General features: G+C 33.5%; 3 protein-coding genes across 14 annotated transcripts; 2 read left to right on the top strand and 1 right to left on the bottom strand.

The window, feature by feature from the left end:
- Positions 1–751: 751 nt before the first annotated feature.
- Positions 752–15,637, top strand: LOC113872930 (transcriptional corepressor LEUNIG_HOMOLOG). Of its 11 annotated transcripts, none has more exons than XM_027510827.1 (19): positions 905–1,034; positions 1,159–1,209; positions 1,357–1,414; positions 1,548–1,645; positions 1,862–1,971; positions 2,108–2,388; positions 2,473–2,548; positions 2,653–2,764; positions 3,043–3,092; positions 3,180–3,452; positions 5,345–5,413; positions 5,551–5,778; positions 6,291–6,429; positions 6,512–6,621; positions 11,710–11,859; positions 12,744–12,899; positions 12,990–13,106; positions 13,216–13,416; positions 14,753–15,635. In XM_027510827.1, exons 3-19 carry the CDS (start codon positions 1,383–1,385, stop codon positions 14,894–14,896), a joined length of 2,346 nt encoding a protein of 781 aa, XP_027366628.1. In that variant the 5' UTR covers positions 905–1,034; positions 1,159–1,209; positions 1,357–1,382; the 3' UTR covers positions 14,897–15,635. The 11 variants fall into 11 exon arrangements, 10 of the variants coding, with proteins under 10 accessions (XP_027366632.1, XP_027366622.1, XP_027366629.1 ...); XM_027510830.1 differs by having other exon boundaries at positions 909–1,034; positions 1,121–1,209; positions 6,297–6,429; positions 14,753–15,636; XM_027510823.1 differs by having other exon boundaries at positions 942–1,034; positions 1,121–1,209; positions 2,656–2,764; positions 5,345–5,419; positions 14,753–15,634.
- Positions 15,638–24,562: 8,925 nt separating this feature from the next.
- On the top strand, positions 24,563–32,090 carry LOC113871479 (F-box protein At2g26850-like). Its single transcript, XM_027508575.1, has 6 exons — positions 24,563–25,006; positions 25,089–25,150; positions 25,488–25,660; positions 26,120–26,194; positions 30,565–30,746; positions 32,061–32,090. The coding sequence occupies exons 1-6, from the start codon at positions 24,563–24,565 to the stop codon at positions 32,088–32,090; spliced, it is 966 nt and encodes a 321-aa protein (XP_027364376.1).
- Positions 32,091–33,527: 1,437 nt separating this feature from the next.
- Positions 33,528–71,283, bottom strand: LOC113870739 (pyruvate kinase 1, cytosolic-like). Of its 2 annotated transcripts, XM_027507182.1 has the most exons (17): positions 71,011–71,232; positions 70,763–70,797; positions 70,523–70,619; positions 70,097–70,194; positions 67,588–67,743; positions 54,988–55,065; positions 52,486–52,617; positions 51,950–52,030; positions 51,232–51,303; positions 51,023–51,112; positions 49,647–49,791; positions 49,342–49,430; positions 42,594–42,689; positions 42,432–42,499; positions 42,106–42,205; positions 34,799–34,858; positions 33,792–34,305 (listed from the first exon to the last, which is right to left on the bottom strand). In XM_027507182.1, the coding sequence occupies exons 2-17, from the start codon at positions 70,778–70,780 to the stop codon at positions 34,153–34,155; spliced, it is 1,533 nt and encodes a 510-aa protein (XP_027362983.1). In that variant the 5' UTR covers positions 70,781–70,797; positions 71,011–71,232; the 3' UTR covers positions 33,792–34,152. The 2 variants fall into 2 exon arrangements, with proteins under 2 accessions (XP_027362982.1, XP_027362983.1); XM_027507181.1 differs by lacking the exon at positions 70,763–70,797 and having other exon boundaries at positions 33,528–34,305; positions 71,011–71,283.
- Positions 71,284–72,089: the final 806 nt, after the last annotated feature.

The raw sequence follows: 72,089 nt of genomic DNA, 5'->3' as shown, positions 1-72,089 counted from the left end.
TATATTTAATAGTAAAATAGTGCGTTAATAGAAGTTATTTGAAACATATAAAATAAACAAGCTATCATAGTTAAACAATTATAGTTTGTTAATAGTTTAGAACTTGGAGCAAGCTGTGACTTTTAATACTCCATCCTCAGCTGCACAAATTTGATATTTATTCATTTATAAGAGTATAAATATTTTTTACGATAAAATTTATAATATTTTTATAATTAAGAGGGTTTGATATTATCTCTAATAGAAAATATTTAATATTCCCTCGTACATAAAATAATTATTATTATCGTTAATTTTATATTAATATATAATAAATTTAATGATTTAGTTAAAAATTATTAATATTTTTTAATTTTTTAAAATATTAAAAGAATTACAACTATTAATTTAAAAAAAGATAAAATATCTTTTTAAATATTAAAAATTACAGATAGAGTTGCTATTTGGTATAAAATACAGCGGAAAAATTTGTACAAACAAATATTATTAAAGCATTAAAATTTAAAAATGATATTTACTGGACAGAAATCGTGGTTAAATAAAAACAGATTCCGTGACTTTTGCATTAAGATAATTCTAACTATTAAGTATTAACCATTATTATATCACAAATTACATACACTAACAAAGATCGACGTAGCGTATCTCGTGGATATTGGATCCCTGTTTCACATCAGCCGTACACGTGTCTGTCGTCGTTATCAACGGTAGACAGGCAGAATCCAAAAGTTCTCCGATCCAGATTTTCTAGGCTGTATGTTAGCGAATCCAGTTATCCAATACGGAACCTCCCTACGCCCGAACCTATGCCCGAACCTACGCCTCAGATTCAGGTGTGTCAACGAGCCTCAGCTTCGGAACTCCATTCGTTCAAACTCTATCATCTTGCACCTTAACTCACTGTTGAAAAAAGCTTGTTGAACCAGTTCAAAGTTCAAACTCAACTAGTCCTTACTCTCACTGCGTTCCGAACCCTAAGTCCTTTTCTTTTCTCTTCGCTTTCGGTCTTTCTCTCTGTGATTCAGTAGCGGCAGGTACGAAATTCACGCAATTTCTTTGAATGGTCCTGTATTCCTGAATTAGACTCGACTGTTCACGCTTTGTGATTTCCGAAATTGAGAGCGATTCTTCGTCGGTGGTGACCGTTGGTGCATGCAGGCTCGGATTGGTAATGTACGAGTTTGATCCATCAACTTGTTGCGTTTTGAGGTTGGTTTCTCGCGATTCACGTGGATTCTGCTATTCTTCGATTTTTTGTGATTCATTTTATTTTGTTTTGTTTTATTTTATTTTTTGTTTTGAGACGTTGTTGAATTTGTTTGTTCGATTTCCTGCCAATTTCGTGCCTTGCTACAGATAATTTCGCTTCGGACCGGGAAATCATGGCGCAGAGTAATTGGGAAGCAGATAAAATGTAAGTGAAGTTGTTTATGTTTGATAGAGCCAATGGAGCTGATTGATCCATGTTCCCAATCTTATTTAGTGGTTATTGTTGTTATCTTTGAGTTTCCACTATTTATATGTGGTGTTTTCTCTTTTGCTGCTAGGCTTGATGTTTATATTTATGATTATTTGGTGAAGAAAAAGTTGCATAATACTGCTAAGGCATTCATGTCAGAAGGAAAGGTTTCTCCGGATCCAGTAGGTGAGAGATGATTTATGTTGTAATTTAATGCTCTTAATTAGTTTTCCCTTATTGAATTGTTTTGTTAAATGATTAGTCTGTGTCCGCCTTTACTTATTACATTTTTGGAATACGTTAATGCTGATGGTTGCGTACAATGTTTGTGTACATCTCTTGGTAGATTTCTTTAGGGTACTTTTATCCCAATTGATTATGGGTAACACTCTGAAATTGCAGCAATTGATGCTCCTGGCGGTTTTCTTTTTGAGTGGTGGTCTGTTTTCTGGGATATATTTATTGCAAGGACAAATGAGAAACATTCTGAGACAGCTGCAGCATATTTAGAGGTACGTCTCTTCTCTTACTTTGGTTTTGATGGTGTTAGATATAAAACCATTCATGAACATTCACCTAAATGGTAGTTTATTGATAATATTTATAAACAATTAGAGTAATTGTCTTCTCTTTTTTGATGACTTGCAGGCTCAACAGATTAAAGCAAAGGAACAACAACAACTACAAATGCAGCAGTTTCAATTAATGCGCCAAGCTCAGCTGCAAAGAAGAGATTCTAACCATCCTCCCATTGGAGGTCCTGCAAATGCTATCACTACAGAAGGAATGCTTGGGCAATCTACTGCCAGTGCTTTGGCTGCAAAAATGTATGAGGAGCGAATGAAGCACTCTAACCCCATGGATACGGAGACATCCCAACCACTTTTAGATGCTAGAATGGCCCTCTTGAAATCAACAAATCATCCTGGGTAATACCATTGGTAACTTTTATTTAACTTGACATATATTATTCTTGTACTTGTTTACAAATTCTATGCCTTTTGCCCAAACAGTCAGATGGTTCAAGGAAATTCAGGAAGTGTGACAGCGGCTTTGCAGCAAATCCAGGCTAGAACTCAGCAAACCCCTGTATGTGCTTGTACTGATGATCTTTATCTGGATTCACTTCCTTCCTTCTTTCCTTTCTTCTCCATACAGTTAAAGATTCTGATTTCTAATTTTTTCCTCCTCAGCAGGATATCAAAGGTGATGTCAACATGGGTACCATCCAGAGATCCTTGCCTATGGATCCTTCAATTTATGGGCAGGGAGGAATGCAGTCAAAGCCTGGAATTACAAATGCAGGTTTGCATCGGTACAGGAGAAATGCATTTTAGAGATGAGATAGATTTAAAATAAATGTGGATTATCCCCATTGGAAACAGGCAACAAAAAATTTTAGTTTAGTTCATTAGATATATACTGCTTTTGACTGTTTGGGTTTCTGCAGTGTTTGTTTGACATAAAGTTCTTCAAGATCATTTTCTCATATAACATTTTATAAGAATCACATAATTAATACATATTTTATTTGGCTAATCATATTGCTTGATTTCAATATTCCCCTTTTTCTCCTTTTTCAGGATTAAATCCAGGAGTTGGTGGTCTCACATTGAAAGGATGGCCTTTAACTGTAAGTTCTGATATGAGCCTTGAGTTCACTTTTCAGATATCTAGGAATATATCTGATCCAATTTAAATAAATTGTAATATTATGTAGGGCATAGATCAAATTCGTCCCGGGTTTGGTGCACAAGTTCAAAAGCCTCTCCTCCAAAGTTCAAATCAGTTTCAGCTTTTACCACAACAACAACAACAGCAGATCCTTGCACAGGTACAGGCACAAGGAAATATTGGCAATTCACCAGTTTATGGAGATATGGATCCGCAGAGATTAAGGGGATTAGCTAGGGGAAGTTTGAATGCCAAAGATGGTCAATCCATTGCAAATGATGGATCAATAGGCTCTCCAATGCAATCTACTTCATCTAAGGTAACCTTTATTCTGTCCTCACAGCTTCATTTTGCATGAATGTGTAAAGCTAGAGCTGTACATGATTTAAAACAATGCTTTTACTCTATGGTAATGCTGTCTTAAGCATGGAAATGTGTTGTTGTGTTTATGGATGATTTATAGGTTGTCTTCATATGAACCACTATCAACCTCAATTTATTAGATTAGAGTACTTTTCCATAAGAATAAAAGTTTCTTTTTAATAACTAATTAGATACATTATGTTATCTTAGCATGTCTATTTCTAACCCAAACTCCCACTGGATAAAAGATACACCAGAGAAAAGGATTAGTCCATAGAATAGAGTTATCCTATCCTATTGGTTAAACAAATGTCGGAAATAAGATATGACAGGAACAGTTATCCTATTCTGTTTGGTTATCCTGTTCATTTGTGCACCAAATGAGTCCTTCATGTACTGAAAAATTCATAACCTTTGGCAACCAGTTGAGCCTTGAGACAAGCAGTCATTTCATCTGGGTTGACTTTCACCGTATGCATCCACTTACAGTCAGTGACATGTTTTCCAACCGGAAGAGGGACAAGATTGCATGTCTAGTGATGTTCTAAAGCCAACACTTCCTCTTCCATGGGATGCTGCCACTAGACCTGTCAAATTGGCCTAACACACCCTATTCAGAGCCCTAGCCCATATTGGTCACAGCCAAAATAACCCATAGGGCCAAAAAGCACATATTAAAGTGAAGCCCATAGGGATAAAAAGCCCTAATGGCTAGGGCAATCCATGGGCCTTAAATAAATTCAGTAACTTGGCCTATTTTATGTGGGCCAACTCACTCCATGGGATGATTAGCCCACTCTTATGGACTGATTAATATTATAATATTCTTGCTTAACATTATACATATATAATTGATGCATAATTAATTACTGGAAATCACTGCTTAAAATCTGTCATGCTACTAGGAATTTATTGACAACATGAAAAGATTATGAAATATACTTATCTAGTTATCTATTGCAAACTTATTTAACCAATCTAGATTTTGATACACAAACTCAAATAACTGATAATGCAGGTTCATCTAATCTATTTCAATGTTAATCTAAGGAACTTAAATTTCAGAATTATAAATTAATGAAATTGTACACTTATTACCTGTATAAAAACAAAACAAAGCAAGTCATAGCATTACTTATGAATGTCACCTGTACGTATTAAATATTTTTTTTATATAGCATAATATTATAATAGTTAATAATTTAATTATTTGTTAGTATTAAATAAAATTTATTATCATAAAATCACGTGTTATATACCTCACCTGAATATTTTTTGTTATTTTTATTTATTTAGACTTCACTCTAGTACTTTATTTTTTCAACAAGGTCTGTCATGGAATATTTCTTAAAATAACTAAACATAATTTTCTACAATAGTCAATTATCTATTTTTTTGTCTGGAAATTAATATATATTGGTAAGATATCCCACTAATCATGTTTTTAAGGGAAAAACACTGTTTTCTACAATAGTTGGTTATGTACTGGATTGTCACACTAACTAATCCCATGTTTCAATCAATTCTGTGCCAAGCCACATTTTTTTACCAAATACAATGTGGCTTTGCACTGATTCGATTGAAACATTTGGAAGTTAGTTGTCCTAACTACTTGAATTGACACATTTCAAAATGAACTGGAATTAGTCTTTCTGGTGTGCTATTGCCTGGTTAAAAGTTAGAGAATTTTCTTTTCGCTGAACCCATATTTACAATATTTTAGCTTATTATTACATATATTTTGTTTGATAAAATTTTGACAGAAGAATATTTTTTGGGTTTATAACAGACAAATCATTTTTTCTCTTTGCTAATATGGTTATTTTGTGTTATTTATATTTTGTACAGATCAACATGCCACAGGTCCAACAGTCTACCTCCCAGCAACAACAGGATCCTTTGCATCCACAGCAACTGGTGCAGGTTTCACTTTTATGTTTATTTGAGATGACATCTGTTTTAGATACTTCTACCTTTTCATTGCCAAAATTTTGTAATCTAGCAGGCTTATTTGTATGCTTGCATGTTATGACTGTTTCCCAATTATGTTTTAGAATAACCGGAAAAGGAAAGGGCCTACTTCTTCAGGAGCTGCCAACAGTACTGGAACAGGAAATACACTAGGCCCTTCTAATTCTCAACCATCAACTCCATCTACTCATACTCCTGGTGATGGAGTTGCTATGCCGGGTAACTTGCAGAATGTTGCTGGTGTATCCAAAGGTTTAATCATGTATGGTGCTGATGGAGCAGGTGGTCTTGCATCCTCCACAAATCAGCTGGTAAATCAACTTGAAAATTTTTGTAACATGTATTACCTGAGGGTCATGTAATCTACGTTGCCTGCTTATGTTGCTTCCAAATAAAACATTTGGTGTAAAGAAAGAATATAGTACTGCCTTTTATATTGAAGTACCCTTATGAGGCTATACATTTTGTATCGTTTTTGGATGATGATTTGTTCCTCAGAATATTTTCTCTTGGTAAATTGAATTATATAATATTAATGCTTTTTAATCACTTTTATGATTCCTGTACGGTCAATTTTGAACCAACATAGTGTTGTGCATGCTGAAGTTGCTACCATTCATTCTCAGGATGTGAATTGTAATAAATATATTGCTAATTTTGGTAATGTGTATGCAATATTGTTGATTTGACAATGGATTAAAAACATAAAAACTCCTGCCCTGCATAAATATTTTGTTGTTTAACCACAATATATCATCTGCTGAATCTTTCATGTTTTAGGTTACAGATGCTAATTAGTTATTGATTATTTATATCCTTTTAGTTGCAGGACGACATGGAGCATTTTGCAGATGTTGGCTCCTTAGATGATAATGTGGAATCATTTCTCTCACAAGATGACGGTGATGGAAGGGACTTGTTTGGCACATTGAAACGGGAGCATGCTACTGATGCTTCAAAAGGTACTGTCACATGTTCTTATGATTCTATAAACTTTTACCGTTCACATTGACCGGATTGTTTGCTCTATTGCTTCTATTTCAGGCTTTTCCTTTAATGAAGTTGGTTCCATTCGCAAAAGCAACAGTAAAGTTGTTTGCTGTCATTTCTCTTCAGATGGGAAAATATTAGCTAGTGCTGGACATGACAAGAAGGTAGAAAGGATTTAATTGTTTTACTTCACTGTTTTAAGCCAGAATGCTGAGTTTCATAATACTTAGTAGACACTAGCAGAACAATTTGTACATCTGCCGGTGGATTGTAAACTAAAAATCTTCCTTTTTTCCTTATTAAATTTAAAACTTAAGTAGATTAATTACTTATTTAAAATTGTTTGCTTCATTTCTGTTAAGATGTCCCACATTGGTTAGGAATAAAGCCAAAATACTCCTTATAAGGATTAGGGTATTCCTCCTCCTATGAGTTAGCTTTTGGGAGTGAGTTAAGCTCAAGTTTCTTAACAATTTCATTAAACTTGCATCAGCTGTAGTTAGTGATTCCATATTGATATGATAACTGGCTGCTCCTTTTAGGTGTCATTCTTATCCTTTTATTATTTTTCAATTTTATGTTTTGCCTTGATACAAGGCTTATATATTTAATATGATTAGGTTGTAGCTGCTGAGAAATCTTATACAATATATATACCATGTCTTAACATTCACGTTGTCCCTTTCTATTGGAGATTTTTCCCTTTTTGTCAGCATACAACTCCTGGGACTAGAATCAGCATTAACTAATTAAGAAATATAAAACCCTTCTGTTAAGCTGTAAACTAAAGAGGAAAAACCTAAGTATCTACATGTTTTTCCTTTGTTTGATCCCATTTACTCTGAATGTCAATAGCCAATTCTCCTGAAAGCATAACCTAATGGGTAAAGGGTCATCGATGATATATATCTAATGCAATTACTGTCAAAATATCAAGAAACCAGAACACATGTCACTGTATCACGAGTTTGAGAAGGCTCTTGCATTTGGTTCACATGTTGTTGAATTGGTTCTAAGATCGGTTCATTAAGCTGTTCTTGACCCACAACTGGTTCTTGAATCACAATTGTTGGAGGTGATGACCTTTGTGTTAACTTTAGAATATCAAAGAAAGGTCTCTTAGTTTCCATCACATGTTCTTGAGTTGCTTCAATGCTAATTGAGTTTCATCAAGCTCAATATCAAAGAAAGGTCTCTTAGTTGCTAATTGAGTTGCTTCAATGCTAATTGATTTCTCCTTTCTTCAACCATTTACTTATCTACATTCCCTGTAACGTATTTCAAATGTTAAAGCTACTGCCTATATCTAATACCCATATTGAAGAATCAGTAACAGTTAAAGATATCATGAAAACATTTTTAATTAATGTCTCACCTTGTTTCTTGTCTTTCAAAGAATCAAGGTACTTCTTGCAGTTTCTCTTCCAATGACCTTTTTCCTTATAGTAGAAACACTCAGCATCACTTTGGTCAACTTGAACCTTATCATGCTTGGGTTTGGTCACACCACCCTTAGGTCCAAAAGGCTTCCTTTTAGGGATATGTTTTCCTTTCCCTTTCTTCTTGGGATTTTTGCCAACCACCAAGACAATTTCCTTTTACTTTTCAAGAGTGATCTGATTCTTGTAATCAATCAGCAAATTCAGCATCTTATGCAAATCACAGTTCATTTTGTTCATGTTAAAGTTTACAATGAACGGTGCAAAATCATCAAAATTAAGTCTTGAGAAAGCTCTTTCCCAAGTTTGCATTTTGACTTTTCAATTTGCTCAATCAGATCAATCATATTAAGAACGTGTGATCCAACTTGAGCATCGTCTTAAGATGTGTAATGATTTGTTGTGGATCCATATCCTCATTGTGGTCTTGAGTTCTGAGCTCATTGATGCCAAAATAGTACATTTGACATTGAGAGACTGCTCCAAATACTTCTGAAAAGTATTGGTTGCCTCAGCATCATTTGGGTCAGGTGCTTCCTAAGTAGGCTTATCAATGACGTCAATAAGTTTCTCGTGCATGAGAATGATTCTCAAGTTACAATACCAATCATCATAATTGGCTCCAACCAATTTTCTAGACTCTAGTATGCCACGAAGTGATAGGGAAGACATGTTGATCAAGCATGTAGTAAAACAAAATTATGTCAGAACATATTTTCATATAACAAAATCTTAAAACCATAAACGAGCTACATGGTTATCAAGTCATTTCTTACATATTTTAAGAAAAAAAGCTATATTACATACGCTTATATTATACCACATAAGTTCTTGGTTGTCAGATCATTCCTATTGGCATCTATTAATTAAATTTAATATTCCCCAGATAGTTTAGGCATTCAGTATAAAATTTTAAAAAAATATCTCATATTATAACTAATTATAAGTCTCGATGAATCGTTCCTTATAATTAATTAAAAAAAAGGCTTAAATATGTTTTTGGTCTCTATAAATATAGGTATTTTTGTGATTAGTCCCTACAAATATTTTTGTTAGGAAGTGGTCCTTCTAAAGTTGGTAATTTTAGAATTGGTCTCTGCCATTAATCCTCCTTCTGTTAAGTGCTGAGCTGGCTAAAGGAGAGTCACCTCAGCATTCCACGTGGCTATCTTGAGGCCCAGTCACAGCCTACGTGATATGTCACATCATTTTTTAAAATTAAAATTTGCAAATAAGCCCCTGAATAATTTTATATATTTACTAATAAACTCTTTTTCTTCCCCATTCATTTCTTCTTCTACACTCCTTTTCTTTTCACACCCTTTCTCTCTCCTTCTCTTACCCCTCCCCTGTCCCCTTCCGGTACCCTCCTTCACCTCCCACTCCCACAACCATATTCTCTCAACTCCAAACCCCTCTCCATCCCCTTCCCCCTCCCCCTCCCCCAATCACATTCCCTCAACCCTAAACCCTTCCCATCCACCTCTCCATCCCCTTCTAGCATCCTTTCCCCACCCCCACTTCCATCCTCTCAACCCCAAACCCCTTCCAATCTCCTTCCAGCATGTAAATAGAATCGACACTATATTTAGGTGATTCTATGTAAGTACTCTCTATGTCAATCATGGAGAAGGGTGGATAAATCTTTTAGGGTATAAGGTCAGGAGGGTTCATGGTTTTAGTGTGTGTAGTGCATGAGGCTTAGCAGCAATTTGCTCACCAACTTCTATCTTTTCTTACTTTAGAGAAAGTAACATTATATGGCAACCAACAGAGTGTGAGCGAATAACTTTTCCTTGTTTGTGATAATAAATAAATAAATTCTACAATCTTAATTATTAAACAATATAATTCTTCTTCTACAAAGATTAAAACACTCGTTAGTGTTTGACTCCGTAGGTTCAATACTAAGTTGGTGATAAATTAGTAATAATTAATTTACTAATCAAGGTTAGCATCCAGCAACACTCCTCAATGTCGATAGCAAAAGTAATATATTTTACTTTCAAGAACCATTAGAAAATAATATAATGTTTCTTTCTATCCTTACAGCTTTTAATTAACTCTAGAGTATGATATAATTTGTCTTTTCTTCTTTCATTTAATTATCCTAGCCAAGGTCTTAATTTTAATAGAGTTCAAACTCATTACCTAGTACCTAGAATTGATGGATTCTTTCTTGAATTATCATTAATTCTACAAGTGTTTAATTATATCCAATATCTATTGAGCTAGTGTGCTAAAGCAATAAGTGTCCAGAATTAAAATACAACAAATGACTCGATGATTAATATGATAATTTCAGGTCAAAGAATATTTTATATTTTTTTCATAGAATTTTTTATTGACAATATAAGGTAATATTAACAAAAAAAATTCTCAATAACCACATTCATATGTATGTAATCTATATATGTAAATTAATAATTAATAAATGAGATTTATTAATATTCATTCAATGAGTACTATCACATATATATTGATCTATCTTGATTATTAATGTCTTATTTATAATAATCCTATAATCACATGTTTCTTATTTTCATAATCTCTATTATGATAACAAGTTTTTAATTTTAATCTAGGACCTTTATCAAATAAATTATTATATCAAAACAGTGTATATAAGATAAAGAAAGAAAATAATACTTTATTATTATAACTGGAATGGAGTAAATGATAACTTTGGGTCTGCATTTATTCCTAACACTTAACTCTGAGCATCAATCAGTGGACTATTACTACTTTTGAGTTTCAAGAATTAGCCTTTATGTTGAAAAACATTGAAAAACATTTTTTTGTTTTTCCTTAACTTCTGCACAGGTTTCTATATAATAAAAATATTTGGCCCTTACTAAGATGCTGTATTTAATGAGAAAAGATATATCTACGCTGGCATTTTGCAGTCTTTTGCTTCTGTGGGTTCTCCAGATTTAATCCAAAGTGAGCAAGATCTTGTAAAGAAAAACTGCAAGGAAATAATATACACAATTGATTTGATGAACTTATTATACCATGGGCTGGATTAATAATTTATTCAGATAAAGATCCTGGGCCATTTGACCGGATTGATAGAATGTTCATCATAAATAAGTAAATCTATATCCAATAATTTTCTTTAACTAAAGTCATTCTCTACCAAAATAATGACCTTGTAATTGTAAATTGGTTTTAGAGATTATGATGTAAATCTTTATAGAAAAACTTGAGTTTAAAATGCATGCCTTCATAGGATAGTACCTGTGTTTGACACATTGCCTGTTGTGCAGTACAAGAGGTTTTATGAATTCATGTTCTTTCTGACAGTTATAAAGAAATAGGTCTTAGTTAATTCTGTACTTACACTGCTTACTGATTGGTTTACCACAAATTTTTGGTACTATTCTCAAATCTCAAGGCATATATTTACCATTAAAGCCAGTGTATTCAAACCCTAACCTAACCTAACCTAACCAATCCAGTTTGATTGGAAAACTGGTCAACCTTCTAAATTTTTGGAAGGGGTAATAGCTAATAATCGTTTTCAATGTAGAACAGTAATTAGCAGATTGAGGGTTGGTACAGTTTCATATTGACTACATTGCAGAACTTTGAGCAGCAACGTCAATAATTGGGTCAAATGCTTGGTCAAGAGACTGTTCATTTCTAAATACCTATTATTAATACAATTAATGTGTGCTAAGTTTAATTTATTTTGGAGAAATATTTTTTAACTTTTATACTAAAATGGTAAACTGGCTGATTTATCTGAAGATAGCCTAAAATAAGCATCTTATTAGAAATTACCTTTTTTTGTCTTTCCCTTATTATTAGGTTGTTCTGTGGAACATGGAGACGCTGCAAACAGAAAGCACTCCAGAGGAGCACAATCTTATTATTACTGACGTTCGCTTCAGACCAAATTCAACTCAGCTGGCAACATCTTCATTTGATACTACTGTGCGGCTGTGGGATGCTGCAGATGTAAATTCCTTTTAACTGGTTATTCTTCTCTTACTGTTAATGCAAACCTTTCCTTGTCTATCCTGGATATGAATTTAAGATCTGCTTTCTAAGTTTCTACTAAATGCAATGTCCTCCCAATAGAAAATATAACTTCGGTTACTGCTAGAAATCTATATCGTTATGTCTAGATTCAGTGTATTGTGTAAATATAGTAATTTGGTAAACTGATGAAATCTGCTTACTCTAGGGACAAACATATGTTTTTATTACTTCACTGAATGATTTTTTATAAAATGAGAATTTAATTTTTGAATAATGTGATATTATCTTGATTTTTGATGATCACAAATGCCAAATTTTAAATAAGTTATACTTCCATAGGTATTGAATCTTATTAAAAACAATATTTGCTTATTTGTTTTTAGGTACCATATTGGTTAAAGATATGTTTTGAATGTGTTAACATTGATTAGGAATAAAGGCAAAATACTCCTTACAAGGCTAGGGTAGTCTTCCTATGAGTTAGCTTTTGGGGGCTCAAGTTTCTTAACAGAATGTTTGAACCCCTTTTTGGCTATTAGATTGTTGATCTCATTTCCCAAAGATTGAAGTTTGTACTCCCAAGTTAAAAATAGAAATTAACACTTATTGTGATAAGATTTGGTTATTGTTCTTGTTGAATGTTAGGGAGTTCTTTAGAAGTTTTCCCTTTTTATCCCCATGGATAAATTCTTTTTGAAGGGGATATGTAATCTTTCTACACACACGCATTGTTGGAAGGTGAACTTGAAGGTTAAATTTGGTGTTAAATCTTATAGTTCTTGCATTCGGAGACACTAGTATCTATTTGAAGTGTTGGTTTACATGCTACTGAGACTTACCTTTGACTATTACTGTTGCAGCCAAGCTTTTCTTTACAGACATATAGTGGTCATACTTCACATGTGGTGTCCCTTGATTTCCATCCAAAGAAAAACGACCTATTCTGTTCTTGTGATGATAACAATGAGATTCGCTTATGGAATATCGGTCAATATTCTTGCACTCGTGCTTTTAAGGTCATTTATGAAATTTACTTGTTTTAGCTTTCAATATGTTAAAAATTTGTTTTATTCTCTCTTCTGAAACTCGTTAAGTTAATTGAGCAGGGAGGATCTACACAGGTGAGGTTTCAACCAAGGAGTGGCCACCTACTGGCGGCAGCAAGTGGCAGTGTTGTGTCTCTCTTTGATGTTGAGACAGAGAGGCAGATGCACACATTACAGGTATAAACAAGGACACCAAATTTCAAGAAATCTACAGAAATGATAAAATTCTTCTGCCCCATTTTTTATTATAATACCTAATAATAGTTATAATTTGATGTATTTCTAGGGACACTCTGCAGATGTGCACTGTGTATGTTGGGATGTAAATGGAGAATACTTGGCATCTGTGAGTCAAGAATCTGTCAAAGTGTGGTCACTTAACTCTGGGGATTGCATTCACGAACTTAGTGCCAGTGGACACATGTTTCATTCTTGTGTTTTTCACCCAAGCTACTCCACTACCCTCTTGGTTATTGGTGGATACCAGGTATATTTGTACATGTCAAGCTGTATTGTTTGTTAGACCTTTTTGCACTTTTTCATTTTTCAATTTCATTGTTCTTTATTTCAGTTTATTATTATATCTTTTGTCTTGGTTTTCTTTACAACAAGTTGTGTGTGTTTACATTGAAGGATATGGGAGTAAATGTTTATTGGGGTCATCAAGCTGTGAAATTAAATTAAAAGGCTTGTTAAGTGCAAGATAGGTTCTATATGCTAAAAAGTGAACCACATCGGTAGAGAAAATGGTGTGTTAGAGATGTTAAAAGTATAGAACTTGTTGAAGTCTCACAACGACTACAAATATGATTAAAGTAAAATTTTTAAAATCTAAAGCAATCTTCAGAATGAGCTAGCTTTTGAGGTTAAATCTAAGCCCAAATTCAAAATGCTAGTAGGCCTTTCGAAGATCCAATATTGGGCTACCTTTGAATAAGAAAAAACAATCTGGCTCCATTGATTTTCTCAGTGCAATTAAGCGGCCCCATGGATTTTCCTGTGCAACATACTTGACTCCACAACTTTCTCAGTGCAACTTACTTGGCCTTGCAACTTTCGTAGTGCAATATTTAAAAGAACAAAAAATTTGTCCTCTAGCCTGAGTATGAGAGGATATGTTAAAGTCCCACATTGTCTACATTTATGACTAAAGTAGAATTTATAAAGATTAAAACAATAGTTACCTTGTGACTTAATTTTTGGAGTTGAATCTGGCTCGAGCCCAAATTCAAGAAACTGTTCCTGTTTTTTCACTTCACAACTTGACCTTCTGAAAGAATTGATTTGTGACTACGCTTTTTGGAGAGTAGTTTCATAATGCTGTGTATTAAATCCCTTGCTACCTCCCTTTTTACCATTTGATGAGAAGCTATGTAGAAAACCTATGAGATTACCGTAACACAAGTATGATTTTTGGTTGAGGATTGGTTTATTGTTATGTTGACACAACTGGGTAAAATACTGGTACAAAATATTGCGAAGTTGAAGCTAAGTGGAAATTCAGCGTAGATGCCTCATAGTTACATAAGGGAAAACTATGACTGTAACAGGTTGGAACTTAGATCCAGATAGGACTAGAGTGGCATTATCGAATTAGTTTACAAGATTAAAGTTTGTTTTAATCCAGTTTTCATAACATTAGTTTGAATTTGGAAGTCAATATTCTCAGAACAGGCCATCTATTGTTTCTTATTTTTCATTGGAAACATCTTGTTAAAGACATTTTGCCAACATACTGGAACTTGTTTTTGCACCATATCACATGATTGCAAACATGGCTTTTTTCTTACATGCTTCGTTTTTCTTTAATTGATGCTTTGCAGTCATTGGAGCTATGGAACCTGGCCGAGAATAGATCCATGTCAATTTCAGCTCATGAATGTGTGATATCTGCCTTAGCACAATCACCAGTGACAGGAATGGTTGCTTCTGCCAGTCATGACAAATCTGTAAAGATTTGGAAATAAAATTGATTATTCTGTGGTTCAAATAACCAATATCAGGTGTGCTAACTGTGACGTTGTCAAGGTAGAAAAACAGGTAAAACAGGGCTGAAGAAATTACGAAGATGATGTAAGAAGAATCCTCCATCTATCACCCCACCCTTCTCTCCTCTCCCGCATTCATCCTTACTTATCTACTGTGATATGGGGCTTGGTGCATTTTCTCTGTTCACGGGTAGTTTGGCTAATCTTTTTCCATATTTTTCATAAAATTTTTAAATTAAATTCCGTTGCTTGCTAGATATTGTGCAATGAGGGTTCTGTCATTGTTATTAGCCCCTTTTAATGTCCAAAATGCATGTTTTGCAACTTCATTGTCTTTTTCCTGGTTAACAAATTGCATCAATTAATCAGTAATCATTATATAAATTGGTAATATTAACTGGTGGGAGAAGTTGTCTGTATAATCTTACATTCTTTCCTGTCAAATGTTGGAAACCCTTGTTTGCTGAGTAAATGGACACAAACCTTTAATTATTTCCTTTTAGGTGCTTACACGATTATATGATGGGCTCAATCATTTTGATCTGCCCTTGTTTCATTTTCTTTGTTGTTGATTTTCCATTATCGGTGTCTTCTCGCTCATGCTCTCTATCTTAAAAGATAAAAGCTCTTTCTGCTAGTTGGTTTAGGGTTCTGTCTGCTATGCAAACTAGAGATTTGATTATGGCGTTTAATGCACTTTATTAGTGTCTTGAATCATGATTTACAGCTGAAATTATATACACGTTTAACTGATTATGTCGTTTTATGCTACCTAAACAATTTAACTGACGTTTTACTGGTGTCGTGCTTTGTTATTTTTAGTTTCTAAACTTTATGTATAATTTTGGTTTCCTCTTGTTTTAATTAGTCCATAATTTTTCAACTGTTTACATTAAGTCTTATCAAAATTTTATTTAATAATTAGTAAAAAGATATAATAAATATATAATATATTATTGATTTATATCAATTTGTAAAGAAAAAGTATATAAAATAATTAAATAAAAATAAATTGGCTTTTTATTATGAAATGCGAGTAATTAAAAATTAGAGGGATTATAATTAAGCATAAGTTGAAGTATGCGGATCAAAAGAATAGTTAGGTCTTCTATATTATAACTCGTGTCATTGAAAGAGAATTAAAAATATAGGAGTTAAAATTATATACTAAGGTATCAAGGGACAAATTTGATTTACTCAAATTTTAAACCCTCAAGTCCGAAATGAGCCCTAATTATGTTTTTCATAAATATGAATAATACATTAATGAATATTGTAATCTTATTTTTTGAAATATGATTCTAATGTAATTTTTTCATTTTAAACATTTATTTTGTAAGAATCGTGAGATGTCAAAAAAGCTCGCTGCATTAGCGTTACACTTTGGGGACGTCTGTTAAAAGACTTTCCTTTTTGTAATACAATTTTATTTTATTATCTTATGCAAGCTTGCACGGAGAAATGATATCTTGCAAAAGCGGATCTAGAAATTATGGCTTATCATATGCATTTCCAAGTCCGTATTCTCTTGCTTTCTATAGACACTTCCACGCCATATGGCATAATGCAGACCAAGTTTTATTTTATTAATTAAGAGTTATCTTAAAGATAAGTGGGCTTGTCTTTTTTGTCCTTAACTGGGCTTATCTTTAGTTGATGCATGGAGTAATATATATATATATATATATATATATATATATATATATATATATTGCAAGAATTGATTCTTATAGAAAATAACGAAAAACCAATCACTAGGATTAAACTAATTATATCATCACACGCAAGCAAATTTGTTCTTGTGATAGGAGAAAGTAGAAGTAAAATTTTGATTTTCGGGATGACATTTGCACACATTTGAATAATATATAGTACATACTTTTATATGTGTTTTTTAAAATTTACTCATACTTAAATTTATGTTGCTGCAAATAACAATATTAATCAACATTAATTTAAGACAAAATTATTCTTTTCGTCTCTTAACTTTAAGATAAAATTTATTTTTATCTTTTAACTTATTTTTGGTTTATTTTAATTCTCTAACTTTTTAAAAAGTTTCAAATAAGTATTTTTTTATTAAAGACCCTAAATTTTTTAAAAAATTTTGTTGTTTCATGTCACGTGTATTTTGTGTCACTGTTTATCATCTTTCTCCTCAAATCTTCAATCTTGTCTTCAGCACATTTTCTTCTTCATTCTCTTTTCATCTTTATCTTTTTATATTCAAAACTTCATCTTCTTACTACTAATAGACAATTTTCTAAAGTCTTAGGCCCAAAATTTTGGAAGCTTTCATGTGTAAATACTTGCCCACTTGCATCCATTGCCTCAAGTTCAAAATGGCCAATTAGAAAATGTGGAACATTACATTCCCATTGTAAATTTAGGCCGTGCAAGCTAAATACTTAGTGTAATGAACATTGAACTTTGGCGACGAAATAGCTAGGAAAGTACAATCTTAGCTCAATACCTTGCATTCCAATTTTCTACACCTTCAAAGGGTTCTTTTTTCATATTGGATATTGCCCTTTCAATGGCCTTGATCGCATTCAGAAAACCACTTTATCCCATTAGTTCTTTTCTCTTCAGCTCTGCATGCCAAGTGACTATATAGTTTCTGATGTATGTTTGATGAATCCATATTTTATTGATATTTTGTTTACCTTTTTATTGATTTTTAATAGAAAAATGAACTTAGAAATTGTAAATACCATAAAAATCTCATTTAGGTCAATTATCGTAGTTTTCTTAATTTTTGTTTAATTTACGCTAATTTTTTGCTAATATCTTTTGTAATTTTGATCACTTGAATCCATTGTGCGTCTCCGTGCAGAGTGTGCCCTCAGTCCCATCAAGAGGAGCATGAATTTGATCCCTGAATTGTGAATCTATCTTCTATGAAAGGGGAGGGTGATTTCTTTGCCTTTATTTCATATTTTCTTAGTCTACTTTTCTTGCATAGTTAATAGATAAATACAAAAATATTTGTATTATTTTCTTTTTTTTAATTTTGTTCAGTTTTGTAATTCTAATTTTATGTTTTGATTACGCTTCCTATTCAACTTATGATCATTCTTTATTTGTGAATAATTCATATTCCTATCATACTGAACATATTTTCTTGTAAGGTGAATTGTACTCACATGTTACTAAGTAATTATCACCTTTACCATGATAGAGAATTGAGCTTGAGCTTTAATTTTTTATTTTTTGTGTGTGTACACTTTACTTGTATTTTTGCTTTCATCCTTTAGAACTTGCCCTGCTTCTTATTGAATGTGCATTGTGCAATCATTTATTTAGATGATTGAGGTCTTCTTTCCACACACTCATACACCCTAAAACACCCTTGCACCTAATGACCTTGTTCCAGATTTACCTCTTTTGTCAAACTTAGTCAACCTAACTCTTTTCCTTACCTTAAGAGAGAAATTTCTTTTGAGTTACATCAAGAATGAATGCAAAAAACTAAATTTGTGGTATTGATTATGACTGTAGTTGCTTGAGGACAAGCAAACTCTTAAGTTTGGAGTAGTGAACATCATACATGTTAATAATACATGTAAAAAAAAATGCTTGAATTTGAAGAAGAGAATGATTGTCAAAGCCCACAAAATCACAATTAATGAATGAATGAAAAAGAAAGAAAAGAAAAATACAACAAGGGTCATGAGTTGAAAATGATTCCCACATAAGGAAAAATAATAAAAAACATGGTGAAAGAATGTTTGAACCTTTTCAATTGCATCATTTAATGCATTCCATTATAGTTGTGTTCATTCACTCAAAAGAACTCCCTTCTCTTGAAAAATTACTTGAGCTTTTGACCCTTCTTGATCAAAGTTGAATCTAATCTAACCTATTTGTGACCAACAAAGTTCTCTTTATATGTGGTTCATTGTATCAAGGCAAAAGAGATTGAGAATATGGGCAAACATATGGTAAGGTGAGGCAAAATGCATGAATTGAAGGGAAACACTTAGCTTAAAACATTATTGAGTGAAGAGCAAAACGCTATCATGTGAGCAGATAATTTCTTGCATTATGTGAATTGCATAAAACCTTACTAGATCTTTATTTCAATTTAGTAGGACTTTGCATGGAAATGATTGGTAAGAGTGTAATTTCTCTGTTGAATAAATCCATGATTTTGAAAATATTGGAAGTGCTAATTAGAGTCTAAGATTGAAATGAAAAGTTTTGAGAAATTTTTTTGGATAAATCCAAAACCCTCTATGTTCAATTTTCTTGAGCTTTGATTTGCTTGAGGACAAGTAAAGATTTAAATTTAGAGTTGTGATGAATCCACATTTTATTGATATTTTGTTTACCTTTTTATTGATTTTTAATAGAAAAACAAACTTAGAAATTGTAAATACCATAGAAATCTCATTTAGGTCAATTATCATAGCTTTCTTAATTTTTTTCAATTTACGCTTATTTTTTTGTTAATATATTTTGTAATTTTGATCACTTAAATAATGGTGCAGGAATTTCTAGACAAATTTTATGAATTCTTGGCTCTTAAAAAAATATGAAGTGAAAGTAATTACTTTTAGACACCATAATAATCACTACAACAAGCTACTTTTAAGGGACAAGCCAAAGTAACTAATTTCAGAAGCAATAGTGATTATTACATAGCTAATGAGAGGTGCATACTTGTGCGTGTTCACTATCATTGATGATAGTGAACACTACAGAGAGCTCCAAAGTGACGCATGCTACACACGTTTCATTATCCATAATAGTAATTACACGCGCTGCGCGTAATCACTTTCACAAACGAAAGTGATCACTACCAAAAGGGAAAACTTCATGGATGTTGCACGTGTTTACTATCATGAACGATAGTAATTACTACGGAGGGTGTCAAGTTTACTATAAATAAATTTTTACCATTTAGGGTAGGAACCTTTTACCATTTTAGGGTTTCCATTTCTTTTCCTCTTTTACTCTATTTTTCTATTTTTCATGTATTAAATGCTTGTAATGATGAAACCCATCCTCATGGAGGGCTAAATCTTGTTGTTAATCCCTAGTGAAGTTCATATGAATTCTTCAAATCTTGGGTTTAATGTTAATACGAATTCTTTTTATAAATTTCTTCTTCCTCAATCTTTTGAAACTAAATTAAGGATTAAATGGAGGGTGTTGCTTAATCAAACTCTATTTTGTTTTTAACAAATGGTTCAAAACTTAGTTTACTTAATTCTAGGTTTAATTCTAAGGTTGCTTAATCCTAAGAATTAGGGATTGGAGTCTATGTGATTTGCTTAATTTCACAAGGAATTTTAGGGTTGATTGACACTTGTTTAATTAACCTAATTTGTAGGAAGGTTAAAGTATTAAATTTTAAGAGAATTTGTGATAGAATTAATAAGGACAAGCTAGGGGTTAACACATTTTGTTAATCGAATCTTACAAATTAATTTCTTGCTTGAATGAATACCTTTAAACTTAGAAACAACAAAATTTTTCCTGTTTTTTGAATCCATTACACACCATATGTTTGATATTTGGACACTCACCCAATGATTCATAAGAGGATGACCTAGGTTAGCACTCTAGATATTTTGATATCATCTTTCATCTTTTATCTTTCATCTTTTCTTGTATTTGTTTATCATCCTTTTCATATCTTGTTTAAGTCAAGCTGGTCCACACGAAAGCATAAGTCACCACAAATTTTGATAGATATTTTGGATTTGTAAAATCTTCCCTTTCTTTCTTCATTAGTTAGTAATTAACCATGAACCACCTTCTAAAAAAAGGTTCTAATTTTCTATGGACTAGGCCAATTTTAACTAGTTGTAAACACATAATTATTAGCACAAGGATGATATATAATTCTTGCAATTAACACATAAGTTAATTTAAAAAAAAAATTATTTGAGAAAGAAAACTAGCTACAATGTTTGGATCTGCATTTAACATTGAAGGAATAATATTTGTAATTAAAATACAAATCTGACTTGAAACAAAAAAGGTCTAATTTAACCCTAATTCCAATCATATTAGTAACAAGCAACAGGAAGATTTAGAAAGTTACCAGGAATAGTTACATTAGATAGTTGAACTAAACATGAAATACCAAGATATAAAAATTTGTTTTGAATTTAGCCTTAAACTCATCTCAAAAGAAAAAAAAAACTGATAAATTCTCTTCAAGCACTAGAAATACTTTTCCCCACCACAAATTCAATACTTGATTTTTCAATTATTGAATCATTATTTAAATTAAACTTATATTTATCTTTTAGAACCTTAATCCAAATATTGTTAGAATTATTAATTACCCTATAACCAATTTAACCATATAAGCTAAATATATTTTTTTTAATAAATATCTAAAACCTAAACCTTACTAGATTCAAGGGAGACATTTTATCCCAAAAAATCAAGTGAAATTTCCTATTAGAATGAATTAACTTCAAATAAAATTTCTATAAATACAATTTATTTATTCACATACCCCTTTAGGAATAAGATACAATTGCATAGTATAATTTAAGATGCTAGATATATTAGATCGAGCAATAGTAACAAATGAAATGAAATTTTCCTTTCAAATAAATAATTTTTTTCTCTAATGCTATCTATCATATCAATATATAAACTTTTCTTAGACCTAGTACTTAAAATTGGAGCACCCAAATATGCATTTAAATTATCAAAGTATTTAATACTTAATATCTTACTCAACTTAGTTTTTCCTTCCAATTCTAAACTAGAGAAAAATAATACTATAGATTTGAATTTATTAATTTGGTTGTTGGAGGTCTCCAAAAATTATTAACATATTGAATTAAATGAACTTGATCAATAATGACTTATGCCACCATAATTAAATTATTAGCATAAAATAAATATGAAATTTTAAGATCCTCTTTGCTAAAGGCAATGAGATTCCACTCACCTAATGTTAAATACAATGGATTAATCTTTCCATACATGATACAAATATAAAGAGAAAAATGATCATTTGCATTTTGAGGGCAAAAACTTGTCTAAAAACTCACCTTTTCAGTTAATGTAGACTGAAGAAGAGAAAGACAAATAGTTATGAATTAATTCAGTCTAAGAATTACCAAATTAGATTTTTTCAAAAGATTCTTTAATAAAACACCATTTAACTTTATTATGTATTTTTTTTTTTAAATCTAAATTTTAGAATCATAAAACTTTTATTATCTTTAAATTTTTTAAAAGAATGCACCATTTCCTAGAGAATCATGATATTATACATCCCTTATCTTCTTAGAACAAAATTACATTAATTTTTTTAATTAACTAAGAGAAAATATACTTGATTTTATTTACAAAAATATCGTATACAATCTTGTATTTAACATTACAAAGCGAAATAGGCTAAAATTAATTTATCTTTTCTGAGGCAATAACATTCAGAATGAGAGTTAGGACTGTTTGATTAACATACTCTAATTTAGAAGGATTAACAAAATTTTTCTTAACAAATTAGAATATGGGGTACAATAAATCCTATTGAATTTTCAAAAAGAAAGCATGAAAACTATCAAGTACAAAGTATTTATAATTTCTCATGCTAAAGGGTAACAATATTTTTAGTTGATTGGTTTGTAAACTCATTGATAATACAGCCTTTTATGGTCTTAATATCTCCTCCCCTTCTTTTTTTTTTTTCAATGAATGACTGTAGACTAATAAAAAAACTTATTATTTTTATCTCTCAAATGAATCTTTTTGTGATTAATTTTGGTGAAACCAATATGTCTTTTTGTGGTTAAGAATATTCTGATGTTCTTTGGGACGAAATGTTCATTAGTCTTAATAGAAATTGATTTTTCTTTTTAGATAATTCTTTATAAATTCTATTAAATATTCTTCTTTTACACTTAAAAACATTAATAAATATTTTATTATTCTAAACATGTATATTAGATTTAAACCTATTTATATTATCATGCCAACTATCACTAATATGCTAATAGTTTTTAACCTAATTAGAAAAATTATATGAATAGCCCAATGAAATAAAGACTTAAAAATGTCTCTACTCCTATTAAGAATTCATAGATGTCTAACTTCAAATAACATGATCAGATTTAGCAATAGGGATATGAATTAGGAATTAATTTTAATAGCCCCTAAAACTTAAAACTTAAGTCTCATAATTTATAGGTTTTGGAACATAGGGAAAAAAATCACTATAGCCCTATGATTTATAGCTTTTATACCCTTTAATTTTCTTATAGTCAAATAAAATTAAATTGAAATCTTTAGTTACACACCAAGTCTCTCAAATCAAAACTAAATATATCTAATTCCTCTCAATTACTAGATTTCTAAAGCATTTCTTTGGGCTATCGGTAAAACTCGATGAAAAATTAATAATTTATAACCAACATATTAATAATGTGTTAAAAGTGTGGATAGGAGCAAGTGTCGCATAAATATTTTAAAAAGTTTAGTTTAAAGTGAGTATATATGGCTAATCCAAATTGAAAAATGTAAGGCTATAATTAGTAATTTGGCATAACATTGACATTGTATGCATGTAGGTCACATTGTATTGAGCTCAGTTTACTTCGATTTTGGGTTTTCTGAGTCGAATCTGACCAAATTCGACTAGTGCCCACCCCACTTGTAAAATGACAAGGATAAAATTTGAGTTATCATTACCTTTTAACTTGTATTAGAAAAAAGTAGTTTAAAATATAAACTATTTTTAATTTTAAAAATAAATGCACGGTATAAAACAAACACTTGGCACTATAAAAAAAAACTAAAAAATACCCTCCTTCAAGAATTAGTTCTTAGAAATTATATATAGATGTTGATTGATTTAACTAGTTAAATAATTTTTAACCTTTTTTCCCTTAAAACACACTAATCCAAACACCAAAATTCAATCAAAATATAAAATTTAAAATTTTCTATTCTTAAACTATAATCTTGCATCTTAATTTTTTTTTCACATCTTGTCAAGATTTTAGAATTTTTTTATTTTTAAATATTTAGAAACATTTTATATTATAAATGTAATTTTTTATTTAAATACATTGTTAGTATAATTTCTTTTCACTTTTATCCGATCATGAAATTTTATATCAGTAAGAATCATTTATTTATAGAATATTCAATTTAAAAATCATATATATAATGTATTCTAACTGGTTGACAACAATTTTACATTAAGTAGAATAAAACTAATAATCGAATCAAATTTACACAAATTTAAAAGTAAAATCTTATTAATTTTTCTAAAAAAAATAGAGGAGAAATAGGCCAAATTTACAGCACAGTAACATTTTTATCTCTCAAAAGAGTCTAAGTCTCACCTACCTTTTAGTTTTGTTGTATACACACATGTCAAGAATACATTGGACAAAAAAAAAAAAAAAAAAACTAATGGTATCGCCGTTTAGACGTTCAAGAATCATTTTCCTTTGCTAAAAACATGAATTATGGTGGCTTTTCTGTGTGTTTCACTCGCTTGACAGTGAGGCATAGCCGGCTTAGTACGTGAAAAGCAAAGAAATAGTGATGATCATATCAAAGTTGGTCCACTCTGCTACCTCATCAGTCATCAGAGAGGCAGATTCATTCTTCTTCTCTTTTTTCTCCAAGAAAATATTAGCCTAATAGCCTCAATCAAACATGGAGAACCAGAAGAATGCTAAAAGGGGTCCTCTCTCCTTCTTGGATTTGCCTGAATCGACCTTGGATTTCATTCTCATGCGCCTCTCTCCAATAGAACTCTACACATTGTCTCAGGTGTGTACTTATTTAAGGGATAAGTGTCAAAGTGATCATTATTGGGAAAATCACATTAAACACAAATGGGGTAGAGTTATTGGTGATGCTGCTTATAAGGAGTGGGAATTGCATGTAACAGCTGCAAAAGAAGGGAATTTCTTGCATCAACCCACCAATCAGAATGGATCATTGGGCTCTTTTGTTGGTTCTTGGCCTAATTTATATCTTGGTTCATACTTGGATGATTGCAACGTCCTCAATGGTCAACGGTCAAACAGGTTCATGATGGCTTTGTATTTCTCTCTTGAGTGTGGTAGGTTCTGGTTTCCTGCTCAGGTCTACAAGGTAAAAGCTGGAACCAGCTTATTGCTTAGAACTTAGAAGTCATTTATATCTTGTATATTTCAAGTCAGTTATTTCTTTGCAGGGGTTGATGATTCACCATGCTTTAGTTAGCTATGACTCTCAATCTACTACCTTTCAAGCAAGGTATGTATTTTATTTTAGTTTGACCTATATATATATTAAGTGAGACTGTGAGAATGAGAGAAATTAGTATTAATCATATAATCAAAATAAATAGTTTAAATTAAATTTCAGTAAAACAATCTTCACACCGACACCTAAGATCATCTCCATTCTCAATGAAATTAATATTTTAGATTTGAATGGTTATATCTCATGAAATTTAAGGAGTTATTGGAAGGAAGTTTTTCTTTTTTGAAAAATAAAAAAGGGTGGAGGGGGAAAATTTTTTATTTTTAAATTAATAAAATTATAAATTACATATGACAATAAATAAAAATATTACGTTTATGTTAATTAGGTATCAAAGTGGTGGTTGGCGATTATTAGGGAAGAATATTGAGTGGGATATGGTGAGGATTCCAGCAGTTCATTCTCCTCCATTTGTGATGCACGTCTCTGATTGTTTGGATAGCTTGAAACCTGAGGATCATATTGAGGTCCAGTGGAGAGGAAATACACAATGTCCTTATGGTATCTTTCTTATTAATTCCTTATCTTTTTTTTTTTTCTAGAGACACAATTTTAATTTTATATTGAAGAAAAAATAAGCGGGGAGAAATTTTTTAAAGAAAGTCAACTTTTTCTTTATTTTTTTCCAACCATATAAAAGAAAATGCATTGTTTATATATATATATATATATTCTCTTTTTTACTTTGTCCAAAAAAAACTATTAAAATTAATAATAATTAATTAAAAAAAACATATTTTCATGGAGACTTCATAAATTTGATATTGTGGGTATCTCTCACGCTCAATGTCATATGTGTATTTTGGACAAAATGTAATTTTCTAATATTTGATATTGAGTGACTTTACCTTATTTATTTCTTTCAGTAGGGAAAAGAAAGAATATTACTGAAGCTAGATGGTGATTAGATCCATGATTTTTTAGTCATAAAGTTGTAACAACTGGTTAAATGTATTGCAGATTGGTGGTATGCTGTTATAGGTCACTTAGACTCTTGCAATGGGAATGAGAATTATTGTCAGTGTCATTGCAGTGGTGAGAGATCTTTTTCATTTTCCTTCTTTAAATTTGTTCATGGTTGAGACTTTATAGTCGTGACTAATAACATAACACATGTATTTTTTATTAAGAAAAAATAGACACTTAGTAAAATATGAGTGACCGAAATTACATGGTTTTCACCGTCCAAATTTTTTTTTTCTAAACTAAAATTGATGAATCTAGAAAAAAATATTATTTATAGTAATTAACTGTTTAAAGACATTTATAATTATTTTGTTATTTTAGTTTTCAGCACTTTAGTTATTTGATGCTTTTAAATTTTTGAGAAATATGTTATGTGAGAAATAAAAATGTGACAAAAAAACATCTCAATATATGACTAAAATTAGAGTTTATTAAAATAATTTTGACTGTTTATGAATAACTATATAATAAAATTAACTCTTTTCATTTCTTACAATAATTATATGGGATAAATAACTTTTGGTGAAAAATGTTACGAAATACTTTCAATTAAAACGAAAAAGGACGAGTATATGAGTGAAGGCAGAAAAGAGAAATGTGGCAAATTTATTAAAATATTGTAAATTAAAAAATAATTTATTATTTTATAGGAAATCTGAAACAATTTCCCAATCTGGGGTGATTTTGCCACGTTGGATCAAAATTTTGCCAAACGACTAGCGAAAGTATTAATTTTTGAATTGTTTAATACCTATTTCGCCAGAAAAAGAACGAAATAAGACTTTTTAGAGCAGTTAAATTAAAACCGTTCTCATAGGTCTATTTTAGAGAGCGGTTCCAGCAGAACCGCTCTCATAACTCATTTTAGAGAGCGGTTCCTTTCGAACCGCTCTCATAAGTCCATTTAAGAGAGCGGTTGCTTCTGAACCGCTCTCATAAGTCAATTTTAGAGAGCAGTTCTGCTCTAACCGCTCTCAGAAGTGCATATTAGAGAGCGGTTCTGCTGGAACCGTTCTCTTAGATTTAAAATGGACGGCTAGGGGGCTTTTGATACACGTGGCAACATCTAAGATGATTTGCACTGCTACTGGCGAAAGCTCATTTCGCACTGCAGTTAGCGAAACCGCTTTTGACCGTCGTCCTCCTTCCTTTCCATTTACATGTTCTTCGTCTCTGCTCCTCTTTCGTCGTCCATTTTCTCCGTCTCTCCTCCTCTATCATCGTCGAAGTTTCAAAATTTGTTTTGATTTGCTGTGAAGGATCAAATACTGCTACGAATTTAAGAGGTATGGAACTATAACAACATGCATTTATATATTATGTTTAATTTGATTTTGTTAATTAGAAAATCTGATAATAATATTGTAATATTTTTAAACTCTACGTATGTAAGTGATTTGGTAATTAAGTGGGGGTGAGTGAAGAATATGCTGAAAGTTTATTAAAGATTAGTAAAAAAGAATTTAAAATTTAAATAGTTATTTATTTATTTATATATAGATTAATATGTTTTTTGAAAAAATGAAATGTGATATAGTTAATTAAAATATAAAATTATAATTAATTGTTAAGAAGATAGGTTAAATTAAGATTTATAAAATTTGTTTACAGGAATTATTATAGATATTTATTAAAATACAGAATAATAAAAATTGAGTTAAATAAAATAAATATATAAAACTAAATATAATAATTTATACTTAATTTGATTGTAATAAAAAAATTTTACACTTATATTGAAGTAAAATTTTAAAATTGTATTTATATAAAATTTATGTATTATTAATATGTTAGTAAAATATAAATTATTATTATTATTATTATTATTGAATGAAATTTTTTGACTAATATATTTATTTTTTTTTGTATAGATGACATCATCTTCACAACAAAGTAGGGTTATTAATCCCGGGCCAGAAGATCCATCACTTCTTCGGTTTCAGAGTATTCATGTTTCTCTTTTGATATACTGTCAATCCACCTTTCTATATCTTCAGATTCATTGCGAAATCTAGTTAACTTTTGCTGAAAAATGACCTTCGATGGTGTATAACCTACATATACAACATTCAAAACATTAAAATATCTATCCACGAATTCGATGGATATCTAATAATTTAATCATAATCTAGATAAAAAAAATTCAATATACCCAATTTGATGAGCTCTTTCTTCAATGCTATATTCTTAAACCAGTGATTAAAGTTGCTGGCAATATGACGAATGCAATATACATGATACGCATTTGGAGGTTGCCACCCAATGTGTGGATTTGACACAGCTCCTTTTATACTTTGATGTCTATCTGATATCAAACAAATTCCTGCTCTATCGGTAACATGCAAACGAATCAATGCCAAAAACCATTCCCATGCTGACAGTGTTTCTCCTTCAACAATTGCAAAAGCTACTGAAAGAACACAATTGTTTCCATCTTGAGTTGTTGCAATGAGCAACGTATGACGATACTTACCATATAAAAACGTCCCATCCACTTGTAATATAGGTTTGCAGAATTTAAAAGCCTCATGACATTGTTCGAATGACCAGAATAGTCGTTCAAATACTCTATACCTATACATATACCCAATTAATATACTTATACTTTGGAGTAACATTCTAAAAAGGAATTACAGTATCTTTTGCATTATATTTCACAAAAAACAAATTCTTTATAATTATTTCACAAAAAATCATTAATATATAAATAAATAACCACAAAAAACAAATTCTTTATAATTATTTCACATTACCTCCTACATTTTCGGTTACTTGTATATGTAAGTTGGAATTAAACTCGCCTTCAACATCAGTAGAAGAAGAACTGCCTAATGAAATTTCTGCTTCATCATCTCCATCAGTGTAACTCTCATAATCTGAGTGTTCATTATCTTCATCAGCATCATTCCTAACTCCTTTATTGCAACAAATTTATCAGTTTTAATTCAATCAATTACATATATTAAATAAAAGACATTAGAACAAAAATAATTTTACCTTCATTATAATCACGACTCACAAGGGTCCTATCATTTTGTTGTGAAAGTGATAAATTTAAATTCATCGTCTGTAAGGACATTGATGAACTTCCACCAACAGCAATATCTACATATAACTCAATAATATTTCTACTAGATTGTTGTTGAAATGCACTTATCATACAATCAATATCTTCATCATCACATATATCCAAAGCTGTATACTGTCTAATATTTTCATCAATCAAAAAACGAGAAATTAATATAGAAATCACTTGATTATGATTAAGATTGAGTTTCACATAAATTTTTCTTTTCAATGTTTCATAACTTATTACTCGTTTTATTTGAATTACTTTTTTACTTTCTTCAAAACTTACTCCTTCATTTCCTTCATAGATTCTACCATTCCAATATATAATAATAACAATCTCACTCATCCTGCATTTTATTCAAATAAACTTTATTTAATATTTAAACTTTACAATAATTAACATAAATAAAATAAACAATACTCATTAATTAAATATAACTAAAATTATACATTCAAAATTAAATAATAAAATTATTAAATAACACATACCTGAGATTTTCTTCTAATATGTCCTTCCGATGAAAATGAGAGAAGGGTTGGAGATATATATAGTGCTCAAACCCTGAAATCGGAGTGTGCAATTTCGCCAACGAAAATGAAGAAGAGGCTATTTGTTTCGCCAGTCCGGTAACGAAATTAATTTAAAAATATATTAAAACAAAATTTTTGCCATCAAATATGCAAAATTGTACTTACATTTCGCAATTCGGTTGGCGAAATTCGGGATACGAGTTACTGTATATAGCTCAAAAATGGGTTATGAGAGCGGTTCCATTTGAACCGCTCTCAAAAATGGGTTATGAGAGCAGTTCCATTTGAACCGCTCTCTTAAAGGAGTTATGAGAGCGGTTCCATTTGAACCGCTCTCAAAAATGGGTTATGAGAGCGGTTCCATTTGAATCGCTCTCTTAAATGAGTTATAAGAGCGGTTCCATTTGAACCGCTCTCTTAAATAGACCTATGAGAGCGGTTTTAATTTAACCGCTCTAAGAAGTCTTATTTCGTTCTTTTTCTGGCGAAATAGGTATTAAACAATTCAAAAATTAATACTTTCGCCAGCCGTTTGGCGAAATTTTGATCCAACGTGGCAAAATCATCCCAGATTGGGAAATTGTTTCAGATTTCCTATAAAATAATAAATTATTTTTTAATTTACAATATTTTAATAAATTTGCCGAGAAATGTTTTTTTAAAAGAGAAAAACTTCATAATTTAACATGTTTAATAAAACTAACATGTGAAATATTCGATCTGTTCATATTTTGTGAATGTTTTTAGCATATAATAAAAAATCACAGTGCTATATATGATTTCAACAACCAGATGGGTACCTTATAAATGTTGCATTTAATCTGCTTTTGTGATAGATACATTGATTGTGGAGTTCAGGCAATACGCTGAAGCATCAAACATGAGACGAGTAAGGTTATCAAGAAAGAACTTGGGAGAACAAGGTGTTCAATTAGGTGGATACTATGGAGGAATTAGAAAGCTTCACAATGAGGATGAGATTCAAACATGGAAGAACCTCTTTTCACGCCAAGTTCAGGTATATGCCTATTAGATACATTAGTTTATCATCATCATTGTACTATCATTGGTTTTATTTTCTTGAAAAAATTATTAAAAAAGCAGTCATAAACAATAAATAAAAATACACTATATTTAAATCATGATGGTATTTTCTGTTTAAAAAATATATATTTATAATAAGATATTTGAATTTAATGCATCGGAAATCTTCGCTTCAAATTTTGATCTTTTTAATTTGATATTTGTTTAATTTTGGTCATTCAATTTTTTATTGCATAATTTTGGTGTACTTAATTTAGTACTTGTTTGATGATTATAGTTTCTCTGATTTTGGTCTTTCTAATTTTAATTTGTGCGATTTTGATTTATCTTTTCTTTTAAATATGTATCCATTAATTTGTCATCCAAATTTTAAGTGAGCTGTGATGAAATAAATGTTAATTATACTTATGTATTTGTACATTTGATTCACTTGGCTGAAAATATTGGCTTGGGATAATGTATATTGATGTCGATATTTTACTATCTAATTTTCATATTTAAATAATGATCTTAGAATTTTTTTTTTAAAATCATCAACATAATTAACATAGATACAACATAATTAACTGCAAAATGAAGACACTTCAATATAATTGATAAAAATTACTCATCAGTCTTGAATGATAGGCATAAATGTAATAAAAAAATTATGAAAACTAGACTAAAAATTGAACAAGTGTCAAATTAGAATGAACAAAATTGTGCAATAAGAATTTGGGAGATAAAAAACGTTAGTCTCAAACTAGAAAGACCAAAATTGTAATTAAGCATGATGCTTAAGAAAAAAAATGTTAGAATTTTGAACAATGCACTGTTTACACTAATTTGAGATTATTTTTTAAAAAAACACCAACAGATGGCACCAGTGTTATATATGCCTCCGGTGGCAGCACAAGTCCAAATCCCCTAGATTTTGAATGGAATCTCAGGTAATAAAACCTGCATGCATTGTTTTAAGAAAATATGAATATATTTTACAACACTAATATTATATATATAAATATATATATATACATATCACCTATCTCATTATACATTTTATTTTTCTATTTTTACATATCTCTATCTTCTTTTGAAAAAATATTGGTACACACACATATATATGTTCTACAATTAGCATTTCTCTCTTTCATTTGGGCAGCCAATAAAATATAAATCTAGTTTCGCACTCTTTTGTTTGATTTCTATGTTTGTAGTCTCTCTTTTCATAAGTTATAATTATGCATTGTCTGCATAAACATTTGGGATGTTTTGACGAACTTTTACATTGCAAATGTTCCTAATGCAGATAACTTCTAACAATCTTAATGAATTCTGATTCTCATTATTATCTTTGGGTTTCTAATGGACTAGATGTTATCGGGATTCAACTGCTTTCTTGGTGAAGCAAATTAATTGGGATATAGCTTTGTAAAAAGCAAGCAACTGAAGCTAATTAGCAATGAGAATAAAGAAATGACTTCGAAGTTGTAATATGTACTTCATCCCAAAAAAAGGGGAACAATTTAAGTAACCTTTTCTTGGGAAAAACGTTTTTCTTAAGGTGCATTGGTGATTATTTGAGCTCACAATATTTACAGCTGACTGTTTTTCCAAAATGTAATGTTATTCTCTCAAAAACTTCACTGACGTTTGCTTATGTTAGTGCTGAGTTGTGTGGATAAAATTCTGATTTTGATTCTCCTGATTTTTTTTTCTACCACTTTCTGGTTTCTTTCTTTTTTAGAAGTGCTATGAATAATGTTCATAAACTTAGCTCAGGCAAATTTATTGGACAAATGGACCAAAGAAATTTCAGAAGAAACATTGTACACCTATCATCAATTACAAAGAAATATATGTAGTTCTATTCGTACCATTGAAACTTCGATGGTATTAGAAAAGAGAACGGAGGTAGAAAGAGATGAACGATGAAGAATATGAAATAATTAAAAAGAATGAGAGGAAAATGAGATTTAAGAAAGAATCACATACTTGTACGACCCTAATGATATCTTTTAATTCAACTCCTACGTAACTGTTACTCTAGTTCACTGCATTACAGGACATCCGTTTTAGGGGATTATTTTCCATTAATTTTGCTCAACTAACGACTACACTAAGTTGAGGGATTGTTTGGTTTTAGGAAATGTTTCCTATTCTTATTTTTGTTTAGTAATTTAAATTGTTCACAGAAATTTTAAAAAATAAAATTAGAGAAAAATATTGTGGTGTAAAAATAAAGGTGCAAAACCAACCTTTTAAAAAAAAAACCAGGCTAAAATTTTAGATTTGAACCTAATCCAATTGTTATAGGATCCATGAGGAGAGAAAGACATGTATTTTATGGATCTCGAGCATTATAAAACTCAGAAAATATATGAATAATTTTTTTTCTTAATGGACCATTCAGTAAATGAAAATAAACATTAAGATTTGATAATTTCATGGAGTCAATGTTAATGTAGAAGTGACTATAATAAATTGTATATACTAAAGAAAGCTCCTATATGGTTCATTCATTTATTTGTCACTCTGTGTTGAGGCATATGTTAACAAGGCTCCAATAATTAAGAGACTTAACTTTTTAGTCCAAACAAATGCTCCTTGAAATTTATTATTTTAAACCCAATTAATTAACAGTTACTTTTATGTTAATGGTATTAGGATATAGATTTCATGCACGTGTGCATAACTCATTTGTATGACTTAAATTTTTGCTATATCAATTTATTATTTTTGCCCTCTTATAATAATCAATCAAGCTTTGGATTACCAATCATTACACTATATTAATAAAATCTTGTATACATTTCATTAAAATGTCCACAAGGACAACTTCATAATTTTAGCAAGTTCTCAACAAGTCACCTCAGTAATAATTTTTACAACAAAGAAGCAATTTTCAAAACTTCTACAATGCAACCTGAATAACAGATTACCTTATAACAATAGGTTCTTTTAATTATTCCGTCGATGGCTATAATTCAACAGAACATTCATGGTCATAGAAATACCAGGACCATTGTAGAAAGCATAGAAGATCGAATGGCGTGGGCTTATGAAATTATTTGTGACAAATCAGTAATATACATTGCTAATTATCCAATACATGATAGAAGCAAGCACGTAAAAGTAGGGAGACACGTGGAGGAATCAATCTATACGTATCTATCTACGGGTAATGAACTTGCATTTGTACTGACAAAAGGGTAAGTGGTGTTATGTTTCAATCTCTTGTTTGCCGGCAATGGATGATATCCATTCACCAAGTGCAATTCTTCCGATGTAATTATCAAAACACATTATAAGATACCTTATAATTGTTTTCATTATTACACATACAACAGAAAATAACAAAGAAGAAATCTTATAATGCAACCTTGAACATGATCCAAGTTCTAATCGTCAAGCTCAATAATCTTCACAACTGAGGAGTCACCAACTTTCTGGCAAACAACAACACGATCATGTGGCTTTATGATACCATAAGCCTTGCCATGGTCTAAAGCAACCTTCAAAATCGATTCATTTGTTGCACTTTTAGACTCAGCCTGCACCCAAAAACAAACTTACATGTTAACAAGTGCATGACCACAATATACCCTAGCAATACTAAAAAGACATCAGTTTTACAAAGAGAAATGGCTAAGCCCAAAATGCATGGAAAAAAGAATTTGGTAAAAATCAGACGATAGGACGTTTATTTTATATCAAGTTTTAGTCCGAGCATAAGGACTTTTAGTTATAATTGGATTTAGGGTGAAATCAATTTGGAAATTGGGGATTAGAGGTCGGGCCTTAGAATATAACTTACTTTCAATTGGACTAGTATTTCACTTGCTATTTTGATTCAAAATTTTAATGTTAGGCTTGATAGTAGTAGAATTTCTTTAAATTAATTTGCATTATATAAAAGAGACATTCAGTTTTAATATTTTAAATATTAGATATGCACAGTAAGAATTTCTGAGATTTTGAGATCTTTCATGGGTTCCCAATCCCCATTTTACATCATTAAATAATTTGACATCAAATAATTCTTACTGGATGTCGTGGGTCTGCGAGCATTGGAAAAAGACCTCTCACAATGAGTGATTGCCTTGCCTGCCAAAGAATCATAAAAGGAAACAGCAAGAACAGATTAGTTTAAATAAGAACACCTTAATGGGCAATTGAAGAAGTTTAAAAGTGTATAACATCAACACTTTTCACCTTTTTCAGTATCAAATCAAGTTTGAATTATGTTTGAATAACGGCTGCTTCTTCACAAGGAAATGAATACGAACAAGCAAACTTTTTATGTACCAAGGATTATCCACAAGTTGTGAAGCATTGACTGTGTGATTGGTGGATTAACCCAAAGAACAAAAGGTTCACCCTAGTGCTTCAAAGAGAATTTACAACAATAACAAAACTATATCCCACTAAGCAAGATCAACTACATGGATCACATCAAGCCATTGGACTCAATCAGAGCCAAATTTTAGACATTAACCCTTGTACAGCTCATTAAGGATTTTGTGTAATAACTGTTAGCCGTAATTTTTGTATTTGCCTTATTTAGAATTAGCTTTTATGGGGAGATCAATTTCCCTGATTTCTAGGCTAGATTAATGTTCCTAATTCTGTCATGATTATTCTGTATATATCTCCCAATGTATCATTCCCAAATGCAAGAAAATAAAACCAGTTTTCTGAAATTATCATGGGATCCCTTAGGTGATTTCCTCCAAGATTTTTTTTTCCTTCATCTACTCTTTTTCAAAGATTAAAAATCAAACTATCAATCCTTTTTACTAGTGCCTCAAACCACTTTAACCGATTTTGTCATTTTCTCTTCAATAGGTATTACTCCAATCTCTCTGTACAATCAATTATTATCCCGCCTTTTCATGTATTACCACACATCTATCTTAACATTTTTATTTCTTCTACTCTCATCTTTTTCTTGTGTAATTCCTTAAAAGTCTTAAAATTCTATACCATAGATGTATGCATTTAAACTACCTTTAAACTTGATAGATACTTCGTGGTGACAAATAACTCTCTGTTTTTCTTTATTTTAACTACTTAGCTTGTATTCTGTGTACAACACCTTCATTAATCTCCCCATCATTCTATAAAAGAGATCCTAAAAACTTAAACACGAAACCTTGTGCCTCGAAATCATTTTCATTTGGTTTCTTGCTATAATGGTAATGCATAAATACTATGTCTTGTTCCTGCTAAAGCAAAAACCCTTTGATTGTGTCTATCTCTGAAGCTCAAATTTAGAATTAACTCCTCCCTTGACTTGTCAACAAAGACTATGTCATCCACAAAAAGTATGCATTTATGATTAATCTTTTGTATGTCTCTAGTAAGTACATCCAAGATTAGGTTAAACAAGTAAGGACTTAAGGCTCAGCTCTAATGCAAATCTATCCTTATAATAATTAAAGAATTTAAAAAATCAAAAGTTAACATAAACCCCACAAGAATTGATTTATGAATAAAATCATCATTATACCATTTATCTTACCGATTTGGAATATGAGGTAGTTCGGTTTCAAATTCTGTCAAGCAAGCAGGATGATAATCTTATCTATGTCTTCTCCAAAGTTATGCAGTCTTCATTTGAGGAACTCAAAAGCACTACAAAAAATGAGTCTCCTGACCACTCTGCATTGGCAGCCCAATAGTCATCATGGCGGTCGCAATAGTGATAGAGGTAGTCATGGCCATGGGTGTAGTGGAGGTCGTGGTATTGTGTGCACTTATCTTCTGCTTAAATCAGTCATTGTTTCACTCACAAGGTAATTCCTACTTTTCTAACTTGGTGTCTCAACCTGATACAGCTACTCAAGAGAAAAAAGGACGTATTGTGTAAATGAATGATGAGGAGGAATTTCTTCAGTATACTCAGTTTCAGCTTTCCTAACAGCTGTCTACATCCTCTACAGCCACTTTTGTCCAAAAAGATAACTCTACTACATGTCTTTCCTCTTCTTCCAGGCATTGAGTCATTGATTCTAGTGCTACTAATCATATGACTAGGGTTTCAGGTATCCATTCCTTTTTCTGTCCACCCAGTTCTTATTCTTCTGTAACACTCCATTAGCCAAATCACTTCATCATTAAATTGCTCAATAATAATTTTTTGGCTTAATTATGTTTTTGGTCCTTATAAATATAGGCCTTTTTGTTATTAGTCCTTACAAATATTTTTGTTATAAAGTGGTCCTTTTAAAATTGGTAATTTAGGATTTGGTCCGTGCCGTTAACCTCTACTCTGTTAAGTACTAAGCTGGATAGCAGAGAGCTAGCTCAGCATTCCACATGACCTATTCGAGTCCTAGTCAGTTGCCTACGTAGCATGTCACGTTATTTATTTTTTTATTTAAAATTATATAATTGCAAATAAATCTCTAAATATAATTTTTCATAATTGCATAAAAGTCTTTTAATTTTGTTTCTTTCTTCTTGTCAGTCTTTCTCTTCTCTTCTTGTCGGAGAATGACAGGAATGACTATGACTAATATGTGGTGCCCTTCTAATAGCATTTTTCATGTACTTTCTTCATGGTTTTCATCTTGCCACTGTGTTTCTTACTGAAAAGATGGAGTGGTTGTCATGTTTATTACTGCCAAGCCATGAATCTAAATGAACATTGATCAACTAGAAAGGGCTTCTGGGGAAGAAAAAGGGGTGAAGGAAGAAGGAGGAGTGAGGAAAGAAGAAAGTGTTTTTATGCAATTAAATAAAATAGGTTTAAGAGGCTTATTTGTAAATTTTAATTTTAAATAAAAAATAAATAAATAAATAAATTACGTTGAATACCACGTAGGCAACTAACTAGGACTCTAATAGGTCACGTGGGGCCACTTCTTAACAAAAATATTTGTAGGGACTAATCACAAAAAGATCTATATTTATAAGGGCTAAAAACATAATTAAGCCTAATTTTTTTTTCTGATTCTTGTGTTTTTCAAGATCTGGTGACACATATGATTATTGGTAGAGGTAGTATCTATTGGAAGGACTTCTGCAAGCTTCTATTGCATCTAGAAATGAAATAGTGTCTCTGTTCTAACTTCATTGTCGTCTGGGTCATCTGTCTTTAGGAGTTCTTAAGAAATTATGTTTTAGTTTAGAGTCTAATTTTTATTGTGAGTCATGTCAATTTGCTAAACATCATCGTAATATTTATTTACCTCTTTTAAATAAAAAGGCTCATGCTCCCTTTTAAATTGTTCATTCTGATATTTGAGACCCTTGTCCAGTTACTTCTAAATCTGGTTTTAAATATTTTATTACCTTTGTGAATGATTATTCTCGTATAACATGGTTGTTTTTTATGAAATCTAGATCTAAAGTCTTTTTTATATTTTGTAATATTTGTGTTCAAACTAAACTCAAGTTAATACTTGTGTGTGCATGCTTAGAAGTGATAATGCTAAAGAATATTTTTTTGCATCATTCACTAATTTTATGAATAAACATGGCATACTTCATCAGTCTTCTTGTATTGTTACCCCACAACAAAATGGAATAGCTGAACGTAAAATTGTCATCTTATGGAGGTGACCTGTGCTTTAATGTTTGAAATGAAAGTTCCTAAACTTTTTTGGGCTGATGTTGTTCTTACTGCTGCATATTTAATTATTTGCATGCCATCATCTGTGTTACATGGTGAGATTCCCCCATCTATACTTTTTCCATCACAATCTCTCTTTTCTTTACCTCTAAAAGTTTTTGGTTGCACGTGTTTATGTTTGATATTCGTCCTCAAATAACTAAACTTGATCCAAAGTCCCTCAAATGTATGTTTTTGGGTTATTCTCGGTCATAAAAAGGTTATCATTGTTTTTCTCCTGATCTTGGTCGTTATTTTATTTCCTCTTATGTGTCTTTCTTTTAAAGTCTTCCATTCGTTAAGTCCTCATCTTCTGAATCCATGTATGAGGTAGATGAACCTTTCTTGACTTATACTCTTGTCCAATCTATACATCCTATTGCACCTCTGGCTCCAATTGATACAGGTTTTAAGTTCTTTGAGCGGACATACCTCACCGGCCAAAACAGCCTTCAGATGATGTGCCCCCATGGCTAATGATATTCAAGATGAAACTTAACCTCTACCATTATCTTCTCAAGTGTCAACAGATCCTATGTCTGACCTTGACCTTCCTATTGTTATTCGGAAAGGTAAGAGATCTTGTACCTATCCTATTTCATCTTAAGTGACGTCTGCTCATTTATCCTCTGCATCTAAATCCTTCATGGCTAGTGTAGACTCTCTTAATCATGATGGTTAGAGACATGATATGGAGGAAGAAATATTGGCTCTTGAGACGAATGATACTTGGGATTTGGTTCCTCTTCCCAAGGGCAAACAGGTTATTGGTTGCAAGTGGATTTACACTGTGATAATTAATCCGGATAGTTTTGTGGCTCGTTTGAAGGCATGTCTTGTTGCAAAAAGGTATGTCCAAACTTATGGTGTTGACTACACTGATACGTTATCTTCGATTGCTAAACTCTCATATGTTCGTATCTTCATCTCCCTTGCGGCTATGCATCATTGGCCATTATTCCAGTTCGATGTCAAAAATGCATTCTTATATGGAGACTTATAAGAGGATGTGTACATCGAGCAACCATTGGCTTTGTTGCTCAGGGAAAGTGTGAAAGAGTGTGTTGTTTAAAAAAGTCATTATATGGCTTGAAACAATCACCTAGAATATGGTTTGAGAGATTCAGTGACATGATTCTGGAATTTGGATTAGTAAGGAGTGAGTGATCATATAGTCTTTTACAAACAGACTAACCGTGGTTATATTTTACTTGTTGTTTATGTTGATGTTATTGTTATTACAGGTAGAGACAAAGAAGGAATAAGCAACTTAAGGAAATTTCTTCAAACCAAATTTCAGACAAAAGACTTAGGAATTTTGAAATACTTCTTGGGTATTGAAGTCATGTACTCCAAGCAAGAAATCTTCCTTTCACAGAGAAAATATGTCTTAGACTTATTGACTGAGACTGGACTAAAAGGAGCTAAACCATGTGAGACACCTATGGAGCCAGAAGTGAAACTGACAGCAAATGGAGTTCTTTTTGCAAATCCACAGAAATATAAGAGATTAGTAGACAAGCTAAATTACTTAACTGTCACAAGGCCAGATATAGCTTTTCTAGTGAGTGTTGTTAGCCAATTTATGGCATCTTCAAAGAATACTCACTGAGAAGCACTAATTTGCATTATGAAGTATTCAAAGAAATCACCAAGAAAAGGAATTGTCTACAAAGATCATGGACATGCACAGATAGAGGCATTTTCTGATGCTGATTGGGCAGGATCTATAGATAGAAAATCTACTACCGGATACTGTGTGTTCTTGGAAGGTAATTTAATTTCGTAGAAAAGTAAGAAGCAGAACGTTGTATCGAGATCAAGTGTGGAATCATAATACAAGGCGATGGCTCAAACCACTTGTGAGTTAATGTGGTTGAAACATATGTTGGAAGAAATAGGATTTGGTAGCACTAACCCTATGCAACTTTGGTGTGACAACCAAGTAGCGATACACATTGTCTCAAATCTAGTCTTTTATGAAAGAATAAAAGATATTGAGATAGACCGTCACTTTATTCAAGAAAAAGTTTAACAAAAGCTTATATCTATCTCTCATGTTAGAACAGGCGACCAGCTAGCAGATGTGTTTATTAAGGCTTTAAATGGGACAAGTAACAATTATATTTGTAACAAGCTAGGCATGATTAATATCTATTCTCCAGCTTGAGAGAGTGTTATGAATAGCTATAATAGACGTATTAGGATTAGGATTTATTTTAGTATTATAATAGTGGACTTGACCCACTAGGGTTACATATGTATCCTTAGAAATATAAGGGTCTCTATACATTGTAGAGTATCCAATTCCAGCAAACTAATCTGTCTCTCTCTTTCCTAATTCTACAAGTTCAATTTCAAAAGAATAGATACAAAGTCCTATGTTTAAATAAACTATTCAGGTGCCCAACAGAATCGAGCTGACTCAAGGAACCTAATCATGCCGACTCAAACAGATGGTCAGCCTTAGGATTCATACCAATGTAATGTCATTTAAATTTCTCCTAATTTTCTAGAATCAATTTGGTTTTATTCCAGGAAAGTCTTCAACAAAAGTTATATATCTTTTACAAAATTGATGGAGAAGTATTGATACAAAAATAAAACTTATGATTTTTATTAACTTGAAACAAGCATATGATCATGTATTAAGAGAAGTGCTATGGAAAGTTTTAGAAAATAAAACATGTATGAGGAGATAATTACATGTGTGAGAAATTCTGGAAACATCTAAAAATTTCTTGTAGGAATATGATTACTTCAAAACTCCGTTTTTAACCTTTACTTGTTTAACTTATTCTTAAATATGCTTACGAGTGGTATACAAAAGATTGTCCCAAAGTACATGCTCTTGGTGAATGACATAGCATTAATTGAATATTCAAAATAAAATGTTAATACTAAACTTGGATTATGGAGGGAGACTTTGGAATTTAAGGATTCACACTTGAGTAGAAGTAAAACAGAGTAAATGCATTGTAATTTAACAAAAAAACAAGCTTAGGAATAAGCATTGGAAGTTAAAATTGGAAATGACATTATACCACAAGTTTTCAAATTTCGATACTTAATATTGATTCTACAAAACGATGAAAAAATTAATGAAGATGTTACTCAAGATACAAACTACATGGTTAAAGTGAAGAAAGATATCGAGAGTTATTTGTGACTATAACATATTTATCAAATTAAAAGAAAAGTTTTATCATACTGTAATACAACCAAATATCCTATATTACCAATGCCTTAATGGAATAGCACAAGAAAAAAGTGGTAACAGTAGAAATAAGAATACTAAAGTTGATGAGTGATCATGCAAAAAAGGACAGAATAAAAATTGATAGTATACGTGAAAATTTTAGAATAGCACCTATAATGAAAAAAAAAAAAAGATTAAAAATGGTTCTAAGGTAGTTGGATCACATGCAAATTAAAGAAAACTTTTAGAAACACTAGTGAAGAGAATGGATAACATGACTTTTAGTCCCGTAGAAAGGAGCCAAGGGAAACCAATAAGACCCTTAGGAAAAGTTATTAAAAGATATCTATTAATAATAATATTTCTAAAGAATTTAATTTTTAACCGTACTCAATGGTGTCGTGATCCATATAGTCGACTTCACCTAGTGGAATAAGAATTGATTGATGTTTGTTGTTTTCTTCAATTCACTCACATCATTCTAACATCTATATGAATATTCCACAACCAATTCATGCCAAGCTATCAATTAAATACCTCAAAAGCTCCAGTAAAAGTCCATCGAAGTTGATTTGTCTTCAGTTGAGGAATGACAACAGATATCACAGGCATGGTTGGTCGGTACTTGGCAATCAACCTACAAATTTAGACAATAGACAATCCATGATTTGCTAGCAAGACATCAAAAGTGCAACAAAATAACAACCAACTGTCAACCCAACATGAACTAAGAAAATATCAACATAATAATTTAATATTAATCATTAATAAACAATAAATGCATAAACATTTGCATCAATGACCAAAATATTATATAATTCTTAAAATAATAAAAGGGGATTGATTGAAAAGAGGAATGAAACCTTGCAGCCCTTCCGGATGAAGTAAAGCAAATAATAACAGAAGCCTTAACCTTGATGGCAGCACGAACCTGCACATTGAAACAAGGAAATTATTCCCAAATATGTAATTGGGCAAAAATTAAAACAACCCCAATTAATACTTAGTGCAAAAGACAAAAGTACCGCAGAGGAAGCTATTGACTCCAAATGAGTCATTGGCTCTCCCACATATCTGACAGCCTTCTTGAAATATAAATCTTGATTATAAACTTTCTCTGCCTGCAAAGAGCAGCTTGTTAAGCAAATGTCCGCATTGCACCTTAGAAAAGCATTCATACTCAATGCATTTCAGGACTATTAATTATAAACACTTGAGCTCTCTAGTATATTGGAATTGCCAAAGAAAATTTCCGTCATCCCCTGTTAATCTATACTAAAGTAAAGCAATTCAAATCCCAAATAAAAGATAACTCGTAAATCTACAATGACTAACACTCCCCCTAAAGCATGTGGACCTATTCATATACATCATGTTTGTTACATATATTAGTTATCCTTGGTTCTCAAAGAGACAAACATCTGGCAGTTGGTCATTGGATTTCACATATGACAGTGATTCACCCAGAAAGAATCTGTTCCAGTAAAATATGTCAATCAACCTTTATGTGCTGCTTGACTTGCTCATGAATGACTTGATTAGAGGTAATTTGCAATGCAACTTCGTTATCACAAATAAAAGGACTTGTTATGCAAAACCTCAACTTTTGAAGTAATTGCTCTAACCCTATAATTTAACAAGATGCAAGAGCCATACCATTATACTCTACTTCTATACTTGACATTGCACTTGCCAAGCTTCCTAAAAATTTATTGGCAGAAAGGGACAGACAATCAATATAACAAGGAATCTGAAGAGAGTATTAACGATTTATTATCTCCAAAGGATAATCAACATGATACAGAATATATGGATAATAAGTTGGATGAGATTTCTAAGGATGTTCAACAGGACACAAGATTGGGAGGGATAGATTAATAAACCAATTGGTGATATCTCATATGAGATTTTCCTTGATTTCCCTCCCCATCAGTGTGAATCTCACACATTGTTGTTTTACTTTTGAATATTAAATTTTGTTAAGCCTTTGATGTGCATATTCATGATTCATATGCCAATATTGGATTTGATCTTGCTTTAAGTAATGACAATTATAACTTACTGATGTGTATTACAGTTGTATGTTGGAGCTCTTGGGCCTTTTCCTTTTTTCCACAATTAGAGTCAAGTGGATACTTAAACAATTGTTCAGACTTTCATCCTATACACTTCTTTAAACAGTTGTAGTTGGAACTCTAGGGTCTTCCTATTTTCCACAATTATGGATCACACAGATAATTACATGAGTGCCTTAATGGTATGAATATTAGCCTTATTTTCAATGAGAAATGACACCTTATCTAAGCAGTTTTAAGCCTCCCATGTTGCCTCTCTCTTTGTTTTATCCTCCCTTGTTGCCTCCAGTTGTTTCTACAGGTTCTTAAATCTCTCAAGTTCCTCAGGTTCCCATTTTTCCAATTAGAAAACTGGGTGGTAGATGTCTATCATACCTAGATTGGATTATGTTTTCATACATGTTCCTTGGAAGAGCCTTTGTTAATATGTCTGTTGTCTGCCTGCATGATGGAACATATTCAACACTTATAATATTATGGTCAATCTTCTCTTTAATAAAGTGTCAGTCAATCTCCACATGTTTTGTCCTGTCATGTTGGACTGGGTTCTTTGCAATGCTTATAGTAGCCTTGTTGTCACATAATATTCTCATAGTGTAGTTGATAGGAATCCTGATTTCATTCAACATCTGCTTAAGTCAAATTCCTTCAGAAATACCTTGACCCATAGTTCTGAATTCAGCTTTTGCACTACTCGCTATCAATGACTTTTTTTGCTTCTCCAAATCACCATGTTTCCCCATACAAAGGAGCAATAACTTGTAGTTGATTTTCATTCAGAGGGGCATCCTGCCCAATCCGAGTCTGTATAGACTTTAATGCTTTTGTTTGAGTCCTTCTTGAAGTAGAGCCCTCAGCCTGGTGTACCTTTGAGGTATTGGAGGATTCTGTTCATAGTTTTCATGTGGGTCTCGGTTGGATCAGACATATAGCAACTAGCCAAGCTCACAACAAACCCAATGTCGGGGCCTAGTGTGAGGTAGATTACCCAACTAGGCTTGGATATCAATCTTTATCAGCTGGTGGACTTTCCTCTTCGCTTCTTTTTACTGGTTCTATGGGAGTATTGGCTGTCTTGCATCCAAGCATACCGGTTTCTTGAAGCAAGTCCAGTGTGTATTTCCTTTGTGACACAAATATCATTTTTCGCTCAAGCAACTTCCATCCCTAGAAAATATGTAAGCTGACCTAAGTCTTTGACTTCAAATTCGTTGGCCAAGAGTCCCTTCAAATGTTTGATTTGATCATAATCATTTCCTGTGATAACATAAACAATGAATAGGGCTACCTTCCCATCCATGGAATGTTTGACAAACATAGTGTGATCTGATTAACATTGATTAAACCCATCTTCCTTGACAACTCAAGTGATTCTATCAAATCACGCTCTCAATGATAGCTTAAGGCCATACAAAGATTTATGAAGCCTACACATCATGTTTGATGTGCTGGATGATTCAAGTCCTGGGAGAATTTGCAGATAGACTTCTCCTAGCTCAACGTTTAGGAAGACATTCTTGATGTCTAGTTGATGGAGTGGCCAATCTAAGTTTGCAGCTAAAGAGAGAATGACTAAGACTGAGTTGAGTTTGGCCACTGGTGGAAAGGTTTCTTCGTAGTCCACTGCATATGATTGGGTAAACCCCTTTGCCACCAGCTGGGCTTTATACCTGTTCATACTATCATAGGCATTGTGTTTAATGGAGAATATCCACTTGCATCCAACCAGTTTCTTCCCTCCTGGTAGAGTAGTGATCTCCCACGTGCCATTTTTAACCAAGGCTTGAACTTCTTCTGTTACAACTGCTGCCCATTCAGGTTGTTGAAGTGCCTATTGAATATTCCTTGGGATATGTGTGTTGTCAAGAGTTGCCACAAAAGTCCTGTACTCCTGTGATAATTTGCATAGGACATATACTTCTCAAGGGGTGCTGAGTTCAAGATCTCACCCCTTTCCTTAAGGCAATGGGAATGTCAATGCCATCAACAGGTTTAGGGATAGGAACAATATTACCTGGGTAAATCTCATTTTCTGGAGCTTGGGTGGGTTCATGGCTTTGCCTTGGACTTGTGCTTGACTCTACTCTCTTCCTGAAGTATGTTGTCCAATTGTTTTCCTGTGCAGGTTCTGTTGCATTTTCTTGTTCAGTTTTTTCAGCATTTTCTGATGGTTCTACAGTTTCTGTTGTTGGCTCTGTATTTGGGCTTTCTCGTTCAGTTTCTGCTGCAGCCTCAGCTGGGCTCTGTATTTGGGCCAGATTGGGTTAGCTCTAATTCCAAAAGTTGGGATTCTACCACCTTAGTTGGATAAGTTTGCTCCCCCTGAATTCCAACTTCGGGATAGTAAGGCTGATTTTCAAAAAAAGGTCACATCCATGGTGTGGTAAAATTTTCTGGTGTGGGAAGAATAGCATTTGTGCCCCCTTTGGTGAGGAGAATAACCAACAAAGATACACTTTATGGATTTGGGGTCAAGTTTGCTGCAATGAGAGTTTAGGTTGTGGACAAAGACTGAACATCCAAATATTTTCAAAGGAATGGACGTAAGGATACAACTGGTTGGGTATAAGGTTTGGAGAGTGGAATGGGGGGTGTTGAAGTTGAGGATCTAGGAGGGCATTTTGTCGATGAGGTAGGTCCAGAGAGGACAGCTTCTCCTCAAAATTGGTTGGGTATGTTTGTGGCAAGTATGAAAGAACTAGTCACTTCTAGGAGATGTCTATCCTTTCTCTTGGCAACCCCATTCTGCTGAGGGGTATCTACACATGAACTCTGGTGTATGATTCCATGTTTGTCAAGGTAGGAATTTAGGGCACAGTGATAGTACTTGCAGCCATTGTCACTTCTGAGCACCTTAATTCTACTTTGAAATTGTGTTTGCCATTGTATGAAATAGTTCAAATATCCTTCCAACTTTTGATTTCTCCTTCATGAGGAAAACCCAGGTGACCTGTTGTGATCGTCAATGAAGGTAATGAACCATCTCGACCTAGTGATATTGTTGACTCATGATGGTCCCCTGTATGTTTGGATAATTGACAAATCTCACATTGAAATAACTTCTGGTTTCTATGAATAATGTGGGAAACATTTTTTGTAAGTACATAAAATTTGGGTGACCCAGCCTATATTGCCATAACATTAGAGTCTTCACTACTTGAAAGAATAGCGGCACAAGAATTGGCCTTGGGTTCCATTTCTAACTCTTCAACTTGGAGGAAGTATAACCCAGCATACTCCTTAGCATTGCCAATCGTATTCCCCGACTCCAAAATCTGAAATTCACATAGGTCAGGGAAGAATTTAGTGACACATTTTAAATCTCTTGTCAGTTTGCCAATGGACAGTAAGTTACAGTCAAGTTTAGGTACATAAAGGACTGAATTTAGTGTAATATTTTGTGAGATAGTAATTGATCCTTTACCCATGACGTGAGAATAGTTATTAAACATAGTTGAATCTCTAGTCATGTGATTTGAAGCTCGAGTCAATGATCCATGTCTTTGGTTTTCCCTTGCTAGTATTTAGGGCATGCAAGAAGCTACTTTTTTGTGCTACTGTGGCTGTACCAATTGTTTACGGAAGAATTTTCTGTAGAACTTCCATTTGCTCCTTGCTGAAGGGAGATGAGTCAGTATTTACCTCAGTTGTATTGCCTATGCTGTCTCGATTTCTGGTTTGTTTTGGCTCAGAAGGTCTACCATGAATGTGCCAGCATGTGTCCTTAGTGTGACCTGTTTTCTTGTAGTGATTGCACCAGGGCCGATTTTTCTTTTGAAAAAAACGTGGCTGGTTCCCTTTTGCTACCATTGATGATCCTTCAATGGATGGGGCTGCAATGTTCCCCTTTGCTGCCATTGCTGATCCTTCAATGGATGGGGTCGAGATGATTTTCCCAAGCATCACTTTCCTCCTACTCTCCTCCCTTCTTACTTCCCAGATTTTAGGAAGGGGTTTGTATCTAGGATTCACCCCCAAACTTCATCAAGTTGTGTGTTCAGCCCTGATAGGAACTTATAGATCCTATCCTTTTCTACCAATTATCTGTACTTCTTATCTTCAGTACACTTGCATTTAACTTCTTCATATACGTTTAGTTGCTGCCAATTTCAACCAAGTGTATTAAAATACTCAATGACTAAGAATTCACCTTGTCACATGTCATGGAGTATGCTTTTGATCTCAAACACTGCAGACGTATTGTCTACATTGGAGTAGGTTTCCTCTACCACATCCCATATCTCCTTGGTAGTATCATAGTACATGAAATTTTCTCCAATTTCATTAGTCATGGTGCTGAGTAGCCATGACATGACTAGAGTGCTTTCCAATTGCCATTTGTTGTAGTTGGGGTCCCCCCTTTACAGGACTTTTGGAGTCTCTTGTGATGTAATCTTTCTCCTTTTTCCTTGAAGGAAGATCTTGACTGCCCATACCCACTGGATGTAGTTTTGGCCATTCAATTTGTGACCAGTAATCGCAAGAGCAGGTACTTCGACCAAGGTGGTGGTCGAATCTTCTGCCTTGTTCTCTCCCATGGTTGCAGCGCTAGGTTATGGATGGTTCAGATCGAGCTTTGATACCATGCGGAAATATATTGTGTTATTTCTCTCATAGAAACAAGAAAACAAGAGTGGTATAAATAGGGTACAAGAGGAATAGGCCTGACCGCTAATCTAGCCTTGAAAATCAAGAAAATAATTCTCCCTACAAATACTGTACCTAAATAAGGAAAAGACAGGAAATAAATTGATTCTATTTACAGTAGATCCTAAAAGATTATACAAACCAGAATCGGTTGATATTGATTGATATGTGCATGATATTGCCCTGATCTTCAACATTAGGCTTTGTTGGTCTATATGTAGACCCTCATTGTAGAAGATATTTAGACACTCATTCCTAATTATTTCCATTTAGTAAGGCAACTGGACCAATTTTGGAAAGGCCAGTGACAAAAGGAGAAAGTCCACAACCATGAGCAAAACTTGAAAAAAGGTGAGATCTAACTCTGAGGTTCTATAAGAATGGCTTTGCAGGCAGTACAATGGCCTTAAAAGACAGCAGAGAAGACTGACCAAACAGCAGGAAGAAAAAAAAACCTGAAAAAACCCACTTAGGGTGGTACAAGGGCTACACAATTCAAGTACTGTCTGCTGTGGCAGCACACCCAGTGGCAGTTTAAGGAAAGTCTTATACGAATTGTTTGGTTGGCCTTTCTATGTTGACTTGTCACTTGAATTTAGTGACTAGAGACATCGCCAGAGTTGTTTATGGGGGGAGTATGCCTGATGTGTTCAGAGTGGAGGTCAGAATGATTCATGACAACAAGGCTTGAGATACCAACTCTGACTATTTAGAATTGCCTGAGAATTTCTTTCAGCCCCTCTTAATGTATTTTTTATGAAAACCACTTGAACAGCATATTGGAATTTTGTTAAATGCCTTTAGCATGCAGCCATAGATTATTATTATCAAATATGTACAGGAAACTTTAATAAAAACAAGATGCCAAATATGAAACAACAAAGGAGAAATGGGTCAACAATACGACAGCTTCTATAATACCACAAATGAACATTTTAAATGACTACCTAACAAAAGAGAAGATCACTCAATGAACTAAATACCAGATGGGCTTTTTCTTTTAGTGAAAAATGCAATAGGAATGCAATTTATTACTGAAGGACAAACCTACCTCAGCACAAATTTTTCCAACAATGGAAATAGTCTCTACAGGGTATAATCCCCGCAAAGTCTCTGCCCCAAGAACAATTGCATCGCTACCTAAATCAACAAAATGCAAACCACGTATTTAGAGAGGAAACAAGCATGGATAAACACAATAACATTGAAGGAGTATTAATAACTAAATAGAAACATGTACGTCCATCCAATTCTAGTGTCTAGATAATGCATCTGTCAGAATCAAAACAAAACAAACAAGACTCACCAAATATAACCAAAAAAAAAAGGATTATAAATCAGCAAAATAAAACATACCATCGAGCACTGCATTGGCAACATCTGTTGCTTCAGCACGAGTAGGTCTAAGGTTATCAGTCATAGTGTCTACCACTCGTGTGACAACAGCGGGTTTTCCAGCCATGTTACATTTGTAAATAGCAGCTTTTTGGAATAAAAACACCTGCCAAATTTGAGTGAAAGTTGTGTATTGAAGAGGGTATATACTATAAGAAATAAAATTATTTATTAGAAAACTAGGCTTAACTCACTTCTAAAAGCTAGCTTATAGAAGGAGAACCGCCTAAGTCTTGTAACGAGTAACTGTAGTCATATTCCTAGTTGATGTGGGACATTTTAATACGTGTCCCCCTCACCCACCCCACCCCCCTTCACGACTAAAATTTGGTATTTAGTATGTGAAGTTTGCTAGAATGAACATAAGTGAGTGGCCCAACATTCAAACTAAATATGCTGTAAAACCATATTAGAAAAATTGATCTAATTCACTCCCAAAAGCTAGCACATAGGACTGCCTAAGTCTTATAAGGAGTATTCTAGCCATGTTCCTAGCCGACCTAGCCGATGTGGGACAACTGAAATCTATTTATTATACTTCAGCTAACATTTTTGGATTTTAACTTAACCTTTGAGTCGAGCTGATCTGTGAAATGTTATCAAAGCTTGATACAATACAATGATCAAAGCCCTTTTCCTACAAAGTGAGATCAAACAAAGTCATTTTGTTCTATTAATTACTGAGAGTTGAAGACCCAAAAAGAACAAATACTATGTAATATCTGTAATGTATAAATCTCACTGAATGAAAATGTCTAGTATGGTGTGAATGCAGTAGCAAATAATGGTGGTAAAACAGAAAAGAGAGAGAGAGAGAGTATCCCACTCTCTTGCCCAAGCCTCAGGCCAAATTCTCACTACAATTCTTCATGCCCCCTCTCATGCTTCATTCTCTCACCTATAACCAACTTCCCTCTCTCCACACCCATGTCATAAAGATTCAACAAAGTTTAAAGGTGCAGATGAATACACAGCTTAAATTTAAATTTTATTCTTATGCCCCTTTTAGATGATTACTTGTGCCATAAATTTAACAAGAAAACTTGTTGAGATAAGTTGGAAAGAGTTTATGCGAGTCATAAGCTGTTTCCATAAATTGTCTACAAACTCTTCTAAACAAGCCGTAAGTATAAATTACAATGTGAGATTTGTCTGGGAGTTGTCCACAACTTTGATATTAGGCAGCATATAAAGACTGCTACTGCTATATAAGTAATCTATAGACACAAATGCCATGATGCTGAAAAGAACTAAACAAATGGAAAAATATCACAATTATTCCTTTGTAATTGTATCATATATAACATTGAATTCTTCTGTCCAGATTAAAAGCTAACCTTCTCTGGTGGAAGATCTATCCCCAAATTTCCACGTGAAAGGATGATACCATCGGCTTCTTGCAATATCTCATCAAAATGTGTCAGTCCCTACGAAAATTTACAGACAAAAGATGCATTTCAAAATCATTATTAAACACACACACCAGAGGATCTTGAACTACTGTTTTTTTCAGAAATTCTGTTCAAAAGATTTTGAAGCTTCTGACCTCTATATTTTCAATCTTTGCAAAGATCTGGGTCTGTTTGAGGTCACCTAATTTAGAGAGAAATTCACGGGCCTGCAAAATACATATGCCGACATTTTTTTCAATGCTATGAGGAAAAGTAAAATAAAGAAAATGATTTACTTAATCAACAATACCGTAGAACTAAACAAACTTGAAAGTTAAAAGAACTAAATTACTTGAATAAACAAAAAAGTAAAATAATCTCCCTTTCTCTGTATTTTGCACACCCAAAATATCCTTGTATTTATGTAAAAACACCATAACTAAACCTAAAATGTTTTTATGCCTACAAATGTGATAAAAAATGGTTATCAATAATTCATATTCTTCTGCCAAATTTCATTCCAACCATTACTTTAGCCTTATAGGGTGAGAAAGGAGAAGAGTAAATTCATTTTGTCTAGCTGAATCTTTAATTCAAATGCTTGGGAATTAAAATGAACCTTCCATTCAGCTTTCTAGGTTTAGACAAGGATAGGAATGGATGTTGATAATAAAACATCATAAGCAACTAAGCAATTTGTAGGGTGCCACCAAATATTGTTTTGGAGTTAGTTGCAACAATTTGCATAAATATTTTGTGTATATTATATATTTTCATACTAGAGGGAAAGTCTCCATAGTAAACGTACAATATAAAAGTGTCAAAACTCAATACAGAAGCAGTACGACAAAACCTGTAAACAATATCCCTTACATGGCGAACATCTTCAGCATGTCTGGTGTATGATAATGAAAGGAAGTCTATATTATTTTGAACACCCCAAGTGCTTATTACCTGAGTAAGTGAGTGAAATGACAAAAGATTAACACAACTATAAGAAACTAATAATAAGATATTTCTACATTCATCAATCTAAAAGGCATAACTTAAACCAGGATAGACTCGTGGTTGGTGCAGATAAAATAATTTATCACATATGTTGTACAAACATAAACAGCCAGTATGTTTTACCAAGATAAAATTGATTTCAACAGTAAATCAAACTGTGTTTGTTAATTTGGGAGGTGAAAATCAATTATGCAGAATGTATTATTGATTTAAAAAAAAAAAAAGTGAAAAAAAACTTCAAGGTGAAGACTAATTTAACTTTCAATTCCACACCTAAAATCTCCCCATGAACATAGATAAAAAAAATTGAAATGTTCATTCTCAAGCACAAAGGTAGAATAGAAATTTGATCATATTATGTACATCTCATTACTTTATGCACACAAATTTCTTATAGTTACCTCCTTATCCTTAGCAGCAAGAGTGGGAAGATCGATACGAATTTGAGAGACATGTAAAGTATACAGTGACCCAGCAAGAGTAGCAGAATTTTTAATGACACAAGTAACATCATCACCATTCACTTCGCTGACCTGCATTATAAAAATCAAAACTACTTGAGTGACAGTAATGACCAAGTATAAGCAGTATTCTACTTTTCCATTCTCTATCCTCCAATGCTTCCTTAAAAAAGCTAAAACAGAAAATAGGCAGCAAGCATGGGGCTACTCTTATCTGGTGCAGAACATACCTTTCCTACAGCATTTATATGGATCAAGAGATCAAGAAAAAAAATGACAACAGAGATTAAGAGGGAAAAGAGGAGGAATTGGAAACAAAGATAAGGTATCACCTACTAGAATCCGAATGGAAAAAGCTATATCTAAATCTAATAAGAATGAGAAACCGTGATAATATTTACCCAGTAGTCCTCAGTCATCAGTGACTCATCACCCTTTATAACAATTAGAAACTTCACATTGATATTTGTTTGAGTCAAAACCAATCAAAGCCCTTCTACTACTTAACCTAACTGGAGAGTGGACCCTTATCATAATATTAGAGGGTTTGGGCTTGCAATAGTGGCACTACTACATGACCTAATTATTGTATAGATAGGAGTATTGGGACTCATTTGATGATCAGGATAAGGATGATGGGATGGAATAAGTTATTATATCTAATTTTAATCTATTATTTAGTGAGCCAATGGGATAGGATGAGCTTATCTTGTTTACTTATCCAGTTATCCTATCCTATCCTTTACTTCAAAAGTTATCCTAAGGGGGGTGAGCTAGGATAGGATAGGATAGGATAGGGAAAATTTTCCTTTATCATTTCACATTATGAAACATTTTTTTCACTACTACTATCAATAACATAGTTGTTGCCGCCATCACTATTACTACCACCATCACCACCACAGCTTCTAGCAATGTCTATATGCATTACTATCATTATTGTCATCATCACTGCCGCCACAGTCAGCGACTACCCTAAACTGCTGCAAACACTACCCTGAACTGCTACAACCACCACTACTATCATCATCACAACCAATATCACTGTTGCTACTACCGCAAATGCAATCACCACCACTGCTACTACTACCCCACCATCACTACACTTGACATTATCATCAACATCGTTTGTTGCCACTGTTAATATTGCCACAATTGTCATTATCTCTTTTGCCACTATCATAATTGTCACCACCACCACCACCACCACTACCACAATAATGATCACCACTACTACTGTCATCTATACCTTCTCTACACTTGAGCTACAATTACCACCATTGCCACCAATACCACTACCATAGCTGCCATCATCACCCCATCATTACCACATGACATTACCACCGCCACCATGGTCATTGTCACTATTATTGCCACCATAGTCGTTATTATTACCACAAACATCACTACCATAAGCATCACACTCATTGTCAATAAAATATCACAACTATGATCACCGCCGTCCAACAACCATAATTACCACCATTCTCACATCACCACAATTCATACTGTTACCACCACTAGCAGTGGCAAAGTGAGCTGAGCCCAACGGCCAGCCTGCATAACCCACTCAAGACAGTGGATCAAGCTGAAGGTTCTACACCTGCTGCTCGCCAAAATGTAGGCCAATGGCAAGTCAGTTTGTCAGGCCCATTTAAAATGTTAAAAAAGTAATATAATTATTTACTAGTTAAATATTAATTTTTATTAATATAAAAATATTATTAAAATATATTTTAATGTTTTTTAAATGTTTTTATTCATTTTTGTAATTTTTTCTATTTTTTATGTTAATTTTAGTCAGATTTTTATTTTTTAATTCTTTATTACTATGGTGGGCTGAGCCCACTGCCCCACCCTTAAACTAATAGGGCTAGATTTCTAGCCCACCTCAAAAGACAGGGCAGGCTGACCCATTTTGTGGCGGGCTTTTTTGCGAGGCATGCCAAGGCTGGCTAGCTCGCTTTACCACTCCTAACCACCGCCATTGTTGTCACTATTACCATTGTCATTTTCACTATCACCTCTAACATCATTGCTACAATAACTTTCTATAAGTGTAATTTTGTCATTTGTACACAGTTTACGTTACTATTCATTACAATATCTTGTGTGCACCAAACTCAAAACAGGATAATAGCTTATTGTGCTCATATCCTTTCCTACTTTTATTTTTTCTTCTTATCCTATCCACCTTTATCCTATCTTGATTGCCAAAAGTGCCCTTAGTGTATAGTATTACATCAAATATAGAAACGAGTCCTATCAATCTAATATTGTATTATAGTAACATCATATCAATCTGCCATATTATTTTGAATTTTTCATCTCTGTTCAACTTTCCCTCTCTAAACCCTATGATTTCATAATTATTAAAATAATAATCGTAAATTATTCGCACAAGTGTTGAATATAGAATGAGTACATCTAAGATTGCATTACCTCTAGCCACACTGAAGTTGTTTCACTTCCTGTAAACAGATATTGACCGATAAAAATAGTATCACCCTTCTTCACAGCCTGCAAAATTACAGATTCCTTAGTTAAGCCAACACTACATCAAAGTATAATATGAGAAATAAGAAGTTAATTTGCAAACCCACAAATTTTCATCATATAAGAATTTTTCTAACCATTTTAAACAGACAAGGTTAGAGCTACAACAAATGTGAGAATCCCTTAATTACCACAAATGTCTCTTCCAGATGCCTAAAATAACATAAATAAATCATTGGCTGCAACCGATCTCTCTAAATTTCAAATCTACCACTACAGCCTTTCTGTTATTGAGATATTTTCGCTAACATTGAACAACCAGTCCAGGAATGAGGAAAGAAACAAAAGAAAATGCTGCCATCAGTTCAGAAAATCCCTCTAGTTCTAAGATTAATTTTCTATCTAATATATTTGGGAGGATAATAGTTTCACATAACTTTTTTTTTATATAATCCAATGTTATTAATGGCGGATGGCGGTTCATGGCGGAAACTCAAAAAACTGCCATAAAGTTATGGCGGCCGCCGTGGCAGGTTATGGCAGATTTATGGCGGATGTAATAAAATATATAAAAAAATACTATAGGTCACAGAAAATAATAGAAAATAATTAACTAAAAATATATGTAACATAACCTTCAATCTAAAGTATAATTAAATACAAAATATGTAATTATCAAATGTCAAGTTAACAATAAAAATAAAGATTATCAATTTAGTCTTCTTCTTCAACTCCAACATAATCATCCTCTTTCTCATCCACCAAGGCATATCCCTCCTCTTCTTCTCCTTCAGATTGTGGAAGATTAAATTCTAATTCATCTTCTGTTTCTTCCGACATTTCTTCATCTTCTAATTCTTCATCATCATCTTCAAGAACCATTTTCTCTTTTCCTTTTGTTGTTGAACATGCCTTAATCTTGGAAACTTTTGCAGCTTTGATAGTGATACCACTTGATGGATTCTTTCTTTTCTTAGAATGACGCCTAGTATATGTTTTAGGCTCTCCAATTCCAGAAGCTTCATAAACAGTTGCCCAATTTAAAGTGTTATCACCATAAAAAACTAAGTCATTTCCAGCATCCTCATCTAGAGCATCATCATTCATTTCTCCAACCAACCACTCATTACACTCATCAATATCATTGAGTGTAATTAGATCAATTACATCTTTAAGATTGTAACGTTCTTTGAGTTGTTGGTTGTATTTCACATAAACCAAGTCATGTAATTTTTTGTGATCAAGCCTATTTCTCTTCTTTGAATGAATCTGCAACGTGAGTTTAATTATAAGAATATTAATCAGTTTCTCTCTAATTTATAAAAGAAAATAGTAGGCTCGAGAGATAAAAAATTACTTGCTCAAAAACACTCCAGTTGCGTTCACATCCGGATGCACTACATGTCAAGCTCAAAATTTTGATAGCTAGTTGCTGCAAATGTGGAGCTGAATGTCCATACATTCTCCACCATTGAGCTATAAAATGAAAGACAAATTATAACTCTAAAGATGAAGTATGACCTTAAAATTAAAATATTGAAGAATTTGATGAATTACCGGGAGCAATGCTTTTTCTTTGTGATTTTGCAAAGTCGGACCCAAAGAGACCACCACCGCTCTTGTAAATTGGTAATTCAAGTAGTATACTTTGTTGCACATCCTGACTTGGCACCAACCTCTTGATACAATCATACAACCCATTTGTAACTTCCAAATCAAATTCAATTTGAGAGTTGTCATAGTAAAATTCCGGGTTTAAAATGTGACCAGCTGCATGTAATGGACGGTGAAGCTGACAAGTCCATCTGTTATCAATGATTGCAAACACATCTTTGTAATTACTTTCATTATTTTTGAATTACTTCATGATAGCTTCTTTATTTTTCTCCATTGCTTCATAAATATACCCCATAGCTGGTCTTCTTTCTCCATCAACCAAACCTAACACCCGGATAAGAGGAGCCATAATTTTCAAAGTATACACCACATTATTCCAAAATACAGGATTTAATAGAATTTTTGTTGCTTGCTTCCCTTTAACTTCCTTTGATAACTTGTTTTTACACCATTCCTCAGAAGTAAACATCTTTCTAAGATTTGCTTTTTCTTGGTGAAGTCTTTCTAATGATAGAAAAGAAGTTGCAAATCGAGTAACTGCATGTCTTACCAATTCCCTCTTGTTTGTAAAATTTCTCAACAAACACAAGGTACTTGAATGACTGTAGATAAAGCCAACAACCGATATTCCCCTTTGAATTGTCTTCTTTATCAAAGGAAGCTTTCCAATATCTTCAAGCATAAGATCTATGCAATGAGCTGCACAAGGAGTCCAATAAAGATGTGGTCTTTTCGCTTCTAACATCTTACCAGCCAAGACATAATTGCTTCCATTATCCGTTATCACTTGCACAACTTTATCTTCTCCAATCTCTTCCACAAGAGCATCAAGCATCTCAAATAATTTTTTACCGGTCTTCACAAAATTAGATCCATCAATAGACCTCACAAACATAGTACCAGCAGGAGAGTTGACCAAAAAATTAATCAAGCATCTTTGCTTTCGATCGGTCCATGCATCTGACATTATGGAACAGCCATGTTTGCTCCATTGCTTTTTATGATCTTTCATGAGGGAATCGGTATATTCTAACTCTTTCTTTAGAAGTGGAACTCGAATATCATGATAACTTGGAGCTGGTAAATTTGGACCGAAAGCACCAACAGCTGTAAGCATTTCTTGAAAGCTCTTCATTTTAATGAGGTTAAAGGAAAGGCCAGCTTAAAACCAAAATCGAGCTATGTATTGATGGACCCTTGCCTTGGCTTCTTTGTCACATCGTTCTCCTATATTTGTTTGTCTCAATTTTTCCTTTTTTCTTTTCTCAATTGCACTTTCAGGCTTTCTACAAAACAAGTCCATTGGCCCTTTCTGATTTCCAATGGCAACGCTACGGGTTTGGGTATCCTCTTCATCCTCACTTACATCATAGCTTATACCTTCAAAGCTTCTCACATTTGGCATCTCAAAATTATTTTGATTCTTTTTTTCCTTTTGATATGTTTCAATCTCTTTTCTAACTTCTTCCAGACACTTGGGACAAGCTTTCACGTTACCCTTCTTTCCAATTAAATGCTGTTTCACTCTAGTGATTCCCGCACTCATAACTTTTCCACAAAAATTACATACAATGTTGTTTGTATCTCCATCTTTCACCGAATGAGCAAATTTCCATCCCGGGTCAGAACGATTAGAAGTTCTTGAACAATTTGATGAAGACTCATGTTGAGCCATGTTAAGAGTAGCTGAAATAAATAGAATTTTTTTTTGAGAAAAATAAAAATGTGGGAGAGGTAAAAATTGAAAGATGGAAAGGGTAAAATTTAAATGGGGGAAATAAAGAAAAAACTGAGAGGAAAAATGAAAAAAAATAGCTACCAGAAAAATGGAGTCGCCGGAGATGGAAGTGCAGTCGCCGGAAATGGAGGTTGGAGTCACCAGAGATGGTGCAGTCGCCGGAGATGCAGCTGCAGTCGCCGAAGATGCAGCTGCAGTCGCCGAAAATACAGACCGAAATGCACCAAAACAGAAACACAAAGAGCCCAAGAAAATGAGATCTCAGCAACGAGATCTCAGAGAAAGCAGTCGCAGAGAGAGAGAGAGAAGTGGTCGCAGAGAGAGAGAGGGAGAGTGAGATCGTAAGGAGAAGAGAGAGAAAAAACCTGGATTTAGGCAGTTGGATTCTGAGCTGGGTCGGGTCGGGTCGGGTCGGATCTAGCCCAAAAGTGCAGAAAATCCATTTTTTTTTTTTAAAAACGCCATTTATCACAATTTCCGCCATGGCCGGCCGTTACCGCCATGCTCGTAACGGCCGCCATGGCGCCGCCACGTCATTCCGCCACGCCACGCCATCTTCGTAACGGCGTCCGTCATTTCCACCACGCCATACCGCCGCCATAACGGCCATTTGACAACATTAATATAATCTTTTTAAATCAATGTGCAAATTGATGAACTTGTCATTCCCAAGCCTGAGTAAAGGAGGAAGGTTGTATTAGGTCTTTGGCAGCCAGCACAAAACTTGTCAAAACCCATACATGGACCACTAATCACAGATTAATTATTGTTGCATGCAAATAGCTGAACTCTTCTCACAAATATTCACAAATTTTATAAAATATAACATTATAGAGGAAAATTCAACCATTATGTTGAGAGAAAAAATATTGAATCTGTGTGTGTTAGAGCACAGCGGAGTTATTCCAATTCATAGAAAAGAGTACATAATTACAAAATATACAGTTACTATATTTACAAGATTTTAATAGATTCTAACACTCCCCTCAAGCTGGAGCATATAGGTCATATGCACCAAGCTTGTTACATATGTAGTTAATCCGAGGACCCCTTAGTGAAATATGTCTACTAGTTGGTCATGGGAATTGACAAAACTAGTAGATATTTCTCCGGAAATGACTTTCTCTCTGACAAAATGACAATCAATTTCAATGTTCTTTGTCCTCTCATGGAATACTAGATTTGATGCAATATGCATAGCGGCTTGATTATCACAAATAAGTGACATATGTGTGACCTCTCCGAACTTTAGTTCTTGAAGCAATTGTTTGAGCCATATAAACTCCTGACTCGATATAGCCATAGCTCGATACTCCACTTCCGCACTGGACCGGGCCACAACATCTTCTTCTTACTTTTCCAAAAGACAAGTTATCTCCGACAAATATACAGAATCCAGAAGTGAACCTTCTATCTAAGGGAGATCATGCCCAATCTGCATCAGAATACCCACAACTCGAGTGTGTCCTTTGTCTTCATACAAAAGACCCTTTCCTGGAGCTCTTTTGATGTATCGAATAATGCGAGTCACCACATCCCAATGTTCCTTACATGGAGAGTTGAGGAATTGACTTACTATACTCACTGCGAATAAGATATCTGGATGGGTAACAGTGAGGTAGTTCAGCTTCCCTACTAATCATCTATACCTTTCAGGATCTAGAAGAGGCTCTGTTGCAAACCACACAAATGCAAATACAAATATAGAGAACAGGAACAAAAAAAAGGGCTGCAAATATAGGAAGGATATTATTTATAATAAGTAACGGAAACGAACAGAATAAAATGCACTAGGAGAGCAATATCTCCTAATACCCCAGAGCTAGGCTCCTAATAGAGAGCAATCGCTGCTCTATCCTGCAATACCGAAAGAACAGAATCAACATCACATCCTACCCTTGTCTCATCGTGCCTAAATAATGGAATATTATTCTTTCTCCCTAACTAACTCTGCCAGCACAGCATTTCATTTGTCATTTTCTGATTTCTTCTTTCTTCTCACATAGACAAGCCATTCTTTGGGCCATGTAACTGCTTCTTGGACTAACATTTCCTCTAGCCCAACATTGCCTTTTGGGTCCCCATCAAGCTCCCCCTGATTTGGTAAGAGCTTGACATTGGGATCCATGGAAGTGTCGATTGGCTTAGAAGTTAACATTCCTGCTTCTTCCAAAATATCCATTGCATACTTCCTTTGGAAAATGAAGATCCCATTTTTGGACTGTGCTACTTCTATTCCCAAAATATATTTGAGTTTGCCAAGATCCTTTGTCTGAAAATGTTTGAAGAGATGTTGCTTCACATGTGCGATGCCACGATGGTCACTACCTGTGATGACAATGTCATCAATATAAACAACTAGGTAGATGCAACCAGTAGTTGAGTGACGATAGAAGACAGAATGGTCAGCCTCACTCCGAGTCATGCCAAACTGTTGAATCACAATACTAAATTTGTTGAACCATGCTCTTGGTGACTGCTTGAGGCCATATAAAGATTTTCGCAATCAACATACAAGACCAGAGGACTCCCCCTGAGCAACAAAGCAAGGAGGTTGTTCCATGTAAGCTTCCTCGAGCAGATCACCATGTAAGAAAACATCCTTGATATCCAGCTGATAGAGAGGCCAATGACGTATGGCAGCAATGGATAGGAATAGTCGCACAGAGAGCAATTTGGCCATGAGAGAGAAAGTGTCAACATAATCTAACCTGAAGATTTGAGTATAGTCTTTGGCGACGAGATGGGCCTTAAGCCGGTCAACTTGTCGTCTAGACCAACCTTGACTGTATACACCCACCAACAATCAACAACCAACAACTGACATCCCTGGTGGTAGAGTAAAGAGGTCCCAAGTCCCACTGTTCTATAATGCACACATCTCGTCTAGCATAGCTTGTTGCCATCCTAGATGGGCAAATGCATCACTTGTACTCTTAGGAATAGAAACAGAAGATAAGGAAAAAAGGCAAGAATAATAGGAAAGAGAAAGACGATGATAACTTAAAGAAATATAATGAGAAAAAGGATTACGAGTAGAACGTATACCTTTTCAAAGGGCAACGGGAATGTCAGATTCAGAGGGCGGGCCAGAAGATGAGGCGAAAGAGGTAGCTCCAAAGGTGAGTCCATGGTGTTGTTAGTGCTCAATGGCTCCAATACAGGACGTGTACGACACTGATATACCTGCAAAGGTGGAGGAGATGGGTGTGGAGGGGATGGAAACTCCTCTGGAGGAAAAAAAAGGATTGAACTAGGGGCAGTCATGGATAGGAAAAACTCGAATGTAAATGTTCTAAGCTCAAAGAATGGAATGGACTCGAAGAAAGTAACATTAGCAGAGATGAAATACCTGCGAAGAGCAGGGGAATAACACTTGTATCCTTTTTGAGATCGTGGGTACTCGAGGAAAATACAATTCTGAGAATCGGTGATAAAGGATAAAGAAAGTGGTGGGAGTATAGAGCTTGATGAGGGTTTACCTTGTAAAACAGAGGAAGGCATGCGGTTAATGAGATAACATGCAGTAAGTACCGCATCACCCCAAAACTGATGAAGAACATGAGAGTGGAGAAGAAGAGTCTGAGTGGTCTCAAATAGATGCCTATTTTTGCGTTCTGCAATTCCATTCTGTTGGAGGTATGAGGACAAGATGTTTGATGTAACACACCATGTGATGTCATAAAGGTCTAAAACTAAGTATACAGATATTCACGTGCATTATCACTTTGTAAAGTGCAAATAGGGATACCAAATGATTTTTTATTTCATAAAAAATCAACTGAAAAATTGAAAAAATTTCTGAACGTTCCTTCATTAAATATAACCAAGTACAACGGAAAAAATCGTCGATAAAAGGAACAAAATATCTAGATCTTAATGTAAAGGAAATACGACTTGGACCCCAAACATCTAAATGATCTAAAACAAAAAGGGAAGAAGCCCAACTCATAGTGCGACTGGAAAAAGAATTACGAACATGTTTGCCTAATTGACATGACTCACAAGACAAAGACTCTAACTAAGAAAGACTAGGGTATAGCTGTTTCAACTTATCAAGACCTGGATGTCCTAATCGAGTATGAATCAAAAGTGGAGATATTGTTGCTGAACCAACAAGAGAGGGCTTGTTGAGCTGATAGATGCCATGGGACTCACATCCAGAGCCAATCGTCCTCCCGTACTCCGGTCTTGCAAGGAAACAGAATTTTTGGTAAAAGAGATGACACAATCAAGAGACCGGGTAAGTTGACTAATGGACAATAAATTAAAGAGAGTCCCGGGGACATAAAAGACATTGTTAATAGAAAGAGAAGGAAGAGGATGAACAACACCAACACCTTGGGACTGAGTTTGAAACCCATTTGCCATGGTAACAGAAGATAAATAATCAGAAGTAGAAAGAGCAGAAAAAAGGGATATATTACCAGTGATATGATCGGTGGCCCCAGAGTCAAGTACCCAAGGGCCTGAAGAGTGAGAGATCAACAAAGAAATTACCAGTGTGTGCAACAGCAGCAGTGGAACCGAAGGCCTGACAATCTTCATACCATTTCAGGAAATCATCGTAGGAAGGTGATGAATTTGAATCCAACGCTAATGGCAAAGCAGAAGTGGGTGAAGGAGACACAAAACTTTGGGTCACCTGGGCAGTGCGAGGAGGTCAACCATGTAGAGTCCAGCACTTATCAATTATGTGTCCTGGTCGGTGGCAATGATCACACCAGGGACATCCTTTGTCGCCCTTTCGCTATAGAAGTTGGTTGGTGTTGCGAGAAACCAAAGTAGAAGAGTCAATATGAGTAGGGAGCAAAGGCTCAAAGGAGGTTTTGGGGGGACACAAAGGAGGGTCGCCAGGTACTGTCCATTGTAGCTTCTGTGAGGCTCCCCAGAATCTGATCACGAACAGGAGAATATTCTGGGGGCAGACCGTATAGAACCAAGAACATGAAAAACTTCTTGCGATTGTCAAGTTCCGCATCTGGAGTGGCAGCAGGAGAAACCAATTCATTGAACTCAGAGAAGGCTAGGTACTGAGCCAAGATAGGTTGACATAGAATCCTTAATCTAATGGGCATTAAGGATAGTCATGAGGTCTTCACAAACTTGGTAGAGTCGCCAAGAATTGTTTGTAAAGAGTTGTTGGGCTTGTATCCAAACAGCTTTGCAGGTTTTGTGAGTGCAAAAGACATCACGAAGAGATGGGTGAATGGTGGCTCGAATGATACAGCACAATTGAGCATCAACCTTTTTCCACAGAAGACAGTCGGCTGTCGAGACATCGTCTGCTGTTTGGGTGAGATAGATCTCATAACATTGTCCAACAAGCCAAAGTTCAATCTGAGAAGCCCAAGAGGAGTAGTGCTTACCATCCAACTGCTTAGAAAAGAGAGGTGCAGTGACATGGTTGGTAAAAATTTGAGTGTCAGCTTTTAGAGTGCTAGAGGCCATTGGTCAGCAAGAAGAGAGAAAAAAATGTCCAAACAGCAGCGGAAAAGGGCAAAACAAGGTTGAATAAATGTCCAAACAACCAACCAAGACCGAATACAAGTAGAGGAGAGAGAGAGCGGCACGTGAGAAAATGCGACAGAGAAGAGGCGGTGCGTGAGGACTCTGATGGAGGCGTAGTCAGCGGGGTTTGGCCGATCTGACAAAGGCAACCACAACAGTGGGGTTGCCGTAGTGATTGGAGGTCAGACGGCAGCGGCGAAACAGTGGCGGACGGTGGCGGCAGCACCAAAACAGGAGGGTGAAATGTCAAAAACCGGAGATGAAACACGGTTTCCGAAAAAAAATGGCATCGGTGAACAATGGGTCCACTGGAAAAAAAAAAACAGATTAGGGTTATCTCTCCTTAGGCTTTAGATACCATGTTGAGAGAAAAAATATTAAATTTGTGTGTTAGGGCACAGCGGAGTTATTCCAATTTATAGAGAAGAGTACATAATTACAAAATATACAGTTACTATATTTACAAAATTCTAATAAATTCTAACACATTAAAATGCAGACTTTGTCTCATCTTCAATTTTCTTATTCCATTGCTTGCTACAGTAGCAATATCATACTGCATCTTGATATCCCTGTGCCCCACCTTTTTCCAATCTTTCTATTGAATTTTCACTTTAAGCCTAACTCAACCCAAAAGCTAGCTCATAAGGTGAGAATTGTTTTAGCCTTGATAAGCTCTTATTTAGCCATATATATACTCTATGGTTGATGTGCAACTTCAACACTTTGAATAAAATTTAATCTAAAACACATTTGAACCGATATCACTATTTTCCGTTAGCCATCAAGGACCCAACATGCATCAACCATCAAGGAACTAGGGATTTTGATGTCATCATGCCTGGAGTTATTAATGTAGATTTTAGAGGAAAACTGTATTGGATTTTGAATAAATAGGAAGGGTCATACACTAATCTAGACATGGTAATTAAAATTGCCTGTTGGCTCGAAGAAGTTTGATTCTACGATCTTCACATGCCTTACCATGCTGAATTGCATGCAAAATCAACTCTTTGCAGGATCGTCATGCAAGATCATAAACTAAGTGGAAATGTTCAATCCTGCCATGCCTGAAATTTTCAATTTTAAACTATTAAACCGGTGACCAGTTTGGGTGACCCGATTTGTTAAACAAGCACGTGAAGCATAAAATCAAATAGGACCAATCAGAACACAAAACACACACAGAAAGCCCTCATCTCTGCTGCCAACTGCTTTAATTCTCCTACCCACTGCTCACTCATTCACTCCCATTGAGTATCGATGCCTAAAATCCCATTCTGGTCTCTTGTGAGCTGTGACCTGCGAAGCTTCATTCTGTGACTTGTGAAGCTTTATTCTACAAACTGTGTGATAGTGTTGCTGCTATTTGTCTCATTCTGTCTTTGTGGTTTTGGCTGTTTTAACTTATTAATTTAACTTTTGACTTATTTTATGAATTATGTATAACCTAATAAAATACAAAAACAACAAAGCCTTATCCCACTCACTAGGTGAGGTCCACTGCATGAATCACACAACACCATTGAACTCGGTCAAAAACCAAATTTTCAAAAACATTATTAATCAAAATATCTCTCTTAATTAAAAAATCTATTAGAGACTGGTTTTGATTGAGTGATCTGTGGGTTATGGGCCCACCACACTTCTAAGCAAAATCTCAATTTTGACTACCTTGAATCTAGGGGAGCCTCAAAACAGGGAGTAGAAGATCCCTAATAACCAAAATAGAAGGAATATTATATAGAAGAAATTTCTTTAAGAATGGAGACATAAGCTTCAGCTAGCAGGACTTGGTGCATGTTTGGTAGGGATTAATTTTAGAGAAATAATGACTTGTTTTTCAAAAGCTCACTCAGAAAGCTGGCAAAAAATAAGTGATTGTTTCTCCAAAATAAGCTAAACCAAACACGCAATTGAGTGAGGGATCTAAAAATCCTAGCTATTCAAATTAATTAGGAACTGTAATTCCTACCAACCCCTGTTTGTTTTAAAGTTACAAAATCAAGTTGCACTCTCCAATTAAAGCACACATTCTAATGTTAGTATGTAGTTCAGATAAATTTAGACACACATATCAATCACATTCAATGGCTCAAAATCAATATACCAAGCTATAAACAATAAGAACATTTAGTCTAGCTTAGATCTTGGGTTCTCATAATTAGGCCTTCAAAGTGTTTTAGTTAAAATGTTGTAGTTGTCTGGTGGCATTTCTTGTTTTTTTTTTGGGGGGGTGGGGGTGGGGAGTTTGGTTACCCGTCAATAATTTGTTGCGATAGAAAAAGAGAGTTAAAAAAGAAAAGGGTATCTCAAGAACTAAACCAAGAAATGGAAACAACAACCAAACCTTACCCCACTTGGTGAGGAAACCAAGAAAAGGAAAAAAGAATTAAAAAAATAATACAAGTAACATGCAACACAACATGCCAAACTTTAAAAAAGGCCATTAGCAAAACAGAGCAGCGAAATTAGTTGAATTGCTCAATCCCATATGAACTCACCCAACAACCAAACAGATTCTACAATGTCTTTTCAATGCTATGAACAGTGGTTTTTGACACACTTTGACACAGCTAGTGTAAAATGACAATCAAGATTAATATATTCTTGTACTTCTTACGATATTGAGCCTAAACATTGTTTTTTAATCTTCTATATTACATTTTAAGCTGACTTTTCTAAATATTTGAAAGATACAAAACCATTTTTTATAATATTAGCGTCCATCAATATCGAGGTGTCAAGTCAAGTGTTTGAGCCATATGGAAGGGTTGGCTCATGAAGCCGAGCCAATTATAAAAAGTAAGTGAACACCAAATAAAGAGTGACCAACACATGAAAGTGTCAAAAAGGGGTCATGTCGGTGTCAAAAGTGTCTGACACTCAACCTCGATCTTCCATCACACAATAGTCAGGAGACAAATGTGTCATAGGTCTTCAAATTTGAAGTAAATCATTCATATTTATCCTGTTTAAAACAGCATTCTGTACAAAGGATTTGACCTTGGAGGAGCAATTGATTTCCAAATAGACTTATCCAAAACTAAAATGTCATTGCTGAAGATGACATGAGGAACAAAACATGGGATCTGCAAGAAAAATGAGCCTGAGGTGTAACGAGGCCAAATCCTCTTGTTTGGATTAGAGGAAAGATGGATTGAATCCAGCAGTAACAAAAGAGATAATGCTTCAGAAAATTCCCAATCATCATCTTTTTGTTTGGTAAAGTGCCAATCAATCTCTACGTGTTTGGTTTTTTCAAGATGAATTGTTTTCTTTGCAATGATAAAAGCAACTTTGTTATCACACAAGACTTTTCATAGAATGGTTGAAGAAATTCCTAGTCCCTTGAGGATCAATTGCAACAAAATCCTTCATATATACCATAGGCAAATGCCCTAAATTCTGCTTCAGCACTGCTTCCAGCCACCACAAACTGCTTCTTGCTTCATCAAGTAATCGAGCTGCCTCCCACATGATATAATATGGATGAATCACCAAGATGCCACCCATAACATCACAAACAGATGATAAAGTAAAAACTCAAATGTGCAACAAGACAACTAACGTGTGACTGACAACTATACACATGTATACAAACCTCAAAACATATTAATTATTCAACATAAATAAAATATGAACCCAACAAATGCATCACATGGGAAAGGAATACTGACCTTTGATAGCCCACTAAAATTTACAGGTAAAAGATTTGAAGTAGCTTCTTTGTTCTGATCAGGAGTTAAGACAACCAATGTGTCAGCTTCAAGGGAAATTGAGTGTTCACTTTTGTTGACAACTTGTAGCTCTGGACCCACAGTATCCAGCATAACCTGGCATTAAACAAAAAATCATATTTATTTCAAAAGCATGTCTAAGAATAAAAGCTAATGAACTAAAATCAGTTACTTTTGATGATATACCATGAGTCATCTCATCTAATGCAATTGTAAAGAGTAAGGACCGTTGTAAATCTTAGTTTCCTTTTCCAAAACTTTTTTATTACATACCAATCAATAAACAGAATGGATATCTAAAAGACTTCAGACTCAATTGGACAAAAGTCAACTTTATGCCATACACATTGATAATAGTTTGAAGCAGGGATTAATGCATCGTGGACAATAAGAATAATAACAGATACCCAAATAGAATTTATTTTTTTATATTACTATTCAAAGCCATGCAGGGATGGTAATATTGAAGTGTATGTTTGAGGTGTGAATTACAAATACAAGTTGTGTAATTAACAATTATAGTTGGTTCGTTCAATATAATGATGCTAACTCTTGCCAAAGTCTCTCCACAAAGGCACAAACTAGTTTTTTCTTTCAATTATTATTGAAATTGAATGAGAAGTTTCTCTAAATATTGCACTGCAACCAAAGATACCAAAACTTTGAGTGACTTTATCAGTTAAAATGAGAGAGTAAATATTTAAATGGCTTTCATCAAACCTGGATTTTGAACACTCATTTTTTTATTCCTATCAATGATTAATGAAATTACAGGATTCTTCCAGACACTGAATTGTGGCTAACATATCAAAATGCTGCATGATTTCATTGACTAAAATGGAGAACAACAATTAACCTAATTTCTTTAGGGCTCCTTCTCATCATTCATGTGCGATCTTTTCCCTAAACTCTTAGGTGTTTTGAGGCCTACACCTAGAAAATTAGATGGGACAAAATGACTCAGTTCATTATTCCTGGAAAAACCCAGATTCTGGCAAGATTCGATGAGATTTAATGCCATTTTAACGTAAGAACATAGATATAAAAGTTAGATAACCAAATTGAATCAAGAAAAAGTTCAAGGGTGAAATCAAAACTTAGCTTATACATAGAGGATGAAAAATACTAATTTTGCCTATAATTATGTTTTGTCCAGTACTTGTGCATATCAAACAACATATACTACAAAAAAATTGTGTTATGCACCAACCATCAAACAGAAAACATGAGAAAAAACTGTGCTTTACAATTCTACTTGTGCTGTCCTAATGTGCATCAACACACACTTTTAGTATAAATAATATGGATTTTGTGTAGAGACAGAATTTCTCCTTGATACAATAAGAACCTTGGGAGAACCAACATCAATTACAAAAGCTAGCTGTTGTAGTTGGAGAGCCCAAGGCCTTATAAACCCAACATTAGAATCTCATACTTCCAATGTAGAACTCAAGCCCCATAACTTGCAATTTTATCCTATCAGATACTCAAAGCTTACTTTCAACAAGACACTAAATGATAACCAATGAGAATGTACCACTAGATGCACGAGCAACAACAAAACTTAAGCTTAAAGAACAACCTTCAGTCCTTTAGTTTTGTTTTGATTTGTGGCCAATTGAACAAACTTCTAAGTAAATTTTTACAACATTTTTATTAGCTTTCGGGCTTATTGAGCATGGATTTATCATTTTCAGTTTTATCTTTTTTCTATATTTAAATGTGTTAGCAGACCCAATAAATAGGATCTACATCAAAAGAAATAGGCAGAAAGATAGCCAACTAGTGCTTTGAGTGTTACTAAATAAATAATTGTCAAAAGATGCTATTATTTGCAGTTAGGATAATAAAAGAGGGAGGTAGTTATCAAGGGGAAACAAGAGAATGGAGTGGGTATTCTGTATTTTTAGGAAGAATAAGTAAGAGCAGAGACCAAGTCTCTCAAATACCTAGGGTGTAGCAATGAAATTCCTTTTCTGGATCTCTGGCATTGTATCACATTGATGCTGCCATGCTGGTCAGAGGGCATTCTTTTTGTAATAAGTCTTCCCTATTCTTAATCCAGTGTATCAAACTGTTTCTTAACTAGTTGGAGGTGTAGTGTTTCTTAGAGGTATTCCTATCCAGTCTATCAAAGTGTTTATTAATTAGCTGGGAATCCTAAATCCTTACTGTACAAGGATTATGTTTTATAAGAATCAATCAAAGTTCTACTTAATTGGCTATACCCTGGGTGTGAAGCCTTGATTTATGTTCTTCTTCTTAGTTTCCTTTTGCTGTTTTTCTGATCTTATGCTTTTCAAGATCTGATCTCCTTCAGCAGATGTCCTTAATAATATTCACTCAACAACAAAACTGGTAGATTTTATTTTCAAAACCTTCAAACCCCAAGCAGTAATGATGAATGCACTGTTTACAAATAGACAAACACAAAATAAGTTGAGTTTACCGCACAGAGTTTCTTGGTACTTTTGATAGCAGCCCGTAAATTTTCCAAAGTCTCGTGGTGGTATTCTGGATCACCCCATGAGAAATCAAACCTTGCCACTAAAACATTGTAAGAAAAAAAGAATAAGATGATCAACTGTAACGGATGAAACAAGTAACAATAACACCAGAAGACAATAGATTATTCATATTTATTTCCTAATTGTATAGTTATAAAAAATTTTAAACAACTGCATTGATTTCAGTAGACAGAGTTATTCTAATTTTCTGACAACATAGCAATCAGATAAACAAGACGACCGAGCAGTATCCTATCATACTATACTCAAAACCAAGAAACCTGAAGGTAAATGAAATAAAATAAAACATCTACAATGAATTGTTAAATAAAGATGACAAAGAATCAAAAGTTCCAATGGCAAAATACCAGACATTCCAGCCTCAAGACAACGGGAAATCACATCGACTGACCGTGACTTCGGGCCAAGTGTACCAACAATCTTTGTCATTGCTGGAAAGAAACTCTGCAGAGAGCATTTCAATAACCACTTCAAACAAAATCCAAATTGACAAGGAGCATAAATTCGATCTAAACTCAGATCATCATCATCCAGAATTCCAAGCGTGTATTTATTTACAAAATAATAATGATTATTTCCCTACACACAAGCACTAACAGAATCATCTTCGAGTTTTTACTTTCTGAAAAAAAAAACAAAAAACAAAAACTCGTTACTTGATTTGCTAAATTAATTAGTCAGGAAACAAAAGGAGCGTCAACGAACAAACAGCACACATTAGTTCTAAACATCAAATCACACCAAAACAAACGGTGATTAGATTTTTCTCATCACAGAGCTAAAAAGGAACGCCAAACTACAAAAAAAAAAAGAGGAGAGAGAAAGAGATGCTGACGGGCTTGGATGGTTCGAGGATGGAAGCCATCCTGATGGGTTCCTCGAGGAGCAACGGGCTCGACTGCATTTTTGTTTGGTCAAAAAACCAGAGTGAAGAAGAAGCAGCAGCAGCAGAAGAAGAAGGGCGAAAGGAATCTTATGAGAGAGAGAGAGAGAGAATCAAAATGAGATGACCGATTGAAAACAGACCACACACGAAACCGGGATCGTGTGTGTCCGTACTCGCAATGTCTGGGACCAACTCCTCTATTTCTATTTTCGTTTTTTCTTTTTTTCTCGTACCAGACCCATGCGTCATTTATATGTATACGTTAACAGGGATTTGTTAATTTAGTTTAGAAAATCATTAAAAAAATCTAATTTTAAATTTCTTAAAATTGACTTCATTTAATCACTAAAATAATAAAAACGTATTCATTTAATCTTTTAAATTATGAAAAAATTAAATCATAAAATATTTATAAATTCATATTTCTATTTTTAAAATTATTGATATCTATCATTTCAGTTTTAAAATTATAAAAATTAATTAATTATAAAAAATTCAACTTTAAAACTATAAGTACTTATTAGTTTAAGTGTTTTTTAATTATTTTATCTATTTTTCTCTATGAAAATGAAATCCTGTTTAATGTAAATAAGATAAATGTGAGAAATAAAATAATTGATTCCTCGTACAAATTAGATATTTTAGAGTCATGCGGCCGCAGAAAAATTTGAGTGTTGTGAAATATAACATTAGACAACCATAAAATATTATAAAAAATTATAATCATTAAATATTGAACTGTCAACATTTCTGCTGTAGAAGTTGAATTATTGGAGAGGATCCAAATCATTTCTCATATTTAGAGAAACTAAAGATTCATTGTTATAATTTGGGGTCATAAATTTTAAGGATTAATATTATCAATTGTAAGAATTTAAAATTTTCTTTCATAAAGTTGAGACAAAATAATTTATTTTGAATAATTTCATGGACAAGTTTTGTTATAATTTTGAAAACTAAATTGATTATAAATTAGGGGTTAATTTTAGAGAAATAATGACTTAGGGCTTGGTTAATTTAGTTTTGAT

Source organism: Abrus precatorius, unplaced genomic scaffold, assembly GCF_003935025.1.
Source record: "Abrus precatorius isolate BTA unplaced genomic scaffold, Abrus_2018 Scaffold7, whole genome shotgun sequence".
In the NCBI taxonomy this organism is placed as follows: domain Eukaryota; kingdom Viridiplantae; phylum Streptophyta; class Magnoliopsida; order Fabales; family Fabaceae; genus Abrus; species Abrus precatorius.
The sequence above is the reverse complement of the archived record's forward strand: the minus strand, read 5'-3'. Positions and strand labels throughout refer to the sequence as shown.

Bases quoted from the DNA above. Each gene is read 5' to 3' on its own strand.
- LOC113871479 (XM_027508575.1), top strand. From the start codon at position 24,563: ATGGAGAACCAGAAGAATGCTAAAAGGGGTCCTCTCTCCTTCTTGGAT. The intron at 25,007-25,088 runs GTAAAAGCTGGA...ATTTCTTTGCAG, and splicing joins TTCCTGCTCAGGTCTACAAG to GGGTTGATGATTCACCATGC. The intron at 25,151-25,487 runs GTATGTATTTTA...TATGTTAATTAG, and splicing joins TCTACTACCTTTCAAGCAAG to GTATCAAAGTGGTGGTTGGC.
- LOC113872930 (XM_027510822.1), top strand. From the start codon at position 1,383: ATGGCGCAGAGTAATTGGGAAGCAGATAAAAT. The intron at 3,093-3,179 runs GTAAGTTCTGAT...AATATTATGTAG, and splicing joins TGAAAGGATGGCCTTTAACT to GGCATAGATCAAATTCGTCC. The intron at 5,420-5,550 runs GTTTCACTTTTA...ATTATGTTTTAG, and splicing joins ATCCACAGCAACTGGTGCAG to AATAACCGGAAAAGGAAAGG.
- LOC113870739 (XM_027507181.1), bottom strand. From the start codon at position 71,079: ATGCAGTCGAGCCCGTTGCTCCTCGAGGAACCCATCAGGATGGCTTCC. The intron at 49,792-51,022 runs GTTAGCTTTTAA...CAAATTTGGCAG, and splicing joins TAGATCTTCCACCAGAGAAG to GTGTTTTTATTCCAAAAAGC. The intron at 34,859-42,105 runs GTATTTAATTGA...ATTCTTTGGCAG, and splicing joins CTTTTACTGGAGCTTTTGAG to GCAAGGCAATCACTCATTGT.